Genomic DNA, 72,089 nt, shown 5'->3' on the forward strand with positions numbered 1-72,089 from the left:
TTAGTTAATAAAACTCTCCCCCCCCTCGGTCCCCCTCCCCACCCTGGTTAATTTAATTAAGAAGATTGTCGGGATCGTGGTCCTCAGGTTTAAAGTCATTCTTTCGAAAACCTCTTTTGTCAACAAAGCGTAATAAAATGTACCATAGTTTCTTCCTATCGGATTCGAGTTCAGTGCGAACGGAGTATCATATTAACTAAAGGAGGGTAAATTCAGTTCAGCTGTAGTACCCGGATAGTTTTTTAGAGATTGGATCTACATTCCTGACAATTTATATTTTGATATCTTTGTAGTAAAAGACGATCGAATTCGAAAACCTCTTTTGCCAACAAAACGTAATAAATTCCATGTTACGTTTAGGAAAAACTACGTATAGTGAGTACTTACACGATTATTACCTACATCAATAGACGTTATCGTGGTTCATTATTACTACGTTTAAGAAAAAGAACCATGAATACTTATTATTACGTATTCTCTCGAAGAATAGTGGCATTTTTGCCCCTTTTTTCGTATGGACAAACGGAAAACTCCACGTTTCTAAACTGTCACTTTTTCGTACGAGAAGATCTCTTCTTTACACTACGCTGTTGTTACCATGTTCCCTATCTATTCGTAAGTTGAGCCGGAAGTCAAGGCTTAAAAGAGGAAGTAATACTCTTTCGAAAGAGAGGTTCTATAGCTGTATGAGTAAAGAGTTTCTTTAAAGGAGGAAATCCTAGAGAAAAACCCAATCTCGTGAATAGAGCTCCGGGAGTGGAAGATAATAATTGAGTTCGTGAAAGAGAAATATGTGGCACCTTAATTGACTTCTGAAATATTATAGTGAGTTATTATGATGTTATAGAGAAAGTGTGACGAGCTGGAGTAGAGAAAGAACGACGTCAAGTATCCAGTCTAGGAGAAGGGAGGAAGATTCTCAGGGCTGGAGAAAGTGGTTAGATAGTTAAAGAGGAACTTCTCAGAGTAAACGAACAACGTCCGCTCGTTAGAGTAATAGAAATATCCGTAAGGGGAGTCTATTTCATCTCCAAAAGAAAAGATCGAGAAGAAAGTGGTCGAACCGTGGAAGTTATAGTTCGACTTCACGCAGTTGTTGAAACGTTTCTAGGTACACTAAAAGAACGTTCCGAACTTGAAAGAATGGGAGAAGACTATTGAGAGACAGGAAGAGTTAGTCATCCGAGTCGGGTAGAAGTTAAAGTTCCAAGTTGAGAAGTATTTTCAAGGAGCATCACAAGTTTAGTTTGAGATTTGAGTGATTCGCTCAGAACTCGAGGAGGTTCATTTAGTATCTTAGGAAGTCCACGAATAAAAGACTGAGATCGTGAAGACAGGACGACGAGTTAGGAGACTAAGGGAAGAGCTCAAGCAAAAATTGGTTTACTTCTCTTAGTTAGACTAGCGAGCAATTTCAGTTAACACTACGAGAAAGTAGTGATTCTGATGACTTCTTGTTTATGTTTAAAAGGTCGGAGTATGCGAGCCGTTTCTATCTTGACGAAAGGAGAACGTCGAGTAACACAAAGAGCTAGTTTCAGACATTAAGAAAACTTTATCTAAGTAAGAAGAGTTAGTTCAACCGTTAGAGTGGGACACTACAGTTCATTCGAAGGAAGTTTAAGTTATCGAAAGGTGAATTTTGGAGGTAGAGTGAGAAGTTACGGAGACGGGAAAACAGCGGACAAAGTTACGGAAAGGCATCAACAAGTAAATTGGGATTCTAAAGTACTAAGAAAAAGAGGTTTCGTTGTTAAAGGAATTGGAACCAGAGTTCAAGTGTGAATTCTTACGTAAAAACACTAGACTCAAGTCTGTTTAGCTCAGGATAGACGGAATCTTCACACCGTTCTTGACTATAGAGTCATAAGTATTTAACCAAAAGTAGGAGGCATAGGCGGTAATTTAAGTAATACAACGGACAGAGTCTGGTCTAGCAAAAGTTCTCTTGAAGTAGAAGTTGAGAAAGACTTCTAGGGTTGAAAAGCAATTATAATTCACATGAACGTTCGTCTAATTGGGGAAGAGAGTCGAAGAGTAATACGACGCTGTCGCTAGAATAGAGAAAAAGAAATAAATTTTAAAGGACGAACTTAACACTTTGATCGAAGAGACGTTCAACTCTACTGTGGTCCATGAAGACTGTAAGACGTTCTTCTCAACTCAACAAGAGAAAGTGTAGATGGTTTAAAGAAAGGTTCTGTTCATACAAGTAGCTTCGTGGGTATATAAAGTCGACGAGGAGAAGCTCGAAGAGGACACATCTAACCAAGAAAAGAAGGTCGCTTACTTAGACCAAAAGATTTCGATGGTTAAAGTAGACTGCACTAAGCTACTGTCAAAGCACAAGGAATAAAAATTGTAGGTTATCTAGAACGTTGAGGAAGTGCACTAATACACACTCTAGAAAGAGGGAGCTATTTCTACTCACGAACAGAAGATCAAGACGCACGGATGAGAGGTATAAAACGTCTTCGTCACAATACGAAAGGTGGACTTTTGGTTGGAACGTATAGTCTAAATGATCCCTATCACCTTTTCGTGTTGAATGACTTTCCAACTATCCTTACAATATACTTTTGTCTGCTTCGGAGAAAGCGTGTTCTTTTGTGATTAATTTACTTCGACTTATTAGTTTACATTACAGAACTTTTTTGCCTACTTCAGAATTATGGCCCCCCTTACCGATAACATAAGAATGGACCCTCTGTTCTAATAAGAAAAGTCGTTCGTTTGACCTCAAGACTCATTCTTCTCTGACCGGTCTAAGAAGTCTCAGAAAGTTGAAAAGAGAGTTTGTGAGTTCAAGTCGCAACCGTAGTCTATTACTTAAAAGGTTCTTCCTTTAAAAAAGACTTTGGAGTCGTTATAAGGCCACTTCCCAGAGATGGACCCTTTGGTCTTGTCGAAAGAGCCTATACACACACCTTTAAAGAAGCGACTCCCTCAAAGATCTTCGCAGGTCACTGCAATAGACGAGAGAGTTCCAAAGATTAAGTCGTAACCGTAGACTTTCTCTCAAAAGATTATGACGTGAGAAAAGTCTTTGAAGGAGGTATAGAAAGTGGAAAAGATGGTCCTGCGGTAAAAGTTAGAGTATAAACGACGTACAGAGAAAGTCAAGGTATAAAAGTGAGACGTTGAGAAATTGATTTTGGACCTGACAGACATTTAATAAAGACTTGGGGAGTTGGAGGGGGCGATCTAAAAATACAAAGACAAGATCTAGTAAAGAGAGAAGAAATACGGATCATTCCAGAAAGACTTCTCGAAGGAAAAGTGGATTTACCTTGGGGTGAAGTAAAAGCTCGAAGAGGAAACGAACGAAGTTATTTAAATAAAGCAATACCTCTAGAAAATAGTTCGAGTGTCTCCTCTCTAAAACAAGTAAATCCGGTATTTAAAGAAGAAACACGGCTAATTCCAGAAGGACTTCTTGTCGAAAAAGAGGATTTACCTTGGGGTGAAGTGAAAGCTCGAAGAGGAAACAAAGGAAGTTATTTAAATAAAGCAATACCTCTAGAAGAGAGTACACGTGTCTCCTCTCTAAAACAAGGAAATCCGGTAGCTAAAGAAGAAAAAAGACTAATTCCAGAAAGACTTCTCGACGAAAAAGAAGATTTATGTTGGGATGTAGTAGAAGCTCGGAAAGGAAACGAAGGGAATTGCTTAAATACAGGAAAACCTTTAGGAAATAGGACTCGAGTCTTCTTTCTTACACGAGTAAATTAGATAGTTAAAGAAGAAATGCGACTTATTCCAGAAAGACTTCTCGAAGGAAAAGAAGATGTACCTTGGAATTTAGTGAAAGTTTGAAGAGGAAACGGAGGAAGTTGCTCAAATGTAGTAATACTTCTAGGAAATAGTATTCGAGTCTCCTCTCCAACACAAGTAAATTAGACAGTTAAAGAAGAAACACGGCTGACTCCAGAAAGACTTCTCAAAGAAAAAGAAGTTGTACCTTGGGATGTAGTAAAAGTTCAAAGAGGAAACGGAGGTAGTTGCTCAAATCCAGTAATACTTCTAGGAAATAGTATTCGAGCCTCCTCTCTAACACAAATAAATTAGACAACTAAAGAAGAAACACGGTTGATTCCAGAAAGGTTTCTCCAAGGAAAAGAAGATGTACTTTGGCATGTAGTAAAAGTTCGAAAAGGAAACGGAGGAAGTTGCTCAAATGCAGTAATACTTCTGGGAAATAGTATTCGAGCCTCCTCTCCAAGACAAGTAAATTAGACAGCTAAAGAAGAAACACGGCTGATTCCAGTAACACTTCTCAAAGAAAAAGAAGTTGTACCTTGGGATGTAGTAAAAGTTCGAAGAGGAAGCGGAGGAAGTTGCTCAAATCTAGTAATACTTCTAGGAAATAGTGTTCGAGCCTCCTCTCTAACACAAGTAAATTAGACAACTAAAGAAGAAACACGGTTGATTCCAGAAAGGCTTCTCGAAGGAAAAGAAGATGCACCTTGGGATGTAGTAAAAGTTCGAAGAGGAAACGGAGGAAGTTGCTCAAATCCAGTAATACTTCTAGGAAATAGCATTAGAGCATCCTCTCTAACACAAGTAAATTAGACAACCAAAGAAGAAACACGGTTGATTCCAGAAAGACTTCTCGAAGAAAAAGAAGGTGTACCTTGGGATGTAGTAAAAGCTCAAAGGGGAAGTGGAGGTTGTTGTTTAAATACAGTAATACTTCTAGGAAATAGTGTTCGAGTCTCCTCTCTCTTGCAAACAAATTAGAGAGCTAAAGAAGAAACACGGCTGATTCCAGAAAGACTTCTCGAAGAAAAAGAAGATTTACCTTGGGATGTAGTAAAAGCTCGAAGAGGAAACGAAGGAAGTCTCTTAAACGCAGTAATACTTTTAGGAAGTAGTATTCGAGTCTCCTCTATTAAACGGATAAATCAGAGAGTTAAAGAAGAAAGGAGACTATATCCAGAAAGACTTCTCAAAGAAAAAGAAGATTTACCTTAGGGTGGAGTAAAAGTTCGAAGAGGAAACGAAGGAAGTTATTCAAGTAGAGCAATACGTCTAGAAAATACTACGCGACGCTCCACTCTAAAACAAGTAAATCAGACAGTTAAAGGAGGAATTCGAACGTTTGACAGTAAAGATTTAGGTTGAACAAGGCGAGGTTGAGTAAGTTGAAGAGGGAGTGAAAGACTTAGAGATGTTGGTTAAAAAAGTCAAGAAGAACCCTAAACCACACGTCTAGAAGGTATGTAGCTTTTCGGACGAGTCGAACTTACGCAACGAGCGCGAGTAGAACATCCGACAAGACCTCCAAGAGGTAGAGGAGAACGAAAACGAGGTCAAGAAAGAGGAAGCGGAAATGATAGAGAAGATTCTATAGAAAGACGTTAACATCTCAAACCAACTCGAGAAGTTACGATAAATCGAAGAGCTAAAGGGAACGGTATAGTAGTCATTCGAAGAATTCAAGTGAGAGACTTAACCTCTCAACTACAAGCTGTCACCTATTAGAGAGTTATGTACGGACTATTAATTGTTGTCGACGGAGAAAGAGTCTCAAATTCACAAGTTCCCGGAGGAATTCCGAAACCTAAAGTGAGCGTCGGAATAAACGGGACACTCTAAGACTCCAATAGACTAGAAAGTTTGCTCTATGAAGAAGAACGTTTGAGAAATAGAGTAATAAACTTAGCAGAAAGAGAAAGTTGAATTAACAAAAGAGAAGTGGAACTTTCAACTCCGGAAAAGAGTGAGAGGGAAGTAGTCAGCTCTCGTATAGTAAGTTGACAAAGTCGGGGAAAAGGAGCCTTATTCGGGGTAAGGAGAATTGTTGTACGTTAACACCGCTACTACGTAGAAAAACATGAAGCAGCACTAGTTTTTCACATGCTTGACCACGCCGGTAAAGTCCTCACACTCCAAGTTAAAGTTCGGGTCTTCTTGATCAACCGCTAAGTAGTCTATTATGATCTCCTTAGACCAAACCCTTAACAAGTCGTTGTCTCCGATACCAAGATACTCGGACTGCTTCGCGGGGACACCGTACCAGCATGGCGAGACGATTTCGCGCCATACGTGCTATTTTAAGGAGGTGGTTAAAGTATTCGAGCCCTGCAAAGAATATCATGTAGAGGCGAGAAGAACGTTTGCTTAGTCGTAGAAGAAGATACTCAAACTAGTAAGGAAACTGGAAGTACAGGTATAGACAGCTTCATTTCGTGTCTTGAAAAAAATAATCACCTTTCTAGTAAGTTATACTCTATCTCTTAGTTAAGTTCAGACTTACAACGCATACGAAAATATATTACGGTATATGCTTAGATAAATCGAGTTGAGTGTAGAAATACTAGTAGTCAGTGATCTTTTGAGAGTCGTACGTCTTTACTTCTATTTTACACAACATCGTTAAATTTTAGTTTGGAGTTCTAAACACAATAGTAAGTATTATAAAACTTGCTATTTCGTCGTCGAACTATTGTTAGATGATCGTAATCACGACTACAAGTCGTTTATTTTTTCGAAGCTGTTTCTTATAGTTTAGATTGTTTCAGCCTTGTGTGTAAAGAAATATTAAAGATAATATACGTGTCATCTTCTTTATAAAAAATTTTTTTAGGTGTAAATGTCAAGTATTGTTTTGTGAGCCTTGTTGTTTAATTCCACCTTTATCATGGACATTCTAACAGGACTTCGGTGAACCTTAAGAAGCCCGACTATACTGACAGGGTGGTGGTACTCATGTCGGCGGAACTAAGTCGTACACTGTTTCAGCGGTAGTTAGGTTATTTCATTTTGCTTAGACGGAGAAAGCCTAAACTCTACCGTGTCCAAACCATGGTTAATACTTGATTCAATATCTAGGTTCGGTCTTCCTCTCGATTTATCTTAGATGTGTGTTAGATTTGTCTATCCGTTTTGACCAACGATTGTCACTTTCTTTACAGAACATCCACGATGAGACTAATCATTACCTGGACGTTTCAACGTATTTTTTTCAATCTTAGTCGTTCACTTATTTTCAAAATGCCCTATCGTTTTTCTTGAGAACCTGAACCGTTCGCTCTATAATGGGGTAGCCGTTTAAACTAAGTTTTTCGTCAATCTAATGAACCCCTCATCGAATTCTTGAGGCCAATCTACAATGTGTAGTGAATAGAGTTTCTCAGTTCATTAGTCTTGTAACTAATTTCCTTCTTTTAGTATTCTTTTTAATACCTAGTTAAACGTACGGTTTTTTTCTTTCCCTTACTCCTTCTTTGAAGTAATTCTCTTCTTAATTTTCTTTTTTTTTTCTCTTCCCTTTTTGTTTCTTCTTTTGTTTCAGTTTCAGTCTTCCAAAAGAACTGTTTACTTGATGTACTAATCCGTGAATAAGATAAAAAGATGGTTGTAGTGATTACCTTCTTTACCTTTGTGTTGATTTGTTTCGACAACTTATGTAAATCCGGTAAAATTAAAGAAAATCAAAGCAGTGAATATAGAGGGAATTTAAAAAACAAACTGTTTTTCCTTTTCATACTTTTTTTTTTTTCCTTCTCTTTAGAGTGCATAGTTTGTAAATCAAAGGGCGAATTTGGACACTCATTGTTTCATTTATATTATAGAACGTTTCGTGTTACGTATTAGACTAAGTACTGTTATACCATTATTCTACCATTTATTGACTTTTTTAGTTTTCTTTAGTCGAATAATCATCTTTCATCATAATTCGACCCTATTTTTTTTAGTTTTGTTTTTCTAACGGTTACAGTGTTTTTAGTGTAGTCTCTCGATTTAGCTGGTGCTTTCAAGGATCTAGTCTGAGAGGTCTAGTCTTATAGACTTGTGTAAATGTTTTACTACGTTTTTTATGATTGAATTTTACGGACCTTGAGCGTTTTAGTTTACAAGATGAGATTTATAAGGCGTCCTTATCCTTCTAGGTTTCACGTTTTCTTATTTTCTGTTAGATACGTAGTTATAAATTGGAGTGGAGTCATACTTCCCCTTTTTCGTTGCTTATTTAGTCTTGTTTTCGTTTGTTTAATCTCGTCCTTTTCACGTAAGTTTTCTCCTCCGAATTAGTGTCATTGTCTTCGTGTTTGAGAAGATTCACTAGTTTTTAGAGTGGATGAGTGGGTCGTTTTGAGTAGTTTTTATCAGTTTTTCCTTTTAATCAAAACTAGGCTGAAGTGTTGACCAATTGGAGTTCTGTGTTTTTTATTAGAGACTTTAGTCTTCTAGCTCAGGTTAGTTCACTCGTTCTCTCTCTCTCTGGATGTTTGATGATGTTTTTAGTTCAAAACTCTACTTAGCCTAGTTTTGACTAGGTCTAGTGCTTTTTGAATCTATAGTAGTTGTTCCAAAAGGGTAGTATTCTCATTTTTTCTTCGTTAAAAATACCTCCCCCCTCGTATGGTATCCGGTTTTATGCTTCACCCAAGAGTTTTCGTCGACGCTATCATCTAGGGGTCGGCGAAAAGAGTAGGTGAGAGTTGGGTAAAAGCGTTGTGGGGGAGAGAGAGAGAGAGGGAGGAGAGGAGAGTGTGTGTTGTGAGAGAGAGAGAGGGGTGACAAAGAGAAAAGATACATCGAAAAAAACCATGACCATGTTGGTTCGCGCTCCGGTTTCGACGCGGGACTTTTTCGTCTTCGACTTAGTGTTCTGTTATTTTCTACCACTTTCCTCTCTAAAAAATTCTAGTGTGATCTCTTCCCTAAAACCCCATTAACCCCGCATCCTAAAATGACCCGAAGAGCCTTTTAAACCCTAATTTAAACACATTAATACTAAACACACCCACTCCGCTGCGTCTCTTACTCTAATTCGATTGGCTGGGTTAATTTTAATTTAAACGTAACTAAAGCGGGGCTTCAAAAAAAACCTACTTTAACAGTTTAACTACTCGTCATCAGGGACACGATAAGGTTATAATGTAGAGGCAGGGACACGGTTCGCATGAGTCTAATCCTGTCACTGCTTAAACTTTGACACCTTATCATGTCCCTTCTATGCAACAGTAAAATCGTAAAGTGGGAGGTATGATAAAATACACCCGGGGTGCACAGTCGGATTATCGATCCTCGCGTCAAAAACAACCGGCAATGTGGCCTGTGCCGGAGCCTACAAACCTCTCTAAATGTTCCTACGGGAGCCGCTTACACTAACCGAGCGTGAAGGGCTCGGAGTCTACAAAAAGAAAAAAAGAAAAAAAAAAATTAAAGAGAGCGCGAGACTAACCAGCCCAAGCCAAAACCGAAAAACCCACCCACCTAGACTACTCAACGTGTTCATAGGCGACGAAACTATAAATAAATGTTCGACCAGGATGTACTAATAATGAATGAATCACCCAACTAAACCAAAAATTTAAACTAGAATTTTAAATGTTTTTAGGAAAAACTAATAATATTTCTAAAACTTGAATCCTGAAAGATTTTCGAATTTGATAGCTTCTTCTTGCTACTATACTTTTATAAATCTCCTATTAGATTCGATTTTAAATGTCATTTAATGTGTATATCATAAATATCATAGACTATTTAATAATTAACTCTATAATAATCGTATATATACCTTTATACAAGATACCAGTATTGATGAGCTCTTATCACCCAAGAAGTTGTAATCAAAACCTTAAGTTTAGAATAGTATTTAAAATACTTAGATAAACATATAAAGATGCGAATATAAACATATTTAGTAATAAGTTTATTCGGGTGCATGTAATGCAAGAGATAGATAACACGATACTAATTCGGTAACCATTGATTGATTAACATGTAACGTGAACGTTTACACTACGATCACCGAATAAACCTCTATAACGTGCCTACCAAATTAACGTAAACCAGAGTCAGATCATGAGCTAGAGGCTGAAGTGGTTAATTCGAAGATCTCTCGATAACGCAACGTAATTTAGGGTGTACGTCAAAATGAAATAGTTACCCAGGGTTTAAAATGCTCGAAACCTTATCAACATTCCTTATCAACATTCCTAAAAAAAAAAAAAAAACTCTTTTTCGACATTCCTATAACTTTAATCTTACTTTTCGGCAAATTAATTAAGGATCGAACTAAGATAAAGTTTCATATACTGATTTGGATATCGCACTAAGATAAAATCGAACCTCCTCTAATTTTTTCGATGGAAAGTTGAGCCTTCCCTGTTTCGTGGACCTGGACTATCGAAAAGATACTCAAAAATAGTCTGTAAGGCCTTCCAATAATTCCTTCTACACAAGTTGTAAAAAGATCTTGATATACTGCTTGCCGAGAGATGCGCAGAATAGCTAAAGAGAATATAAACAAACTAGGGGTTTTTCTTACCTCGTCAAGCTCGCTTCCTAAAGTCTGGGTAGTCGAACGAGTTGCCTTAGGTGTTATATTAGAGCTTTCAGAATCGATTGGCTAACCTTCTTCACGACGGCCCGGAATATAGAAGAAGAGTTAGTCGAAAGAACTTTCCCTCTGAAGAATGTATACGAAAACAGTGCCGATCGCTTGACTAACGTATCCCGAAGTTTCTTTTCCACCTCCCAGAGCCCTAATCCCATCTGAAGCTCTTCCGGATACTATTCTAATTGACCAGAAAGTACTCTTTCTAAAACCTTGAAGACCCTAAGTTGTTTTTTACCACAGTTACCCAACTACTCACATGTACATTGAGATTCCATCGCTAGGAGCAATTGCCGCACCGTTGCTTTACCTAGTTTTGCTTTTCCCCCCATGCCGTTCCGCTAGGGGAGAGTGGAATAGAAAAAGACAACCAACGTCTTACGGATCGATCCTACTGGTTGTCTCGTTAAAGTGTATTAAATAAATCTCCACAACCCGGGTGTCTTCTATCAATCCAGTGCAACTAGGTTATACGCCTACTGTGGAAAAAAAGACTCCGATTTTTTATCATGAACTTCTTGTAGCTTAAATACACCTCGGATAAACTCACCCAGAGACCTCAGTTCTATTTATCTCTATTTTGACTTGAGAATATATACCCTTCATGTCACCCCTTCCTATCATCTGATCGAAATACAGATCCTACGTTCCAACCCCACAATGGCTGGTCTATAAATCCAAATGGTAACACGTTATTCTGTGACGTATTCCTCCAAACCTCTCTAAATTAGCTCTTCTGGGTTTCTTCCTAACTACCAACCGTTCGATTTAATGAAAGCTGCCCACCGTCCGAATGCGATCACTCAAGCCAGGAATGATTAAACGGTGAGGTGAAAAAAAGGTAAATGTTTCGAGGTTTTACTCATTAATTCGCAAATCTTCGTAATGCCTCTTTGAAGAAGATTTTTCCTACACGTCTATTATCCCCACCGTAGATAAACCAACGGACCTCATGACACACATCCTCATATTTCCTTCCTCCTGAGCCTCAATTCCTAAACCGTTGATACTTGCTACGAGATGAATGCTTTACCACCACCGCGGATAAATGCCTCTCCTTCAACGTTACCTTATTAAATGAATCTTGCAATATAATAAGATCTTCCTCTGGTAACTTGCTTCCTCTTGAAAGTTTGGTCGAAGGGTTATCACCTTCTCACACAACAGGTGTTTCCTCAAAAAAGTTTACGCCTGACATGATACTCGAACCCCTACCACTCGAGTATCTGAAAACCAGCCTGTCTACCACACCGTTTCAAAGAAACTTCTGCAAAAAAAGTCTGTATATGCTATTCCAACAATGTTTCGTCCAAACATAATTCCTCACAAAGAGCAGATTGTTTACCTCTACCGCTTTTTAAAACTCTCCTCAACCTTGTACCCGAGCCTTATTGGCTCACTCTGATTCCCTTAAGTTCCTATTCGAACGAAGGAAAGCCTGCTGTTTACTTGGACTACTTCAAGCCACCTCTACCTTACGTCCTTTATGTAAGAGACAATTTAGCCAGATAAACCACTGAGCTTCCCCTCCATAGGTTCTATGATATGACTAAGTGTAAACCTTTGAATTTTATGGATATTTTCATTTTTAAAAGAATACCGATAGGAAATTCTTTTTCTAGGGGTGCCGACTATTAGATGACTTTTTCCCTACCAACCCATTAGTAGAGACACAGGATACACCACTTCAATGCCTCTGCCACCTGGTGGAGGAATATCCTACACACATGTGATCCAAATACGAAAAAGCTTGGAACCTCCTGTAGGTCACAAATGTCTGATACCTCCTGTATAACTGTTAGACCTAATTTTACTGGTCTTTATAATCCAGCCCCCTCTAAGACGTTCTAGACTAATGGCATCATCGCACGACCACCAATTAGACCTTTCTTTCTTTATTGCGCTAAAAATTTTTGGTGAAACGACCGGGAGAGAAGCATCAGCTCGTATAGTTAATCAACCATTCTCTCACCTCCCTGAAAACAACTCGACTTATTAGACAGCTAATGAAAACAACAATAAAGAGAAAAGAAAAAGAAGAAAGAAACTCGATATAAAAAGAAGAGCTCGGTACAACAGATTGACAAACATCGGTTTCAAGTAATAGCTTTACTTATTTCGCCCATCGCACGATGGAAAAAGAGTTTTTTTTTTTTTAACTTTAGAGTGCTTCTTCGTACAATCGACCTACTTTTTTATTCAATAATACAAGCAAAAACTTTCATTATTATAACACGAGTAATAAGTATAAGTCAACTTTATACTAAATAAGATAAAATAGTTTTTTTTACTATATAAAAATAAGACTGGTTTATGTTATTTTTTACAAAGGCACCAATAATAGGAAAAAAGATCACATAATAGGTTTGATTTTTTTTTCTCATCTTTTGAGAAAAAAAGTATTTAAGGATAGATTTTATTTAAAAAAAATGAAATTATAGTGCAAATTTCAAAGTCGTTAGTAAAATTTAACAATATTTCAAGCTTATTTAGACTTAAAGAAAAGAAAATATATATATACATATATATATATGTGTGCGTGTGCGCATCTTAATAACACGATAATATATATTCGTTCTTGTTTTTTGTTTTATTTATTTTTTAGTTAGACGTTTTAATTACCGTTAAGACTTTAAATCATGCTGTACAACCAGTAAACTCCACCTTAAAATTTCCGCTACGCCAACCGCGGCTGCGGTTTACTCGGCCCGGGTGGTTTTCGGTCCCAGACCACACTTAGGGTGTGTGTCGAACCAAGACACATCTTCTCTAATTGTGTTATATATCATAATTGTGGAGTAGGTATAAGTATAGGGAGTGGGTCTTATTTAAATTTAAAAGTAAGGTAAACAAGTGTTCTGAACAATTTACGTTTCTTATAAATGATTATCGTATAACCTTACCTATTATATTTATTAATTTCACTACTAATGTTGACTTTAATAAGAAATTAAAAAATATATATTTAACCGTACAAAAAATGAAACTTCTTAATAACGTCGGAGCAAATAATGCAAATTAACAGGGGAAACTATTAGGTCTCAAACAAAATTTTCAAGATTAAAAATGATAAGTGGTTTACAGGGTCAGTAATAAAAGAGAAAAAAAAAACAAGAAAACAACTTTTTCAACTTGATCTTTGTTTTTAAAAACCTTTTCAGCTTCTTTCACCTTCAAAATTGTAATAACACTCCTCCTACTGTTAAACTTGTGCCTTAACACATACCAGAACAGGGACATCTTCTAATCGTACGCTTAGAAAACTGGGTCGTGAACAAACAAAGTAATTAGTCACATTTAAATTTAATAATGAATAATTTCAAAGGTTAGATTGGTGTAAAAGAAAAAGAGTCGTATGATTAATTACGCCAACAACACTAAAGATTTCTGTTATTAACGTTTTCTTTCCCCCCTTTATGGGGATATTTTCCTATTAAGATACAATATCCGTTTTTTTTTTTTTTTTGAATTAACACGTTATTAAAACTTTTATACACTTATTATGGAATATTACCATATACTTTGATGGTAACGAATCTCGTCCGTCAAATTAATTCAACCATAAACTAAACGAGCTAACCTATTAGAGATAAGTTTAAGATGAAAGATGCCTCTATTATATACACGCTACTGTATACTAGTGAGAGAGGGAGGGAGAGAGAGAAAGAACAAGAGACAAAAACGCGTACACAAACGATTGTATATATTGTCCACTCAACGAAACGATTCGATCAACTGGGAATAATATATAGATTATTAATTGGACGAATTATGTTGTATAATACTAGTCACATAGTTTAGTTTGGTTGGGGAAGTAAAATTTAAATAAATCAGGTGCATTTAAATATATATGATATATATAGTGTGGAGAGGAGTTAATATTTAAATAATTTAAATTATATGACATAGTGTGGGGAGTAGTTCGGTGGTCACACAGTTATGATCGATTAAGTATCCAAATTTGGGAACCAAAAACACGAGGTTTATAAAATTGAAAAAAACGGGAAAAAATTTAATGGTACGTACTGATTTACCATGTAACGACGTAATTTGTAGAAAAATTGTCTTACGAGTTTACATTATATGCTAGGTATTTGTTTTAGTGATTAAGTGGAGATCAAGAATAATTTACTACGTCGTTATCGGACCAGTTTTGACCCCGTAGTAGGGGGGGAAAAAAATTTTTTTTTTTTCTTCTCTTTTTGAATCGTGGTGTTAGTATAATAACTAATTGAAGGATTGTCACTGTGTTTGTAGAAGAATTGGATTTGTTAGGATTCTACCGGTTGATTAGGAAGAAAAAAAAAAAACTCATTCCTCATCGAACGATAACGGAGTAAATAATTAATCTACTTGATTCAATGTTTCACTCCCTTGGTCCGGAAAATCCCCCTTTTTTTTTCCTACCGGTTGATTAAGTTAGTATTTATGCAATATTAGACTATACTAGTTTATCCGGATGTTATGTAGGTTAAAGTGTTTTTATTGTTTTTTTAACTTTTTTTTTTTTTCTTCTCTGAACAGCTAAACATGAAGAACTCTTCTCTACAATAAAGTCTTGAGACTGGTTTATATAAGGACTCAAGTTCCGTTGCTCTTGGGGTTTAATCTATTACAATCTGCCCATTATGTAATTACATGTATCAAACATTTGCGATTTGGGATTTGTGCGAGCTGTTTCGAACTTTGTTCTTTTACACCACTACCACGAACTGATCATCACGGGTTCTAGTATTGATAACTAAGTTAGACCCTGGCGTACGGGGTACGTAGGTCACCGGGTTATATATCAAAGTGAGTAAACTACGTTAAGTACACGGGCTCAGGTACGAGTAGGGTGAAGTGGCGTAAAAACTCGTAATATTAACTGACCGTTTTCGACGTGGGTGGGGATGAAGAGAAGTAACGTAATAGACGTGTGGGTTGTTGGTCTCTTCACATTCACGACGTTACAATCAAACTAAACTTAGAGATTAGGTTTATACACCAGCCTAAAGGTGTTCTCTAGTATTCTAATGACGTTAGCTTCTTTAACGTAGTGCTCGTATTGTGTTAAACTCTCTAATGACGTTAGTACCAATTTTACGTATACTTATTAATGGAGCACAGAGCGTCATCTTTTTTGTGCGCTAATACAATTCTGATTAAAACATAGTGAAGAATAATCTAATTAGAAAGGTAGACGTACCATACTGTACGCAAACCAACTTTAACATGCGTTTTAATGTGGTGTTTGACTCTCTAATGACGTTGTACTAATATTTTACGTATGTTTATTAATGGAACACAGAGCGTCATTCTTTTTGTACGTTTATATAATTCTGATTAAAACATAGTAAAGAATAGTCTAACTAGAAGGGTAGACGTACTATACTGTACGTAAACCGACTTTAAAACACGTTTTAATGTGCAGTGATTTCGAGCGATGGATGAGCCTCGTATCAAAGGTGAGAACCTAGTATTTATAAAAAGTTTCTTTACTGTTGGTTCCTACCTCTATCTCTGTTCTCCTTAATCTTTCCCTCACCGGGGAAACTATTTGGCGTTATTATATATATCGAGCTCCTCTATATGTATTTCGCGCTTGTACAGTGGTATTCTAAAAAAAACAAAAAGACTCTCTCTCTCTCTCTCTCTCTCTCTCTCTCTCTCTCTCTCTCTGACCACAAATAAATAAAAAAATCTTTATTTTAATTAACAAAGCTTAAAACTCTGGAGTCCATAGTTGATAGTTTGCAAAATAATGAACGTGATCCTTGCCGGCCACACAGTTTCTTCTAAGGACTACTCGTGATTACCTCTCTTTGGGACAACCGTACCTAGTTATCCTCTTCTCGTACTATCGATCTCTACCACCCCGTGTAAGTTGAGTGGAAAGCCGATGTTCTCTGTCTCCAAAATACCTGAGTGTACGGATGGGCTAACTACGAGTGATCGAGTGTACGAGGTGTGGAGGTGTGTGACGTACATACTATGTGCGTACGTAGCGTACGTTATGGTAGACGGATGAACTTATAAATTAAACTAGAAAGGATATATATAATACAAGTATAACGTATTAAATATATTTCTAGGTTGAACAGGATTCAAACACGAAAGCGCATAATCTCATGTGATTATAGCTGTTACGTTCATTTCAAAATAGCGGCTTTCTACTAAGTTATAGTTAAATGTGTCCGAGGAGCGCGAAATGTTAAAATGTTAATGTCCACATAGCGAGCGAAATACACATGATTTTCTTACACTGTTATGTTCAACCAGCACTAGACTTACTAGCCATTCTTAATTATGTAGATTTATTATCCGAATTTTGAGTGTTTAAAAGCGAATGGTGAAAAGCTTATTATATTCCTGACTAATAGACACTGGATATTAAGTTCTTGATTTTTATAAACAAATGTGAACTGACCGGAGAAAACTAAGAGGAGGGAGGAAACTAAGAGGAACCGCATAGAAAACATCGATGCATGATAAAACATTAAGGTTTATGAGTAAATATTTTTTTTATGAACAATTAATTAATTATCACATTAATTAACAAAGTAAGTCAAGGTTCTATAATTTAACACACCTACCACTATTAAGAGTAGTACCCAGTTTTCTACTGTAAACCTTTAACCGCAGAAAATTAATGTTCTTTGTTCTTTATACTCGATCTGTGTGTCGCTTCCATGATAATAAACACGAGATAGAAATATCACCCCACTGTTTTTTTGTTGAGTACACTGTTCCTGTTCCTCGGTCGAATATAATAGAAACATAATAGAGTAGGTTGAATATAATAACATAGTTGGTTATAATTAAATCACTAGAATTACCGTGATGATGCTATTAACTACGATGTTCCTCTGTTTTCTCAGATATCCTACGATTAGTCACAGTTCATGTAAAAATGAAACAAAGGATCGCATTGCTAATGAACCTATATATAGTGCCGTTATCTCGATTAGAATTTAAATATGGTAAAGCACTTACTCAAGCTGGCGGTGAAACTTGAGATCGCCTAATTTATAGGTAGAGCATGGAGTGGGGGTTCGAATGTGATAGGCAAACACTCCAAAAAAAAAAAAAAAAAAAAAAAAACTCTCTATCCATCGTGCGATGACTGAAGCAAATTTTTATTTGAATCGACCTTTATACTTAGTTGATCCTAAGCTTGAACCCAGAGCCCATGGTTGGTAATTCGGGAAACGGTGAACGAGATCCCTGCCAGCCATAGGCAAACACTCCAAATGAGGCACGACGTACGCTCTAATTTAGTTATAAATTAACGATGTAAATCACTCTAGCTTTACAGTTTGATAGTGATACTGAGCCAACCCTAACGCTTTTTTAATTAACGTAATATGTGTTGTTTTTATCACGCTACTTTTTATAATATAAACACAGATATGTATTACGTTACTCAATTAATGTTATATAAGCCACACTAGGATAGGTTTTTATATCTTCATGTAGGATACTAAAGCGCCATTGAAGTTAAATAGATAATAACATACTCAGAATTATGATTTATTTACCCGGATATCAAACACTGATTTTCTACTCATAACCGTGGTTGCTTTTGGTTTTTTTCGGGTATAAAAAAATAACCTAAACCTATAGCCCGAATTTTTAAAGTAGAGTTGTTAAACCCGGCCTAACGCTCTCGGGTTTTAAAATATTGTTTAACACTGATTACAAACGGCTAAGTCGCTCGGCTTAACTGAACAGCTTACTCAATCTCGGGATGCTAGTTTCTCGGGGTGCGGTGTTCTCCTGAGCAGGTATCTAATAACAATAGCAAAGATTTTGAATTTTTAAAGTTCAAGAAGTTTAGACTTGAGTGGTAAGCCAGGGTTTGACTTGGGTAAATTCCCGGTTTAAGAGATTGAGCCCACGCCTGGGTTGAAACCGAGATTGGTTTGTTTGATCTTAGATCAGGTAAATACCCAGCTTGGGGTCTATACTTTCTTGCTGCGAAGATTGACTAATTTGGTTGCCAAGCCAAGCTATTAAGCTGGGCCAATGCGCTAACATGCCGACCCTACTCGGGCGAACCCTACTGCACCATGTGCGCCACGTGGCCTTACCCAACACGTGATAAAAAAAAAAAAAAAAACCGGGATCTTAAACACGAGGCATCTTTGTCAGCGACCCGTAGGAAAAAATTCCGGGGGTTTTAGAGCGCGGGTAAAGAGGGAGAGGCGGAGGACATCCGAGAGATGCAGGGGCGATCCCAAAGTGCGTAACCTAGCTAGCTTGCAGCGGAGAAGCATAAGAGGAGAAGGGAAGAATAAGGCCATAATTAACTTGTAGAATTTAGAAGCATTTAACGTACCAAGTTAGAGAGAGAATAACCTTTTAACCGTAGAACTCTGGATAAAAACGGTGTAATAATAAGATCTAAACAAAGGACCTAGTTAATAACAGTAAATAGCGCTTTAAAGCCAAAAATTAACCATAAATGACATGAAAATCAAAAAAAAAAAAAAAAAAAAAAACGGATTTCTTCTCTAAAACACTCCTTTAAACTGTGGAGTCCCGAAAGCCTAGTTTCTTACCACACCACTTCCTCTCTAAAAATAATCCAAAAGATTGTCGAGTAACTCTTTTCTCTTCCCGAATTAACTTGTCGCTGTACCTACGCTTCTCTCCTCTTCTCTAACGCTAACGTCCTTAGTGTGGAGCCTTTTTCCTCCCCCCTCTCCTTAGCTTTGACTCCCCAAAGCCTTCGAAAGTACCACTCCTCTACAAGATGGCTCGACTATTCTAACTAGATTCCGTCAACCTATATGTCGACCTCTTCTTTGAGAGATTCCACACCTACCTCCTATTGTCACGAAGAGTCTTCTTTGTGTTCCTTCTCACCCCTTAGCTAGATAGATTTGACCTATATGCTATACATAATCGTGTTCCCTGAATACCATGACACAAAGCCCCTTGGATACTACCGGTTCTACAACGTCCATGCATTATCAAAGAGGTCCGAGTTCTTGATACCTTCAAACAAAGTATAGAGGTGAGTTGTATGAATACGGTAAATGACACATTAACGAAGTATAATCAAGCACAACAATACAAAACTACAAAGCTAAGCAAAATAGAATTTGGAAAAATAAATACAGATACGATGGTTATTCCTTACCGAATAACAACACCAAATATGACCTTAATACATTGACACCCTATATAGAACCACCCGTAGGTTTTTTACTTTCAGAGTTATCGGTAGGTTAATCGGATAGATTTCGTTCAAGGAGTGAACTAATTAAAACTACATTAAAACTTTAAATAATAAGTTATCGGATAGATCTAGTTCGGTTGTAAGAAATTATAAACTGGGTGGAGTCACTATTTTTGATAAGTAGGAAGACAAAATACGAAAGACGATAGTTTAATAGCGTACGAGATCACAAAAAAGGTAGATAATAAATAACGAATGAAACACAACACAGAAACATTTAATTGTGGTCTCCAGAACAAAGACTAACTTGAAAGAATCAGAGAAATAATTTTTTTTTAGCAAACTTTCTCAGAGAAAATCCACAGAGATAACTATCATATAATTATTAAGAAAGGTTGTTATGACACATTAATTAATACGACGGCATAATATCACTTTAACAACCTGACCCCCGTTCTACCCCAACAGTGTCTACGAAAATGACGGCTTACAGCTCGTAGAAAAGCATTCCTCCAACGACAAACCGTATTCGAACTGGTAGGTTTACAATGATCTCATTCTTGAAGAAGACTAAATAATATTTACAACGTATTCAACACGAACTGTGAACACTTAGTATACTAGTGCTTTTAAATATGTGTTTAATAATCGAGCTACACAAACATCTCCTCTCACGTAATCAACAAACAAGGACGACAGACTAAAACGAAATTCGAAATAAGAAATCACTTCATAAATTGGAAAAAACAACGATAATTTACTAGAAAAATAAATAAATGAAGACTTCAAACACCCCCGTAGCTACCCTTGTAGACTTAACTCCTAAGGTGTTCTTTTGTGACGTTCGTTATCCGTTTAAAGGAACGGGTGGTCTCGTACAACACAACAACAACTCATAGAACGACCACCTTGTAACTTCTTAATGAATTAATCTTTAGCTGCCTTCTTTGAACGAATGTTCTAGCACTAGGTTGAACGAAACCTGGAACGTTCTCCCACTCGAAGTTCAATTATTAAACAATCAAACAAAAGGTGAATGTCCCGTTTTTACTTACATTTCAGGTACGACAAGATAAACGTCTAACTCGATAGATGTAAGCCTTTTTTAGCACGTAGCGCTACACTTCTGACTCTTGTACGAAAATCTATGAGTGGCTTGAGAGTTTTAACGACTAAAACCACAGCGAGCACACCTCCGTGTCTTAGGGTTCCTGTACTGACCGCTTTGACCGTGTGAACCTATGTACCGAGGTCTCCACGAGGGAAAGGTAGAAAAACTGTTCATAAGAAAGACATATTTTCTACAAATTTACATTACTATGCCGAAACTCAAGTCTAGTCTTATTAAGACAAGTTACATGAAGATGTAAAGAAATTGAGAGACGATTACGTACCCTTTACTATATTAAACTCATCGACATTAATAAATAAATAAATGAATAATTATTATTATAATAATAATAAAATAAAAAATTACAAAACCCACTAATTCGTCAACTTCGTCAAGATTGACACAGTCGTAAACATCCAGGAACTTCCATTCGGTATGCTGTCTTCGACACTACAAATGTCGAAACCGTATACGAATACCCTCTAGATGACGACACTGTACGGTATGGGTCTAAATTGGAAACGACTTCATAGGAGTCGTCAACAAGCTGTTCATTAAGAGTAATGGGGAAGAATATAAAGGGAACTAAAAGACGTGCTAATTTCAAATAATTACCAGCTAATTATAAAATTACGGTACGCATATAAAAAAAATAATCTAAAATCTACGTACTCAGTGTTCGATCAAACGTGCTAATAACAGTAGATTGAATGGGATTATTAAAAGAACCGTCTTAAATTCCGGACTTTAGGGTGCGACGACGGGTTTGAGCGACCGTTTGTAATACTCTTTCACAACCCTGAGCTTGGGTGTGTTTGCCGACCTCTACGTACTTCACCACTCCGAGAACCTCCGTTAGCTGTGGTCAGCCCCGCCACCATACTATGGACTTCTATTCCGGCCGCCTACGAAGACGAAATTAGGACGAGCACCAGGTATTCTATAGTAAAATGTCAAGGAAAGAAAATAAATGTTGTTTCCTAAGATTACTACTAAATAATAGGATAGGCACCAAGCTTCAAACGAAGAGAGTCAGATGTATAAAAATTCATCGACTTCCCTACCATTGAAGCATATACAACAAATAACATAAAAAAAAGCAAGGTTTTGACACACAAATGAAAGACTCTGTTCTGTTATATGATTAATACTCGAGGAGACCAACGTCAACCACGTAAACACTACAGCTGTAAGTACTACTCTTACGAGTTATTCGATCACCGTGGAATTATAATATATATAACAGTCTAAATAACCCACAATACATCCCTAATTTAAAGAATAAGAGTCTTCTCCGAAGCACTTAACACTTAGAAATTGGAAAGTTACTCTTCATTTGATAAAATGGATTTGAGTTTTACCACCTATAATCTTGTAGTTCTCGGTAGTGATAATCAGTACACCCGACACCCACGAAGATGGACACTACGAAACATCATATATACTATTCGTGAAAAAATTTGAAGAACTACGAAGGGTAAGGAGAAAATAAAGACACATGGAAAAAGCGGTAACAACAAGAGCGCTATAACCTGAGAACGAAGATGTAATCAACTATTAAATAGGAAAAAATAAGAGAAATTGTCGGACTAGAAACTCTAATCGCTCTCCTTTGGTAGCTACTACCTACACAAAGAAAAAAATGTCGACATTAAACTTTTAACACAGAGAGATAGATAAACTTCTCGGTAATAACGGCTCACCCTACTAACTCTCCAATGATCGATTTCACCTAACGAATTGATTCCGGTTTCTTATTTTCTACCTTACCTTATTAGGGAAACCGTGAATTTTATACGGATCTTATTAAGGTCAACGGAAGGTAGGAACGACTCTCATCTCAACTTTAACCCTAGTATACTTTCCTTAGATTGTTCTAAGGGTATAGACGGCAGTTAAAACAGTAAGTTTGAACTATTGATTTAACAGATCATTTATTCCTGTAGAATAGGGTCACACAGGTAAAACTTTTCTATAGAAACGTACAATTTTTGTATTAACAACGTCATAGCAGTCAAGTTAATACAACCACCTACAATTCAAGGTTGGATATTGTTATTCGTGAACTACTAGATTTCGAACTACATCTTCCATTTATCGGAAATTGAACTAGAAGGCTTTTTTCTTTTTTCTCATTATTTAAAATGTTAAATTTTGTCTTTTTGCTTTTGAACTTAGTGCATGGTAGGTTAAGGGAACAAGAGAACAGAGAAGAGAGAGAGTCTCTTTACTTGTATTAATCCTATTGATATTGATATGTACCATCACCTATAATAAAGACTACTTTTTAAGTCCATTAGTTATCATTTATATGGTTTCGAATACAATTCGACTCTTTACTGTTAATAATATCCGAATAATATCGTCATTAACATTAACACATTACTGTTAATTAAAAATTGGAAGAGATGAGGTCCATGTAACGTAGACCTGCGGTCGATAAGTTAGTTAGCGGTGCAGAATTGGTTGAAATCACGGCCATGTAGCTTGCATCGGAGTAAAATCAGGATTGTTTGTGGGGTCTTTTCTCTTCTTGTTGTAAAATTAGGTTGGGGTACCATTTCTCGTAAAACCACCTCCCCATCGAGTGATAGCAAGAGAGAGCTGCCTCCCACTACCCTAAGCCCCACCTCCTAGGCTCCCGAGACTACTCCCTCAAGGAGGCGCTCTGTCCCCCCACGCGGCACTAGCTGCCACCCGAGCGCTGCCTCGAGCTCCGCTTGCCGCGCCTATAGTTCCTGCGCGATACCTCGAGGTTCACGGAGAAGTGGTGGGGGCTAGAGTAGTTTTTCCGTAAAAGGGAGAAGAAGGTATACTAGAGAACGGATTCAAACTTAGAAAATCCCGAAACTTGACTTAACCAGAAACCTATCGTTTGCGTCGAAGAAAATTTGTTCACGAAAAACAAGTAAAATTAGAAAAAAAAATTTTTTTTTTTTGATTTAGTTAGCAAACCTACCACGAGCATCCTAATCCACAAATTAAGACGATATTTCAAGTTTAGAAAAACACAAAAGAGCCACGACATCTAAATAAAACCAAAAATCTATCGCTTACGTCCACAAAGATTCGTTAACAAAAACAAATAAAACATTAGAAAAAAAAAAAAAAATTTCAGTTAGTATAGTATGCGTCCTAAACCAAACCACGAAGATCCTGCTCCACAATTTGAAACGTTGTTTCAAACTTATAAAGCTAAAGACTCTTATCACTTATTTCGTTTAGGAGAAGTATTTTTATTTAATCCATTAACGATAATCGAAATACAAACGTGTAACGTTTAATTCGCGAAATCAGAGTATCTACCTGATTGCTCGTTAAACATAAATTGTTTATGAAAACAGTCTCTCTTACTCGACCAATTAAAACTAGCTAGTTACATGAGACAATTTGTTAGTACCGGGAGAAAATGGATGGATCAGTAGCTTACTGGTTCAAATCTCAAATCCATCCGTCGTCTTTTAACGGTACAACTATTACCTTTGAAGTTATGAATTTATGCGTGTTTTTTTCTTTTCTTTTTTTTGACTTTAGAGAACAAAGCGTTTTGTTTTCAAGCAGTCACACGTATAAACCGCGTGTCACCTCGAAAACGTCTTCACGATAAACTCATCTCTGTTAACTCTTCAGGAATAAAAATCAAAACCGGAAAAGTGAAAAGATAATAAGAAAAATTACTTCTATTGAGGTTGTTGTAAAATATCTTCATCTTGTTATTCGAAGTTTAATCATGAAAACGAAAACTTCAGGTTTTCAGGTGAAGTCGAAGGTCGAACATCGACTTACGGACTTGAGACGAAGAATTCAAGGTAGCATGACGAGCAAAAAAAAATTCATTGTAACCGAAAAAATATACTTATCGTTCACATAAGTTGTTAAAAGAGTTCGTGTTAAAACAAGAGGCAGAAGTAGGATACGTGAGAAAAGGAATAGTATTGTAACATTATAATGACTTTGTCCAAGTGAACCTGATGGAACTTCGTCCGCGATTATAAGATTAATGTCGTAGCATAGTCCATGAAATAGAAAATGAGAATAAAGAGCCCGTTGTTGTAGAGTTCCCGTCCATATTCACACCGGTAAGACGTACTCCGTCCGATGGTAAGTCCCGAAACTCAGATCCCCTAAAAGTTCCCTCCTTTCACTTTGTAAGAACGCCTCTTCACAACTTTAGCGTCAACTTCGTGCACTACTTAAAGATCTTTTTACAAGTTTTCGAAGACGACTACGGTTGGTTCTCTTTTGATTGAAGTTTTTGGCAGGTTATGACTAACGTCGTAGATAACCCTCAATACCTCGTATAAATCGCCTACCAAGACTTATATCCAATCTATAAAGACTATGATGTCTTATAGAGAGAGAGAGAGAGAGAGAGAGAGAGAGTACAGACATAGTTTATGACATAGTCACCACTAATACCGCTCCTCCAATGAGACCTACAAGAGTTTCTCAAGGTGTTCTCTTCCGAAGTCCAATAAAGTCTCCGTCCCGGACTATAATAGCGAAAACTTTGTTAAGGTTTATTTTATCTTTGTGTCCATGATTCACTGAACGGAAAACAAGTAGAGAACATAACAACGTAACTCAATACCGACAGTAAAACACCTAAGATGGATTTAGAGGTAGGTTCTTGAGACGTGTCAAATGGAAAAGAAAATTTTCTTTTTTTTAGTTTTGTGAATTATGAAGTCTACGATTAGTTTTGATTTCATGGACAGGACAGTGGGAAAAATTGATAACAAGTCGAGTACGGGAAGGAAAAGAGATTTTTTGAAAACAAATCTAATTACAAGCCCAATTACGACTGTGAATAATAAATTAGACATGGCTTAATCAAAAGACATGTAACATTCACTATGAAAAGTAACATTACATTAAAGATCTACCTAAGATTGTTCAAACAACGTAACTAGAACCAGATCTTGAAAGAAAAAAGAGTAACATGTCGTAGACTGAGACCGACAATATATAAAACATCGTGTTCTTTGACTTATAACTTAAAGTACCATAAAACGATTTATATTGAGCACGTTAACGATATGATTAACACGAAAACGTCCGTATACAACTTGATGATCTCCTTACATTATATTTCTAAGGTCGTACCAAAAGAAAATTGAGTTTCCTACCCTAATTACAGCAATCACCTCTAAGAAACTAACTAACACGAAGATAACGACTAAGTACACACTTATGACAACGTGATCCTTAGTTGACGTGAGGGGGTTCTAAATAAGTGCTAAACTAAGATAGATAAACATTCCATGATGATCGAGTTGGACTGGAAAATAAAATACGTTGTTTAAAGAAAAGAGCTTATATTGACTCTTTTATAAATGGTGTAGGAAAGACAGACTAAAAGACATCAACTGTTATGTTATGACTATACTAATCTCTTTATTACTAGAAAGAGAAGATATTGAACGACACCAACTACTAATTTGGTTTTACCCTGAATAACACGAACCGTAGGAGGGTATGAGACAGATTACGTTGAAACTAAAGGAATGATTTGTCCAATGACTATTCGGTTAAAACTAGATAGGTTTGTCGCCACTCTCGATGCTACGAGTGTTTTTCCTTACCCACCATTCATGTAGAACTCGAAATCTATCCTATACGGATTTTCGGAGTCACGAGATGGGTACGTATGTTAGACAAAGAAGTTTTATTTCGAGTGTACTTGATGAAATTTTTTGTGCACTTTTTTTTTTTTTACATGTCTGCGATACGCTTGATGTCGGGTAGAACTTTACCCGTGTACTTGAAGTCCTGAAGCTAAGGTTTTGGTGAGTTGGTAGGTCTTCTTCCAATTTTTCCTTTTAGTATAGTTGATTACGCGTGCAGGAAAAATACGTCCGTAGTTCACCACAAAGTCTCCTTCTAAAACAAAGCATACAGTCATTTACCGTACTTCGACCTCGGAGTGAATAACCTCCAACGACGTCTTGTTGAGGTTTGTGATATTCTCGGTATAGTTTTCAAGAGGCTCCCCGAACTATGGGCTATTCTTGTCGATACTACTTGAATTGTCGTATGTGACCTCTTCGTCGAATCACAACAAGTTAACCTTAATCGCTTTATATAGACTTAAGACTAGAAAGTAGACGAAGTCTTGAATGTTACACTTATATATATTATAAATCTTCCTTTACTAAGACTATATCATTTTACTCTAGCCTAAAAGACAGAATTACAACAATTTTTACCGTCGTTTTCCGGTTAAAAAATTCATAACCCCATTATTAAGACTGTAGCTTATGACGTACCCTTAACGTATAAACTATACATTAAAAGACATTTTACAATTAAAATAAGAAGAAAGCGATACCCTCAACATCTTAAGGCGTCCGCTTTTTTCTTTTTTTCACTAGAGAAACATGTCATAAAGGGTTCTAACTAGATTAATTACTAATTCCCTTGTATTTGAAAAAGGAAAAACGGAGAGTGAGACACCTAGTCGCAACTACGAGGTATGTAAATAGACCCATAAAAAGAAACAAATTCACAAACTTTTTTCATTTTGTAAAATGATATTGGTTGTGTTCAAAATAACGTTGGGGTGTTGCGGTTATTTGTTATTCGACGATACGCATCCAAAAACTAACGATTTAAAAGGACGTTTTTCAGAAACGTAATAGAAGCGTTAAACTTCTTCGGTGTGAGTTTATGTTTACAAAGTTGTGGCTGAGGCCCCTTCAGCTTGGTGGTTGAATCATCTCGTTGAGGGTCGACGGGGTAAAAATTAGTGGTGTTGGAAAGATAATCCATGAAGCTAGGTGTCGTGTCTATTGATCTACGTCTATAGGATACGAGTAACCATTTGTATACGGTGGTTTATAAAAGTCAAGGATTTGTGTCTCTTTGGTATGGATGATGACTTAATGTGTTGTTCTTCTAAAAAAAATTTTTTTTAGGTGTTCGGAATCTCTTTTTGTTTAATGTTCCATTATGTGAGAATCATAACAGTTCTTAGTTTTGGTCTTATCTATGGTGACAGAGCGTTGTCGGAGAAGAGGAGAAGCTGTATCAAGAAAGGGGACGATCGGACTGGTTCCAGGGAGAAAGAGAAGAGGAAGACGCTCTTCCTATTCAAGAAGAACAGACAGAACGAGCGGACGCTCAACCGAACATGGGGATAATCGAAGAGGAGCCGAACTCGGTTACGTCGAGCTCACGCGAGTGCTAGAAGTATTCTGAGGAGTCGACACAAAGGAAATCGTAATAAAAGAGAAGGACAACTGGTCCTGGTCAGAACAAGAAAGAGAAGTTGAGAACCTCCCCCGTGAAAATTCTGACTGCCAGGTGGAGCTATGGGTACGGACGAATTTCGAAGCATCAGGTACGGCGGTACGAAGAAGAAAAACCCTTATCGACGACAAGTACCTCGATTTTGGGTACAGTTTGTAGTGGCGTCTTCAGGTTTAAGAGATAAATACAAATATGTTGGGTCGTCTTAGACTTAAAAGTTATACGGAAAGTTTTGGAATCAAAGAATGTACATGAAAGTCTTTAAGGGAGATGGAGACGTCTACGTTCTTTTTGAATGGGGTACTTAACCTACTAAGACGTCGAATTCCATCTCCATAAAAACTTTCTTTGTCGGAAAGTTCCCCAGTATATATTTTTAAATCTAAAATGTCACAATACATACATCTATCTACTAAACGTCCCATATATTCGTTTTCGGGGTACGGTTTACTATGAGGGTAATTGTTCGAGGTCATACCAATTCATGATTGTAACCAAAGTTTATTAATTTTTTTTTCCGAATATTTAAAACGTAACAATTAATGAGTTTAACCAAAGTTTGTCTTAAATCAGGGAATGTTCGAGTGTTATGTCTCTTTCTACAATTTCTTCTTTATATGTAATGATTTGATTCCTGAATTTCTGCTGATGATTACTGCTACAACTTCATTCCTATACACTTTCGCGAAACAAGCTGTCCGAACAATCACAATGATTAGCCCCTTTTAACCTAGTTATATCCGTACTATGTACCCCAGTCTTCGGGTATCAAATCGATTTGTCACCCGTCTCCAACATTCGGACACGTGAAGAAGACACTGGGTCTACTCCCGGAGTCGAAAGTGCCCCACCTATTATCATAGTTTAGCGGTCCCGAGTAGGAGCCAGGGTTGAGCCGCAACCAGGGTGCGAACGTTCTCGTGTAATCATTCTATCACATTGCCGACAGGTATATTCACGAAGTTGCTACTCGGGTCGGGGACGGTACTATACTTGCCCTACTGTCTTGGGGCGAACCGTCCTTAACCCTAAACAAAGTACATGAGAACTATGTAAAGACGGGAAGAGTAGTCACGTGGACGTCTTAATCCTGCCTTATTCCCCTATCTGTAGAAGCTTATCCAAATCAAACCCTCATTAAAAAACGCTAAGAATTTGTTCGATCGTTCGACCATTCGGTGATAGATACTTAACGGAGGATAGACAACAAGGAATTAAATACAGTACCAAGACGTGAGGTTGCTTTGATACTTGACGAGAGCATTCTCATGGATTTGTAACGTCTACAAACTATATTCTCGCAGCTCACCCGTCCCACCGTCACTTCGTTGGAATGATGACGGCATCTTGGTGGGAGCTTACTTTAATATATAATTCTTACTGATGAAGAACAGGTTATTCATATTGTAGTTTTAAATGTTAGAAAGGCAGTTATCTTTATTCATACGTTGTTTCTCTTTTTTTACATTTACTCTCTCTCTCTCTCTCTCTCTCTCTCTCTTATGGAAGGCTGTATTTTAGGAAACTGCTAACTCCTTCGACTCAGAACGGCGGTACAAACTACGAACACAACAGTAGTCTTAGACTCAGACTGCTTAGTAGGCTTCTATAACCCTTCCTAACCCGACGGGAAAAGTAAAGTTTTACTGGAAAAATTAAATGTTGTCGTTGTCAAATGTGCCCCCACCAATCAAGCTGAGCGTCTACCTTGAGATTTCGTGTCGTTTACAGATTTAACTTTGTTATGCTGTTGGTCAAATTACCTTGATATCGTATCTAACGTGTGTTTCTTATTTTTGTTCATTGTATTTGTGTAAAACACATGTTTGTTAATGTCAAGAGAAGTTTATCAACCATAAACATGTTTGTGGAAGTTTAGTTTGAGGTATTTGTTAGCAAATAAACTAATATGATTGAGAATCAAAGGAGCTTGTGATCGACAATCAGTCGTTTGACGATTTATTTTTTATTATTTTTTTAGAAGAACTCCACAATTTGCCTAGTTTTTGGGATTGATTCTTGGGATCTTTTTCTCTTGTTTTACCTTTTCTTTACTTTTTCCGATTGCTTTAAGCGTCTCTTATAGTGTATTTTAATGTATGCGCTAGCTCTCTCGTGGAATGAAGCTAACCTCGCTTCTCTAATGCTTCTCACATACGCATAAAACAACAAAGTGGTTTATTATAACCCGGCTTCTCGGGTTTGATTAATCGTTTCCCTTCGCTTTTTTGTCCTTTTTTTTTTTTTCTTTCTTTTAGGGGGTTTATTCGGCACCCCTTTAACTACTCATTAGCTTGCCGGTGTCTACCGGGAGAACGCTTAGAACTACACTAGTCTTGGCGAACTACTAGGCTGAAGAGCCAACACCCCGCGGGTGATCTGTTAAACGAAATACGCTTGTGGTGTTTAAATTTAATGTAAAAGCCACCCACCGCGTATGCCTCCGCGAGCTAGCTGGCAGGTTACTGGGCACGGCAGCTAGAGGTGGCAAGCAATTTAGCGTGCAGAGGCGTACGCGGTGGAGGGCGTTTAATGGAGACGATCCCAAAGAGGAGCGGGTCGCTGCGGGGCGAGGTGAGAGAGACATGCGCGCGCGTTCTTGAGGTGCTTCCATGGAGAAACGGAGGCTTAAAAAGAAGCAAAAAAGGGAAACATTAATTAAAAAAATCGACAGTTTCAAACAAAAAGAGATTAAAAGAGAATGAGCGCATTTTTTTAGATAAAAAATGACCTAAAATAAATAGTCCGATCAAGGTTACGCGTTTTACTGGTTAAAAGGGGGGGAAAAAAACCGATAAACCTACATATAGAACCGTTTTCATCACATGAAAAGTAGAACAGGTTATCGAAGAAACACAACCCACTAAACAGATTCTCAAAGACTCGACGCATAAAACTATAAAAAAATCGAAATTAAAACAATAACCTGATTAATTATCGGGAGAATTCGACAAAACGAACTAATCGTAGTACAAATTAAATCGCTGTTTACATACTTGTGAGAGGCTTGAACTCGTGAAAATGCTTGCCATAGGACTTGAAAAAGTTAATCAAGTTCGACTTTGTAAATAAAAGTGTTTAAACAGCGTAAAGTGACTACAAGAAGAGCAGGAGTCGACCAATAGAGTCACATATAGGATACGGTACCTATAACTATACCTCCTTGTATTGTTTCTTAAGCCACATGATAACTTCGTCCCCCGTCTTCGACATACAATTATAATGGCCGAGTTACAACAAAGAAAATAACATGAAACCAAAGAAAGTACACTGAGCGAGAGAAACGTCTCCCATAAACTTAGTTATAAACACCCCGTTTTCACGTAGTAGTTTCTCGCTAAGAGTTTCTTCATATCCGTAGGCCACGACCTGAGTTTCAATTGATGATTTGCTAATTTACGCCAATCAAGCAGAGTTTAAAAAATTGTTAAAAATTATATATTCGGTCAAAATAAAGCGAAAATACCCGTAACTGATTAATTCATGTAATACAACTCGAGACCTTTTTTTATATAATACGAACTTATGTCAAATAAAAGAAGAGGTACGAAATCTGCCAATTTCTGTAAGTACGTATAAAATTCTACACCAACGATCACCCAAACATACCTACTTGCTAAGCAGCAGTATGTAAACTATCAAATAGGCGACGTCCTTCGAGCGACGTACTGTTTTCGTTCTGCTGAACCACAAGGATGAGGTCAAAATATACGGCATCTGGGTGACAACGTATGAGACTGGAAACTTATACAATTACCGGGGAGACACTTTCTTTATGAGAATCTAAAACCTAACTTACCAAATCAAGTGCTTGCGAACCTACTGTAACGGTGTGTTTATCCCTTACGTTAACCCTTCGATGTACTACCTCCAGAGTAAGTACCACTAGACTGCTGTAGTTTATACTAACAGTTCTCACCCTGGTTAGTCGACCATTATATAGTACGATTGTTCAAAAAGAAAAAGTTAAAAAAAAGAAAAATACGTACTTGTTATTTAAAAATCCGATAATTAGACGTTACTGTCTACTAGATGTTGAAGACACAATGAATAAGTAAAGGGTCCACGAATAACTAAAACCAGACTCGAAGTTAAGTTGAGAGGGACTCCTATTCCGTCACCTAGACATACAAGATCTCTCTCGAAACGATAGATACGTAAGTAGTACACCCTTACAACATGCAAAAACGGAAAGGATAATCATAATAGGGAAATTAAAACTTAAACCGAGGTGATCAATAACGGATAACTAGAAATCTTGGAAGAACTCTATTTTCAACTAACTGTTCGCATCGACACTTAAGGTACAGTCGATACATACATAATAAAAAGTCATAAACAGAGGCTGTAGGTATCGAGCTGATGATAAATCGAGATAAAGGGGGAAAGAAGAATAGCAGCAGGATAGAAATTCTAATAGGATGGTGTGCCAACGAACGTGAATATAAATAAACGTGAAAAGTTGAGGGGTTAGTGTAGCTCGATAGTTTCGGATCCAGAACCAATAATAAAGAAACCGTAAACCCATTTCGAGAGGATTTGGTGAGAGTATGAAGATGTCTAAAATAAGTACGAAAAAAAAAAAAACGGACCCAATTAAACACTAAAACGAACTTCATGAGACTACTAAAGTCTCGTAACCAAGATGAAATCCAAGTAGTTGGCTTGTTGTCACCAGAGGAGACATATTAACGTCTACCTTGTAGATTATGTTCAAACTATATGTTGTACTCCGTAATGACACTTATAAGTATTTAAACACCTTCAAAACTACATTTGTTTGAAATAGGTTAACTATTTAGTAAGATAGGAGAAAATTAGAAGAACTTGAAAAACTAAATTTCTTTTGGGTCTTTGGATGTCGTTCGAGTAGGTAAGGAAAAATAATCGTCGTAAAAGGTAAACAAGTAAGGTTAGTAATAGAAGATGATTTAAACAAGGCTGATGATTAACTGTGGAGGTTTTTATATCATCGGTAATATGCATTTTATAAGAGATTGAACTCACCTAGTCTTTACGGTAATATCGGAAGAATTACTAGGAAAGGAACATGTATATTCTACGACTAACATTAAATGACTTGGTCTACCTATTTTATGAGAGACGTATATCTTTCCGAAGCTACGTTACCAGTAGGTGTTACTTGTTCGAACGAGTTCCAAACACTTGAGAAGAGAGACTTCAGAGTAGAGAAGCAGATATTCTTAACGTGGCCGTCGTATATTTCGAAGGTGTAAACACTACGTTAATAAAAAAAGGGGAGTAAAATGTCACTCTGTCGCTCCAGCTTTCGCATGGTACCATCCTACTTGCGAGAAGCAGTCTTGTTTAGCTACCTACGATTTTGTTGGGCACGTCTGTCCAAGCCTGTAAGTCGGTTGTAAACGCGCACTGCCGCAAATATACAATCCTGATGGTCACAAAGGAGGCCATTTTACTCGTCGAAACAGTCACTGTACAATGTAGACAAACCTTAGTTAATACGTTGTCCGTAAAGAACATTAGCTCTACTTAGAATCAATACTGCTTTAAAAAGTGTTCTAAGAACAAGACGAAGACTTTTACGTAAACGGTAAAACTAAAGGAAAAAATACATAAACAAGACTGTAAATATGTTAGTGACCAGTACATTAGGTTTAAAGTGAATACCGGTTAGTCATCGTATATAATAGTAATTACATTACTACAGAACTGATAAATGGCGTCATCCCAATTTATACTTATTAGAAAGCACAATTCTGAAAGTCAATCTTTCTAACTTTAACAGTTAATTTTGTAGCCGTCTTTTGAGCTTTCATAAGATAAACCTGTAAAACTAATTTTCGTGTCGATGTTAAACAAATAAAGAAAAGTATTTCTTTGTAGACGTGTACGGTCGCCTATATAGAGCTTCATCCATAACATGTGTGGCCGTCCATATAGAACTCCATCCATAGCAGTCTATCTTCGTTCATTTGTTTACCAATTCCATAAGTTCAAATTGGAAGAGACACGAGAGAATTAAACTAAATAATGTGCATGTAATGCTCCTTAAGATGTGACAGTGTGAACGTGGTGCAGTAGTTATTGTTCGGTTAGTGTAAGGAAGAAAAGTTTGTTTTCATGTTATTTTTATAAAAAAATGTTAGTACTACCCTGTATATAAGAATTTTCCTAATTAAACTAACCAAACAATGCGGTGCAGTGATTATATGGGCAACGTAAGATCTTAAAAAGCATGTAATGTCGTCGTGTCTCTATGTTTTTTCGAAGCTACTACTGGTAAGCTAGTCTATAGTTGCAGCCCTAGTCCGCGGTATTGAAAATGACGTCACCTGGCAACGCGTCGAGAAGAAAACAGAGGATTCGTACCGACACCCCTGATTTCCCATCACCGTTATTCTACATTCTTTTCCACGAGTGACAATGTTATATGATGACCCTCTGTATGAACATGTGATTCGAGAGTGATAGTGATCAGAAAACCACTACATATGTAGAAGTTATACTTCTAAAAACCCTGTTACTGTCCTCTTTTTCCCGAGAGAGAGAGAGAGTACATATACGTTGTAAATTTCCTCTCTCTTCCAATGTTTCGGCTTTTCTATTTCTACCTCTATGAAACGGGTTTCATCCCTGGTTTCTAAGTAAACTGACGTGGGTGGGAAGTTAGTCAAATACAAGTACAAACTATCACCTAAGTCAACACAATAGATCTTAATTTGTAAATGACTTAGTAGTATCAATAGTACTTATACGTATTTGTAGCCGTTGGAAATTAAGTTGGTAAGGATGCATAATATTGTTACGGTGATGTTATAGTCTCAAAATTGAGAAGAACATACGACCCTTTAGTTTGACGATACGTCACACGTCTTCTACTTACACTCCTCCAAGAGTTCGAAGATGGAAAGACATTACTTTTGGTTAAGCGTACATTTGTGCTGTCGTCAACAAAACAAAACTCTGCCTATTCAATTCTCGGTTTAGTGGTCTTAATGATCACCATTAATTCTGTACGCCTCTTCTACTCGTTTTCAACCACAGGACAGGATAGGGATTACCCCCACCGAGTCTGCCTCACAGCTTTTAGATAAAGGTGTAAGACGTCTGCGCTGACGCTTTTTTGAACGTGGGTATAATCTGCTAGGTTTGTCTCATAACCCCAGGCGCATTAGAGTATTCTTCGACTGTTCTTGCAATAAACGACCTCGTTTTGTACCAACGCTTCTCGGGTGGTACCTACCTGTCCAAAACCAAGAGTATTGACAAATCCAACAATAATCTAACCATTTACCTGTTTAGGACCACGGGTTTAACGGTTAGTAGTCCGAACTCTATAACGAACTACACTTTCGATTTAACCGAGTCAAATACCGTTAAACCTTAGAACACTAGAACAAAAGAAACCCCACCCGTAAAACACAGATAGAAGATTGAAGATTGCGCTATTAAGTGGTTAGATTGACAAAAAATTGTTTATTAATTGAGAATGTTTCAAATGGAATCCACTTTTACATACTTCTGGGAGAGTTGTTGGCAAAACTTTGTCTCTAAAATTGATGTAGGTAGAGAAAACTAATTTGTGAAGTAACCAAAATATAAAGGAACTAAACGTAATAAAAGCAGTCAATTTATCTTTAGAACAATTTAAACTTTCGCCAATCTAAATTAAAAATGGCATAGCTCACGAAAATGTTAATTCGGTTTGCTTAAGGATTGAGTTTGAAAAGATTTTCTAATTAATTTTATTATTTTACAACTTTTCCGCAATTAACTTTTTTTTTATTATTATTAAGATCACCCTAGATAGACTCTTATCGGCTATCAACTCCCCCCAGGGCGTTGTAAAATGGAAATAATCAAATAATGACCTGAATTATTCGGTTTGATTTCAAACGTCTTTTTATCTTCACACACGCGGTCTCAAACTTGTGTTGCAAGTTTCAACCAGTTTTATAAACTTCGGTACCCCTTAACCCAAGGAGTGTTCGGTTCCTACATGGAATATTTCTATGTCTCTGGATCAACCCATATGTTTTCTTAGAGAATTAGGTTTACTTTTGTTCCTGTGCTAACCGAGTTCTTCTCGTTCACAAACCTTAGTGTTCATGTGTGTGTAATTGAGTAAAAACAATGGTATATACAGTTCGAGGTTACGTGGGTCCAACCTCACAGTCCGGGGGTCTTCGAATTAACGGTATGACATTGCGGGATTATCAAAGTGTAGTCTATTCTATGACTAAAGCTAGTCAAATATATTCGAGATGCGCGATTATTATTATTGATCTAAATTCGTAAAATCCGGCCACCAAATCTGGGTTGCTCAATAACAACGATTGCCCAGCCCAGCAACGTTAACCATAAATTCGGCTTATGGTCGGCTTTTATATGCTCGATTCACGATATGCCCTGTTTCACGATATGGTTGCCTAAAACACCTTCGGTGGAGAACTTGGCCATCCTCGGTGGAGATCTTAGAGTGTAGCAGACCATTAATACCAGGGCCAGACACTAGACCAAACCTGGGCTGCTCCTGCAGTCCTAGATTTATCCCCCTTAAACATTGCGGGGTTATCAGGGTGTAGCCTACCCTATTCTATGACTAAAGCTAGTCGAATATACTTTGGATGTGTGATCATTATTATTAACCCAAATTTGTAAAACCCGGCCACCAAACTCGGGTTGCTCAATAACAACGATCACCTAGCCCAGCAACGTGTATGCCTCGGACGAAAAACGCCTTCACGATAAACTTAGATTATTTTGAAATTCTTAAGAACGATTTTACAGTAAACACTTGAGATTACAAAAGGACAACTTTAGTAAAATTATTGGTGTGTGATTCCAACTTTAGTAAAATTAAAGGGCAACTTTAGTAAAATGATTTAGATTATCATTAAATCAATCTTAAATTAAAAAAATTAAAAATAATTATTTCATTATTGTTGGTCAATGATTATAGACTGGCTCGATAATTTAAATCGTATGATAAAATAAATCAATTTATTTAATCGAGTATTTTTTATTAATTTTTTAATTCTTACATATTTACTTTATAAATTTCAACTTTCTTGAATAAAGTTTTACGTGATATTAATTTTCCAAAAATCATATAAAAGTGGATATTTTGTGTATTCTTCTCTCTCTCAAGATACGATCGTGATTTAAAAAAAATGTTCTATCCGGGTATATAAAATTTTTAATTGATTTTTAAATATTTGATGGTTTCTTGATATTTCATTTATAATTATTCAACTCTTTTCGGTACTGGGGAAACCCAGATGTGTACCGAGGCAGGGACGATTCCAATTCTTCGTCTTCGAATGAAAGAAAGAGCGAGAGAGAGGGAAAGAAAATCGAGTCGTCGTCTAAAATACTAGGCGATATTTTAAAATAAATAAAACCAATTAGGCCTAACAAAGTTTTCAGACTAATTTTATGTCTAAAATCTTGTTATGTTGAGGTCAGCTATGAAAACGTTGCTGGGCTGGGCAATCGTTGTTATTGAGCTGTTTAAGAGGGACAAATCTGGGATTGCAGGAGCAGCCCAGGTTTGTTCTAGTGTCTATCTGTCTGATCTTGGTAATGGTCCGTTACCATCTAAGATCTCCACCGAGGGTGGTTTGGGTAACCACATCATGAAACAGGGCGTATCACGCTTAGAGTGTGAAGGTCGACCATAAGCAGAGATTATGGTTAACGTTGTTGGGCTAGGCGAACGTTGTTATTGAGCAACCCGGTTTGGTGGCCGGGTTTTATGAATTTGGGTCAATAATTATGATCGCACATTTAGAGTATATTTGACTAGCCTTAGTCATAGGGTAGGCTACACCCTGATAACCTCTGCAATGTTGAGGATGGCTAACAAAGAGTAAAGATCTTCAGATAAACTTAGAAGGACATACCACATTATAATAACCTATTTTACGACAAACTTAGTTCAATGTTCTTCTTCTTCGTCATATATTTTTAGGAGTTTGATGAAGGGAGACGTTCACTTTATCTTTACAATCTAATTGTGAGTACGAAAAGTAGAGCGTTAGAGTAAAGAGAAGAACCGATGTTTTTTTATTTTTGTTTTGTTTTTATTTTTAGTCGGCTGAAAAGTTCGATGGTTTGAGAGCCCATTTCTATCCATATTCACTTTTGTTTGTACCTTTGTTTTCGTTTGTCTATGGCTCTATCCTTACGTTTTTTAACAGGAAAGCTGAGGCTTTGCTCGTTTTTTGAGATCAGTACTCCTTATAAAACTGTGTTTGGACCTTACTCCGTTTACGTCAGAGTATCTTTGGTGTGGTGGGTTTTAAGATCTCTTGGTAGATAGATATAAGGGGTATGTTTTTATATGGGTGATCCCAACGTCTCGTGAGTTTTCGTTACGGGTTCATAGGATTCTTGGTCAGAGGGTTTGGGATCTTTCGGGGTCGGAAGGGGTACGTATTTCTCCCTAAAATTATGTTATAGGATGGACGGGATTTGTTTGAGTTGGTCCCATTGACGAACCTACATTAGTTGACTCTTTCTATGTACCGAATAGTTTTCTTTCCTTGTTTCATCTTTCATGTTATAATCCGTAATTTATACAGAGGCGCCATTGTTGTGAGCATTGGTACGATTCTTTTAAAACTTCGGACTCGAAATCGATCTTTAATCGAATGTCATCAAGGAATCGTCTTTTCGTCAAAGTCTAATCTCTAAAAATCACAATTAAAAAAAAAATTTTTTTTTAACAAAAATTGAACGAGGTTTAGTAATCAATCTATGTCCGTATGTCGTCAAAACTTTAAAAAAAACAAAATTTCTTTTCAGTACCATCTTCAGTTAAAAACACGTCCCGTTAATATCCTCTTCTTACTACAGTTCGTAACCGTCCCGGACCCGTACAATCATGTTATCAGGTAAAAACCAACCGGGACCCGATCATTAAACCCCTCTCTCTCTCTCTCACTCTCTCTCTCTCTCTCTCTCTCTCTCTCTGTAGGTTCGTGAAATAAGAGAACCTATGAAATTAGGTGAGGTATTTTACTCCGTAAAAAAACTTCCCCACTCATGAGGGAGGAGAGGGAGGTTGGGTGTGGGAAGGGTTGAGTAGTAGTGATGACGGGGAAGGTAGAAGAGGGACGTAACGAAAAGGAGAAAAGGAGGTTTTTAAGTTAGAACGAGTGAGGGTGGGTAACTCGACGTGACGGTGTCAGAGTTAAGTAAAGTAATTGAACAAGTAAAGTTGAAGAGTGAAGAAGTGTAGTCTTCGGGTAAACCCATCATCTCCCCCTTTTTATTTTTTTTCTCTTCTTTTTTTTTTTTTTTGGTGAGGAAATGAATTTCTCTTAGACTGTGACTAGGACAGGACAAGGAAACCAGAGGAATTGTTTAAAGTTTTGGTTGTTATATCGCATAACACCCTCCTTCCTTTGTTGGGTGGAGAAAAGAAAGGTAGTTTAGTGTGACGAAACACCGCTTAGGTCTTTTGTCTTCGACGAAGAGAGAGAGAGAGAGAGAGAGAGAGAGAGAGAGAGAGAGGGAAGAAGAAACTCCATTTTTGAGTTTAATTTATAAGGGTGAAACGGGGAACTGGGGTAAAACACTTCTCGAGACATCGTCTCCCCTTTCCCCCCACCTCCTTCGTAACCACTCGACGTACTCCCCGAATGACCTTGTTACTCTCTACCCTGAAGTGTCTTTTCGTTCCAAAAAAGACTATTAAAAGAATAATGTCAAAGAGGTTAAACAACAACATAAAAAGACTTCGACCCGACGAACCCAATAACTGTACCCAGAAACAAAGAGGGGACAAATCGAGAGTACCAGGTTCAGGGATCATTCTTTTAACAAGTTGTAATCTTCGTTATTTCGAGTCCTGAAAGTACGTCTACTACGACAACGATCTCCACCCGAAGACTTTATTCGTGAAAGACAAAGAAGAACACGACCGAGTAGAAGATACTCGAGAAGGATAGAACGATGGAAGGGAGAGATTTTAACTAGTTCAGGACTCACATCATTGAAGAAAAAAGAGGATAGTATAAACTTAATGACAAATTTAAAACGAGGTAAAACAAAAAAAGTAAAATTAACGAAGTGTGGTCGATTTATAATGTCTTCGTTTTTTCAAAAAAAAAATTTTTTTTTTTAAAAGGGGAACAAGTGACAAGTTTAATTATCCGGAAGACACAGTAACGACGTACGATCGGTGTCGGAAAAGGAAGAGAAAAAATACAGAAATTAAAGAGGAGGAAAAAAAAAAAACCGTCTCAAAAACTTTATACACAAGAAAAAGAGAAAAGTCCTCCCCTACTCCTTACCTCCTCGTCGAAGTGTCTCTCCCTCCCTCGGTGTCAGTTCTTTTCGTTTTGTCCAAAGTGTCACGGTACAGAGTTCGGAGAGAGTCGAAAAGGAAAGACAACGTAAGAAGAAAATAGGATTAAGGAGAGTAAACAGCCGAGATAAGCTTAAAAAGGACTTAAATGAAAAGAGCAGGGGTTTTTTTTTTTTTTTTTTTTTTTTTTTTTTAGTCAATCTAAGAGGTTCTCCTTAGTCCTGGCTCGAGCTGCTCCTTTCTATCTGGAGCTGCGCCGTCTTCGATGTCATTGAAACCTGATATCCATGAAGATTAGTGTTATGCTCGTAGGCTTAAATTTAAGCTTGTAAATTTGACTAGTTAAAAGGAGCAGACGCTTAACATTACGAGCAATGGGCGGCGAGAGAAGCTCCCTCATCCTAGAAACAACGTTGCACCTTACAGCCGCCATTTAGCGGCGGTTCGGTATACTTGGAGCTTCTAACCGAGGTACGAAGCGGAGGACGTCTATAAATACAAAACCCCATGAGGGGGGGGGGGAAGAAGTTTACTCAACTTATAGTAACTTTCAAAGTATAGACGTTGACCGGTTAAATAAGGAAAACCGGAGAATCCAAAGTCCTTTAACAGGGAGATTTACGACCTTTACAAGAACCCTGTCTTCTGTTGCCGGGTCGCTTCTTTACCCACCGAGATTAGTCTTTTTGTGAATTATTAGAAGGGCCTTGATCGTGATCATTAGCTATGGTTTGGGGGAGGGGATGCTGATGTGGTTAACACCTTTATTTGCTGCTAAAGCTTCCGAGCAATGTCTCCGTCTTCTCGAGGAGAAAGGAGGTAGCAGTGAGAAAGGTTAGGGAGTTATCAGCATCAAATTCTCACCTCCCTCTATATTACCGCGGAGTTGGTTCCGACCTTTCCGCAGTATCACACACACTAGCGCAATAAAAGCCATCGTCTAATTCACTAAAACCAGGATTAAAATCTCCCCAACCAAGGAGACTACTACTTTTATAACGACCTCTAAGAGGGAGATGTAGGATGATGAGTGGTTAGAGTATGTCGATATCATTACGCAGTAGTTACCTCCTCTCTTCATCTAGTCGAGGTGTTAGTTCCATATAATAATAATAAAAAATTCTAGTTAAATGAAACTGGTATCATTTAAAGTACAGAATACTAGGTGGGAGTTACGTAAACGATAATAAAAGTCTAAAAAAAAAAAAGAAGATTTACACAAATCATGTACGATCGATCGAAAACGGCGTCAGTAAAGACTCATCTTTTAAATACAAGAAAGACTCGTTCAGGTTTTGGATGGTAATAAATACCGTAATAATCTATGACAGAGCAACGTTCATTCGTCTACCAACCGTATAAAGATTACCACACCCACGCTTCTCTTTATTCCCTACTACATTCCTTAGAGTTCCAGAGAACGCAACCCTCTCCCGAGTACCCGATAGAACCTTTGTTCCATTTATAAAGTCCCAAAGGCAATTAAAAAAGAGGCATACAACTATACATACAACAAATTAAAATGATTGAAGTGGTCGCTCACAAGACTATCTATAATAGGAAAGAAGAAACTCACTTTTGCATCAAGAATTGTTAAAATAGTAACTCAAGAATAAACGCTTCTGTTAAGTCTTTAAACAAATTACTAATGTCCCGAGTTAAAGTTAGTCGTACAGCAACGTGGTTTGCTCGAAGACGAAGCAGACGTCGGTAAACTGCAGACCGGTCTTCCTTCCCCTACTTGAAGCTTCCTTAAGACTGCACTACCTTTAGGACTCTTTCTGAGCCAAGGGAAGTTAAGTACCCGATACACTTCTCTTCAGAGGACCTTGCCAGGAACTCGTGCTCATCCTTAGAAAGCGAGTCGAATTCAGCTAATAAAGAAGTTACTACCGTAACTAATCAACCAGTTTGAAAACTAAATAACATCAGCTTAGTATACCAAACCACTAAACTTGATGGCCTATCGAGAGAGCATAGCTAGACGGTTCCGAGACCAGCTCTACGCGTTAACCTTTCGGAACAACCTTTTTCTAGTCCATCAACTCGACAGGAAAATAACTTTTGATAAGACATTGTATATAAAAGTTTCACAACTTTGTAAAGTCCACCATATACATTATGAAGATGAAAGAGAAGGAACTGAAAAAAAGAAGATAGATCTTTTTACTCTGTCAAAACCGTCATTTGAAGAACACCGGTCATTCGACTGTCAACTGTCAAAAGGAGTACATTAAAAAAAAAAAGAAGGAAGACACCCAGATTTGGAAAGTAAAAAGTTTGTTCGTCGATTCCTATCTCGTTTCCACGCCGGCACAGAAGCACCCGACCTTACTTCCTTTTTATATAAAGGGAGGGTGTATATTTATAAGTTTGTTAAGTCTGTCTATGCGGCCCCTACTGTACTTATATTTTCTTTTCGCAGCTTGAGGACGAACCAACTTTGAAGTTTGAATTAGGTACAATTAAATAACAGCAAAGTCTAAGGTCAAATAGATTTAAACATTCAGCTACCCCAAGAAAAAAACCGAACGCATCCACACTAGCGTAAAATACCATACCTTCCCCGGAGTTAGTTGAGAGAATGCAAGCACCTCTCAGTTCCAAAAGACTAGTATCTGGTCAAACATCGTAAAAATGTAGTCTCCAACTTAGCTAGTTGGTATCGGCTTATGTCTTGTACTCGATGAGATCGAGTGTTCACCTATAACTTCTTGAAAAAGGTATGGGTGTTCCCATATGTCTCGAATTAAAGAAAACTTTACGAGGCGTATCTGCAGGCCAAAGAAGTTTTGTTAACTACTTTGAAACGTCAAAAAGTGAAGTAGTATGTCTCCATATCAGTTAAGTGAAAGACGTTATTAAAGTATTATTGGACGTCGTTTAAAGGGTATAACAGAAACTAGAGATCTTGTAACGTTTCGTTTTCCGATTTACTTAGTCGTTGAATAAAACATACGCCACTCGCTACACGCGTCCAAGAATAGCTCGTACGTTAAATAACATTCACACCATATTGTATACCCTCGCTTTTCGGCCAAGCTTGTTGAAGAGAAGAAAGTCTACCGTCGACTGAAGGATGGTTAGCCGACACAACTACTTAGACCTTCCTCTCGAAGTTCAGAAAACGAACAATTGGATGAAAGTGGCCTTCTTTTTCCACCTCCTACCTAGTGATGATAAACTAGATTAAACCCAAAAGAGACACAACGACGAAATGGACGTGTCCGTTCAGTTACCAAAAAAAAAAAAAAAAGAGAAAAGTTTTACCTGAGTACAAAAATAAAGTTGGTATTTTGACAAGAAAACAGCCATGGGAGAAACATGTAAATTGCAGGCAATAAAAGCAGTAGATCGTCTCAAACTTCTTCTTCTTCTTATCGGGTAGGGAAAGCCGGTCGTTAATATATTCCAACGAAAGTAAAAGAAAAAAAAGAAAGAAAGGAGATCAAATATTACGACTAAATGCATTTCCTCTCGAGATTGAGAAAGCTACCGTAGAAACGTCCAGTAAAATATGAGCTGTTTTAATCAAACGTCTTATGAGGTCACTTTCTCGCTTAAGTGTAAAACAGTGATTGATGTAATAAGGTCCGAACAAAATTGATCACATTTCGTAGTCTCTAAATTGTTTGTGCTTCGCTGTGCATAGTCGCTGAACTGATATTCAAAACCGTTGAGAAGTTAACCTTGTTCTAGAGGACCCTCTACGAACGTTTGTTTAGCAGTCTATGGGGTCGACCTATAAGAAATATGCTAAGAAACAAGTCTAACAACCCTTAAAACATAAAACACCACCTTTTTTTCTAGGTGGTCATTTCACATATCAACGAAAGTTAAAGATATTCAAAACTTTAAAACTAACTTCCGGGTGTAACTATAAGTAGGTAACTCCATCTTATTCATATCCGATTATTATACAACAAGATCCCGCACATATCGATAAGTTGAGCTTTTCTTTACGAGATGATAAATGAGACGTCTATGGTTACTACAAGGTCCTGTGAACAACAAACCTAGACCAAAAATGATGAACTTCAACTCCTTGTGTAGATAAAGGAATAGACCTCAATGTTATCCACGGTATATAACCACTTGATATAATGACACTTACAAAAATGACCACGACACATTACAAAAAAGATTTGTTTTCCACTTATACAGGAACCATCTACAAGTAACACTTCTTTGACGACGAAGTCAATGAAACTGGTTGGTTTAATGAGGGGAGTTTTACCCGTATTTTCTAAGTATATACAATATGGCCAACTCCTATCATGGCATTAAGGTGAACAAACGTTAGTTTCCTACCTACTACTCTTAGAGTTATTAGGTTTATCCTGAACCTCCTCTTAAACTGGCTGAACTTCCACGTGGAGTTACGTAGAAACCTGGAAATTCTCTTTGTTTCTTTTTCTTTTCTTTTCTTTTTTCCCCTCTCTTACTAAACTGGGGGACTACTCTTCCCTAAGAATTCTCTCCGTATTATCCTCAGGGAAGTATCAGGTATTAAGGTAAGTACCGTTCTTCGACACTCGGTTTTCACCGTACCACTTGATTCTTAGACCAGAGTGTAGTTGGTGTCCTTGGCTCTGGCGATTACTACTCCTACATCTCTTAGAGCTCTAGTTGTAACGTGCGAACAAGCAGAAGCGTTTAAACTTCCTCGAAAAGATAAGATTCTTCGTGATAGTTTGGATTTGTCTAAGGTTAAACTTCAAAATTAATGAAGACGACATCAATCTTCAATGACCACTTGAAACACTTTTTTTTACGAGTACGAAGAGGCTCGTTATAGATGGGTTTGTTATAACAACATCTTCGGGGAAACCTTTGTTCGTACGAAATATGTTAGACCAGAAGAAGAAAGAAAAAAAAAAAAGCTCCGGACCGACGGAATGAAACATGGGATCAAGTTGAAAAATAACTTACTTCGTCATCGTTATCGTTCGATGAGAAAAGAGTTTTTTTTTTTTTTTCTTTTTCTTTTCTTCTTCGAGAAAACTGACGTTAATTACTTAACGATACTCCTACCATTTCTCACAGACAAGAAAATGAACTGTAAGTGTATCTAATTATATAAGACAAGTATATAAGAGTCGACATGGAGTTTAAGAACCCAAGTTTTATTTGAGAATAGAAGAAATTATTTACTAATAATCCCAACCTTACCAGAGTTTTGAGTTAGGAGTACTTTGGTCTAATATGTGTTGCCGGGTCAAAAGGAACAAAATCCTTTTTTTTTTTTCCCGAGCTACGGTAAATGGTTCGGTCAATCTAAAAGTACAACCTATGATCACATCACTGGGCGCGCTACGCCGCCCATCTATATAATATTAGTAAATTTTAAATAAGATATTCAATAAAACATCTCTCATCTTGTGTAAATGAAATTTTTACAATCATTATAAGTATTACGTTTAAGTATATTTTACAATAAATACTGTTAGTATAATTTTGTTTTTCTTGTTAACGTGTTTTCTCCCGGTCTATTTTATAGCTTTCAATTCTATACATCATAGGCTTTGTTTGGTATCTTAACTTCTGTTGTCGTTTAATATAATCTACCATTTTATTTAATCCTGATATTTTTGAAATACTCTTCGATATAAAAAGATATACCCTATGTATCGTTTTCGGTTATTCCGACAAAACTGTGATTCGACTCGTTTTTAATTACGAAGGTACGAACGTTTTTATCTCATATCGTTCGCGTTACTCTAAGGACGTTTTTTGAACTTAAACATCTTCGAAATTGTCAACTGGTTTCGTTTCTAATCCATTAAACTTGGTAAGACAGAGTATGAAACATTATTTTCTAGCAACGGCGTTTCAACCGGGTCCACACGACGTTTACTGCTACATAAAATACTTCACCTGACAGGATGCACCGCTCCCAACGCAGTTTATCCTTCTGTTTTAATGTGCTTTCTCTGGAGTGGTAGGATTTGACTCGTGATTTAATAGTTTGTTTTAATTTGGATTTTATAACTGCGTTTAATCCAAATTAAAATCACTTTTAACCCCTAAACTCTCAGTAAGCTACCTTAACTCGCTAAACTTCCTCTTCCTACGGGTAACGACCCCGTTTTTCCGGTTCGAAGCGTCGTCTCGAACGGCACCGTTTTAACAGGTATCTTTATTGACCCTCGTTCTTCACCGTCCTTCTCGTACATTCTTTAGAGTTCACATTGTGTGTACGTGATTAAAAATTCTTTAATCTTATGCTTTTTCCGTTTAGAATTTTTCATAGTTTTGTAGTCTTTTATCATTCGTTCGAAACATGATAGATAATAATAAGTTTGATACTCGTTCACCGCCTCTTTTTTTAAGATTGAGTATTTTTTCCTTTCTTTTCTTCTAACGTTTTATGATAACTATTTTTCGAAACTTTCGTTTCTATCCATTACTTGTCTTTGTATACAATTTATTATCTTTCATCTATCTACGTCTGTTGTAATCATTCGTTTTTAATATTTTTTATGAACATAGTTTATATATTCTTATTGTTATTGTTATTATTATTATTATCGGAAAAGTATCTTCCTCTTGCAATAAGTGACCATTCGCTGTCATTCGTGTTAGGGATGATTTCGTTTTGCATTAAACTAACTAACAAATTCGTTGCTTTAACGCAAGTCCATCGGTTCCTCGTATTTTAAAAAATTTTTTAATGCACGAGTCTTTTATCAAGCTGACATTTATAGACTAATTTGGTCTGTTACTATTCTATTATAGAGTAAACATGTTTAATTTGTCCTCCCTTCCAGAATGGGAAGACGATTTAACCTATTCACTTAAATCTACAAGGAGTAATTCACTTTACCCGTTTCCTCCGTAGGTTGTGTATTAGGGTCCTCAGACTGAGTAAGACGTAATGTGTCAACGGTATAAGTAGTTTAGTGATGAGCGGGAACGCGCGTGTAAAGGTCCGTGTTTATAAAACGGTTGATTGTCTAACCCTTCTATACTGACCATCGTGTATGGATAAGTTTTAACAACGCTACAACAATGAACACGCTTCTTTTCCTAGGTATAAGAGGACATAGACGTCATTGTCGTCACATTTTAAAGTACCTTTCGTTGTTTATCTAGACTCTCTTTCTATAAGTAATAGAAAAACTGACATCTCTCACTAAAAGAGTTATGTGTGGAACTTGTTAAGTTCTAAACTACACTAGACCTATTCTTCAACAAGCAAAAGTAGTTCTTCCACGGTACAGCGTGACAGATTTTGTCCTTGACAAATACCTTCGTGTTTTTTAGCAGATTGACTATAATTAATCAATGTGTTTTGATGTATCAAATCATGTATAGACAATCTTTCGTAATATAACATTATAATCGTATCGAGTTATGTTTAATTCGAATTTTCTACATTAACATCCCATATTCTTGGTGAAGTGAAATCTCCCCTGACTTTACGAGTATACCAGTGGTTTTATATTCTAATTTATGATAGCATAGGAGAGTAGTTTGATTAATAATAGTATAGGTTCAAAGTCAAAACCACTTCGTAATCGGCCTCATGGGTTTATTTTCATTTTTTTGTCTTTGATATTGTGATACTTAATAGGTTCAAACTATAAATTTCCCTTTCAGTAGTATCTTCTCCAAGATTGCCTCCTTAACTTCGTAATTTTTTTTTTCTTTGTGGTTGTAGAGAAAATTATCTCGTCCTATTTTGAAATGGAATTCGTTGAACCGTTTGAAATTACATCTAAAAACCGTAAGATTAAAACAGACTGAAACAAAACTAAAATAGTATTGGACTAAGACGGCAGCAGATCCAACATCCTTCTAAGTTCTTAACACTAGGGACTGATTGTCTAAAATTTTTAAATTTAATTGTATTGATGGTCATTCTAGATGTTAGGTTTTATTTAATGTTTATATCGTAACGAGTGTGCTTCGCAGGACGATAGCGGAACCGTAAAGCAGCTTGTCCCACGCTCGCGATCCCTCTCCTATAGTAAATTCAGGGTTGTATGTGTTTTATTTACTTTTTACACGTAGTATATACGAAGAAAGAGATTTTCGTGTGTAAGCCGTAAAGCAGGTTGTCCCGCGTTCACGATCCCTCTCCAATAATAAATTTAGTGTTGTATGTGTCTTATTCACCCTTTACACGTAGTATATACGAAGAAAGAGATTTTCGTGTCTAGATTTATGGACTGAACTTCATTGTTTATGAATAAACATCTTGAGGCGAATAATCCGGCGCCCCCGAACGCTCGAGGAGGCTCGCTCTAGTCCTTCTCCAGCCTCTCTGTATTCTCTGCCCTAGCCCCTCTCTCTCTAGACGTCCTCGACGTCTAGATCTTCCCCCGCCGCGCGCTCCCCGCGCTCGCCCGCGGCCCGCGCCCAGCGTGCGTGTACCGTCGCACCCGTCCGGGCGGGCGTGGCGCCTAGACGTCCTGGAGGCGCGGGACGCCCCGCTGTCCCGTTCCTCCGTCCCTATCGCGAGCACGGGCGACGACGGCGGGCGGGCGACGCGAGCGGGTGCAACCTTTTTTTTTTTATCACCCGAGTGCTATATATGAGAATATGACATTTTTAATTGTTTTAGCGGGTGTTTAAATTGGAAAGTTTAGGGTATAAGCCTATTTTAGTAGTTTATTAAGCGTTTGTTTTTATAGCCTCCTTAATCCTCGGGCATCTAGAGTCGTGTCGATTGCCGCACCTCGTTAAGCATGGAGCAGGAGTAAGAAGACGTGAGGGCACTGAAGCTCGCGGAGCTGTAGCTTGGTTAGCTAGGCTCCCGAACAGGACTACTCGAAGACTAGGCGAATAGGCTACAGCTAGAGCCGCCGTAGAGGAAGGGAGAGGAACAGCAGCAGCAGCAGCAACGCCACCGCGAGGAGGCGGAGGGAGAAGGAGGAGCGGAGAGGCGAGGCGTGGGTTGCGTTTAGGAGATACTGGGGGACGTTCCCTCGGCGCGAGGCACAGCAGGCGAGCCTCGAGCGTTGGGAGGGCAACGAGAGAAAGAGCTCTCTCTTCCACCCGCTCCGTCGCGAGCTCGACGCCAGCCGCGGAGGGCTGTGGCGGGCGCGACAGCAGGTGGCCCGGGAGCAGTGGTTGGCGCTCTTGTCCGCCGCGGCGTGCTGGAGATGGGACTGGGCGTGGCTCCACGCGCCGCCGCCATCCTTCGGGATCGGGGTTTTCTTCTACCCCGCTCGGGCGGAGCCGAGGGTCGCGTGGGGCGAGGCCGGGGCCGCCGCCGTAGCAGAAGCCGGGGTTCGGGGCGCTGACCAGGCAGTTCTAGTCGGCATTCCTCTTCGCGGAGCGTTAGAGGTGGCGGGAGCGGTCGCGGCGGCGGCTGCGGGAGCAGCACCTCCTAAAGTTCCTGGTCAAGCGGCCGTCAGGGTTCTGGTTCCTGAAGCAGCGTCGATACGCGGCTACCCCCGAGCTGGGGTTCGTCTTCCTGCCTCCTCCCTAGCTTCTCCTCCGCCCCATCTCTAGCTTCGCCGTCATCCGCCCCTCGCTAGCTTCGCCGCCCTCATCCCCTCCCTGGCTTCGCCGCCCCTCACCCCTTCCCTAGCTTCTCCGCCCATCACCCTCTCCCTAGCTTCCCGCTTCCCTTTTAATTTACCTTTACCCTTCGTCTCATCCTTTTCTATAAACAAACCCCTACTTAATTAATCATTTCACAGAATCCTACTGTCTATCCCGGGTGTTTCCAATTAATTCGATTATGACAGTACACCTGTTTTATTGTGCCTGAAAGTAATCCCAATATCTATAATGTATAGTTTCCAATATGTCGTATTATAAGTATTTATTTTGCACGTGTCTCTTTTTCTTTTTGTTTTTATATCGAGAATGATTCGATAACATAAGAGTAGTTCTATAGATCAAATGTGCACTACATTCCTAGATTTAGGGTCAATCATGAAGTTTAAAGTTTTGCGTTGATATAGACCTATTATGTAAGTATTAATTCCTATGTATTAGAAAGCAGAGTCTTATATGTTTTGGGTCTGGACTTAAAGAATTTTAAGTCTATGTTTTTAGACCTTATATGTCCCTTGGTGAAAGTGGGGGTCTACGTATGTAATCTGGTGTTCAAGGTCCCTTCTGGGACTAAGAAGTATGGTAGTTTTTGGGCTCAAACATAAAAAGGGTTAGAAGTTATAAATTTCCTATCAGTTATACGAAAGTACAGTTTGGTTAGGTAGCGAATTTTCGGTTTCGACGAAGAGAGGAGGAGTGAACGCGAAGACAAACCTGAAATCCTCGGAAGGGAAACATATTCCAGGACACTATGAACTCGGTTTCACTAGATATGAATATGAACAGTTATTTGTAGAAAGGAAAGAGGTAGTATAGATATTGAAGGTACCGGGATTCCTTTTTAGGTGGAGAGTGTTTCGTTATGTTGTTACTTAGGTCGTCGAGGACTAGTTTAAAGTAACTCGACCTCGAGCGTTCGTGGAAGTAAAGCGGGGTGTTTAGCCAATGAAGGTGTATGAAAGGAGGATATCGTCGTATTCGCCAATGATCTCTCACCTTTCAGACTCGGCAACCTGACACCGGGTTTCGGGAGTAGGACAAGTCTCGAAAAACTCGTAGTAAGTAATCGGAGAAGAACGTTTTCTTTACATAGTGCAACAAGGTCAGTACTTGTGGTGTTAGATGTGAAAATAACAGGAACTAAAGGAGGTTTTCGAAACGGTAATCTGTCCAGAGTCGCGGTAGTGGCGGGGGCAGTTGGTTCAAGAGCTTGAGGGCTATTGGACTAGATCCATTTAACCTAAGAGAGTAGAGAAATTTATCTACCTCCCGCGGCGAGCTTAGTAAAACTACATGAAAACTAACTTAGTTTCGGAGCATCGTCGAACTTAGTTCGACCTACGGTCGAACCGCTCGAAGGAAGTTTTCACGAAAATAGAGAAGTACTGCCAAGAGGAACGTTATCCGAAAATTCTCACTTCTTATTTGTCTCCTCGGTTGAGATTAAGGTCTCTTAGAGTAGAGTAGGTTGTCCAGCACACGAACGAGATTGTTGGGATCTCTTTACGTACGTAAATAGTGAACTTGTTGTCAGCTCGAGAGTTATCTCTGCCCTCTTAGAAGGAATGAGCGAGAGTGATCTTTACGACGATTAAGCGACTAGGACAGCGGAAGATTTTTTCGCGAGTGTTCAAACCGTATGTAAAAGAGTCAACCTACCTCTTAAGGTACTAGCCTGAATTGGTTAAGTTGGACAGGGACGTTGAATAGACTATCATCACTTTCATTAAGGAAACGGAGTCGAAGCTCGAAACTTTTCAAGGACAGGAATCGTTTGTTTTGTATGCAACCCCGACCCGACAAACTTTTATTCGCGACTAGGAGGCTTCGGTTTAAAAGTATAAGTCTCAAGAGTGTTCCTTTTATCGAAAAGGGACAAAGTTGACGAAGGTTGTGTCGAAAACGGCGAAGATCCCTGGCGAAACGAAGTAATCGAAAAGAATCGTACAGGTCCTGGTATAAACGTCGTCTTAGATTCAGGGGTTTGAAGTTTACCGTTCTTTCGTACGTAAGTATCTTGACGACTTTGAGGTTTAGTGATTCTGGTTGTCGGAGTAGTTGTACGGAGAAGTCAAAGACCTCGAGTAGAGATACGGGCAAGAAGAGTATATATGTCCGGTATTATTATTCATTCGAACGTAATCCGAAGTGTGGATGAGATCCGTAATCAAGTTCTTCGACGAGTCGAAAAGAACATCAGAGCTTATTTTCGTTTCGCCAGTTTTGATGCAGTTTCTGTTTCCTCAAACCAAAGTAACTATTATCGCCGGACAATGAGAAAAAGGAACCTAGTTGGGACAACAGAAATTTATCCATTGGTTAGAGGTATTATTCGAGGCGTCGTTCTTTTCGTGGTCAAAAACAAACTCTGTATGCGGGGTGATAACGTCTGGTACGACGATACCCTCCTTTGTGAAGGTATACATGATTAAAAGAGTAATGCAACCTTCGTTCTTGCCCGTCAAGCGTGGCACTTTCTTACATTCTCTCCATGTTTTCTCCGAGGAAAAGATTATTAAGTACAAAAAAGAGAAGTTTCCGATCGAGGTGATGTGACATACGAAAAGACTCGGTCACCTGTAGCGTCGAGAGTCGTTTCGGCCACTATTCGAATCAATCATGACTAAAAGATCCTTCGGGTAGGTATACATACACAAAGAGTATTCGAAAGGTGCGTAGTAGCTTAGAGAAAAGCAGTTAACGTAAGAGGTTGAGATCTCGATCAGCTCTCCCCAACGCTCGAACCTGGTTGTGGCCAAGCTGGCAGCATCTCTTCTCACGAGGCTTTCAACCCTACCAAAAACTAGACTACGAGTACTGACAGTGTGGTAACGACCTTTTAGCTGGTTTTCTATCGGTCTATTCGAGCACTAAGAATATTCGATTGCCGGCTATTGGTCTTACTGAATAGTGGCACGCTACGAAAGGCTGTCTACTCCTATTATGATCACGTCTCTACCGTGCGCTTCTCATGTGCCATACCTCAAAAGACTCTGCTTCGTAATACTTTAGTGTGGCCTCGTGGGTAGTCAAATCTTGCAAAGTGCTTCGGTGGTTAAGACGGTCCTTTCGTTTTTTACATTTATCTTCTCTCTCTTGTACTTGTTTTAATTAGATAAATAAACCGTAATGTTTTCATCTTATTTCCGTTTCTTATTAGTGTATATAATTGATGCTTTAGCCTATTTGACGTAGTCTTTTCTTTAATCTATTATCAGGTAACGGATAACTAGTTTTTAACCAGAAAGGACGTGGGAAAATCACATCAAAAACGTCAAATGACTCCGTAAAGGAGTTTGTCCATTGCGCGCATAGCGTGGTTATTTGCGGTTTACTTAGTTTTGGGTGAAAAAGCGAACGGAGCACGTGAAGTTGATGAACAAGGGTTGAGATTTAGGTTTTGAGGGTGAATGTTGGTGGTTTTACCACTACTCTAATCATGGTTTTCTCTTCTTCTTTGCATCTTCTTGTTCATGCGTACTGGTATTGGTAGTAGTAGTAGTAGTAGTAGTAGTAGTAGTAATTAGGTAATAATTAATTTTATTTATATGCCTTTTTTTTTTTTTTTTGTCTCCGTGGAAAATGAGAGTCCCCGCAGCCTATCCAAACACCAACAAACTTGAGCGAGTTTCTCCAGCGGAGCGTGCCAGCCTCCCTCTCTCTGTCTCTCTCTCTTCCACGCGGGCCGCGAAGGTTTCCACTCGGTCAAATCTTCCGGCCCGGGTTTATGGCCGGGCTGGGCCGGGTTTAAATCTTACCCGGGTTATACTGGATTTGCTCTTTTTTTTTTCCGGCCTCTACCTAACCCAACCCAGCTTAAACAAGTACTGGCCCGATATTGGAAACTACGTTTCATGATCAACTCCTCAGTCAAATTACGACAACAAAAATAAAATATTGCTTTATAAAAAAATTGGATGTACTTGACTTTCCCTTTATTTATTAGATATATATACGCGGAAACTATCTCCGTCTACTTTGTACAACTTAGAATAAGTTAAGTTTTTTAGATAGACAATGTTTAGTTGTCTTTTATCTTGTATATATATGCAAGACTAGAGTACTGGAATTATTTTTGGTTATACTTTAATCCTAATAATGCCTTTGAACTTCTCATAGATGCCCATGCATGTAACAATAGCACACAGATACGTCCGTATACTAGATGCAACATAGAGTATTGTCTTATTCAACCAGCTAGAAGCCACCTTCTATTCATTATTATTGTTGTGTTCCCCCCCTCACAATATTTATTTTTGTTTGCTTATTGGCGTTGTATATATACTGGTAGATTAATTGTACAATGGTAGGTTAATTTTGCATCTTTTGTTGTTTTAAACTAGTAGATAGATAGATATTCAATTTCGTTGCACTATTACTAGTTCGTTGTTTGTTATTGCCTATTTACGTATTGTTCTAGAAATTTCTAACTAGATTAATTTGTGCGGGGGAGCACGGATATTTTACGGAGGTGGGAAGTAAGTGCAGTAGTAGTGATGGTGTATGTAAAGGCGAGTAAGTAAGGAAGAGGAAAAGGAGTTAGGTGATGGAAGAAAAGAGCCTTTACCGCCGCTTTTACCACCAGGAGGAGCAGAAGCACGAGCGCCGCTAGCGCCCGACCCCGGACAATAGCCACGTCCGCCTGAGGTCGACAAACTTGAGCGAGAACTCGTACTGCAGCACGTAGTCGATGCAATCGCTGCTTTCGAGCCTCCAAAGTGGCGACACGACGGGGTCGTAGTCGCGGCACGAGCGGAGCGTCGGCGAGACGGAGACGATGTAGGATTTGCCGCTCCAGCCGTTCGAGGACCCGTTCGGGTAGCTGCTCAGGGCGCGGGAGCCGGAGGGGCCGGAGACGTTTGAGTGGTGTGGAGGGTATTCGCTCACGTTGTCATACACAACAGAAAGAGAATTAAAGGAGGAGAGATAGTTGCTGCTATTGATATATATATATAATTAAGGAAAAGAAAATGAAAACAAATAAATAAATAAATAATCTAGTACTCTAAAATAAATAAACTACTTATAACGTCGATACGGAGATGGTGGATAAATGGGCCCTCCAGGGGGTTGTACCGGTCCATGCAGGGAATAGCTATTGTCTACTCATTCTAATAATCTTTAGTATAGCCGTATATATATATATATATATATATATATATATATATTTTCTCTTATATACTAATTAATTTCAAAAAAAAAAAAAGGACCAACAATAAGTGGCCGTCGCGGTCGCGGTCGCGGTCGCGGCTGTGACCGTTGTGGTCGCGGTTGTGGCCGTTGTGGTCATGCCTGTGGTCGTTGTGGTCGCGGCTGTGGCCGTTGTGGTCGTGGCTGCGGTCGTTGTGGTCGTGGTCGTGGCCGTTGTGGTCGTGGTTGCGGCCGTTGTGGTCGCGGTTGCGGCCGTTGTGGTCGCGGTTGCGGCCGTTGTGGTCGCGGTTGCGTCCGTTGTGGTCGCGGTTACGGCCGTTGTGGCCGTGGCCGTGGCCATGGTCCTGGCCACGGCGGCGGTAGTACACATACGGTGATCTATATCTTACCAATCGATATCTAGCTATATCTTTATAAAATCGGTAACAAATCCCCTTAAGAAAATATACGTTACTTGACGTAGAAGACGTCTATCGATGTAACACAAGATCTAGAATCAAAGACAATCAACCAAATATAACATCAATCGAACATATCTAACGTATCGTAGTTGTTTTTCAAGCAAAAACAAAAACCTCCATTTAAAGCAACGCCTATCAAGAAAACTACGTAACCAGGAAGATATATAAGAACCGTATCAAACTACTACGTTATAATTTAGAACTACGTTGATATATAGGTTATTGATGCACCTCTCCTTTATTCAAAAAAACTCTCTATCCATCGTGCGATGGGCGAAGCAAATAAAGTAAATCTTTATTTAAATCGACTTTTACACTTAGTTGATCCTAAGTTTGAACCCAGAGCCTATGATTGGTGGTTCGGGAAACGGTGAACGAGATCCCTGCCCACCACCTCTCCTTATTCAATTTGCTTGTTAGAGAGAGAGAGAGAGAACTGAGCCTCTCTAGCTTAGTCTAGGTTTCGAGGTTGAAAACCGGGTATCAAACCCGACACCGGACAAAGAGGGGTAGAGGTCCGGGTTTAACCGGGTAGGGCTAAGCAGAGATCGTAAAGAACCAGGAAAGAGTCCGGGCCGGGGAATTATCGAGGTCTCTCCAAACCTCGGTAAACAGGTTCCTGTGTACAGTTTCCTGTATTTTTTCTCAATTTATTGGTTTAACTAATCTTAATCAGATTAACTTCCAATATTAAATCAATTCTATGTTATACGTCTAGAATAACTTTTGTCTCTTAAAATTTAATATCAATTTTACGGTAAATGTTTAGGATAATAACCTTTGTCTCTTGATATATTGATGCACGAAAGCGTTTAGATGACGTATATACAGATGGTAAGTTTTAAGTGGGTGCTTTTGCTTCTACCAGTTAGGAAGGGTGTTCTATTAAATATCTCTAATTGAATGTCTCAATAGGTTTTTAGTAGGCACTATTGCTTCTACTAGTTGGGAAGGGTGTTCTATCAAATATCTCTTACTGAATGTCCATTGTGTGTTTTTAAGTTTGTACTATAGAGGAATGCTTTATCTTTATAAAAACGGGATTGAAGAAACATGAGACAGTTAGAAAATACTCTAAAAATATTTCCACCGTTCTCAGAGTCTCTTTTCGACACCATTTGGAATAGGTTAACTACCTCTTTAAAATACTATCTACTATATTTCCCGGGGCGTATAAGTGAAAGTAGTTGTTTGAAGGTTTAAATGTTGACGTGATGGGAAAAGGAAAAAAAAAAAAGTAAAATACTACTACATACTTTTCGAATCAGGAAAGTAACTTCATGGGTAGTTAATTATATAAGAAATAATAGTGCATTCGTTTTTTTTACTTGGAACGTTATTTGTTATTTATTTATTATGAGGTCAAGTTTTGACGTTTGAAGTTGTCTCTCGTAGTTCTTATCGTCTCTTAAATCCAATTTTCCTGGACTAGTGGTATTTACACTCGTAAACTCATGGTTTGTCTCTTTACGGTGATTTTTTCATCTTCCTAAGGACCCCAAGTAAGTATATGGTGAGTCGCTTTTTTTTTTTTTTTTTAACATGTTCTTTGTGATTATTTCTCGTCGGATTTTTTGGTTAGGGAGGGGGGAGAAGAGAGGCCCCCTCTTTTTCTTTTTTCATTTTTTATCTTTCTCCCAGTGAAGTGTTAGAAAGGGGGGTAACCTTCGTAAGTTCGTTATCATTACTTTTGGATGTCGGTTTTCTGTTGTTGCCTTAGTAAAGATACGTACTTGGGTGGGATACCGGGTTATTTTAAATGTGTAATGTTTCCTTTTATTTATCGAGAAAGTTGGGTAGTTACTTCCTAAGAATTAGAAAAGCTAGGAAGCTATCTTCTCCTACACTACGGCTTCTTCCGATTATTTGTGAAAATCTCTCCTAGCCTCTCTAGATCGCTTGTGAAGAGGAGGCAGGGGAGCAGCTTGTTGTAGAGGACCATGGACGTGAGCGCCGATGTTTTGCGAGAAAGCGGGGACTTTTTCCCTCTCCTCTGTTATAAAGTCGACATTGCAAGCTGCACTTCTTAGTTTTCCTAATAAAAGCTGGTAGAATAATATGTATTTCTCAACGTTTCAATGTTAATGCGTAAGGACGTAGAAAGAGAATATTCTTTTAAAACCATTGATTTTGTTCTTTCTTCCTGTTCTTATTTTCATCTATATTCCGAATGTTCCAAGAGTTAATACTTCTCTTGTTACGGAGACTGATACCCAGCCGGTGTTACGTACCAATCCTTTCCTCTCGGGGTGTCACATTTATACAGTTCACCTGGGGGTTTCTCGATATCGTACTGGGTGTAGATAAATAAAAGAAATACGTTTAACGTACCAGGTTTACTTTACTCGTACCGAATTTGTCCAGTTAAGTAAATTGGTGATCTTGTAAAAAAAATAATAATAAAAAAAAAAAAAGTGAGATCGTTAATTGTTCTTCGTCCGAGTTGTATAATAATGGTCTATTTTTAATTTCTTTGGAAAAAATTAACGTATATAGTCGTTTTGTTTTTATTGGTTATATCGGTTATAATATGAACTCCCTTTCTTCTCGCGGAGACTAGTCCAACAAAAAAAACAGTTTTCTTTGTTCGGTTCGAAAACTACTATATTATTAAGCATCGTGCTTAAAAACGCCAATTAATGGTTCTAATTCTGGTTTAATTTCCGGTCGTTGTTTGGACATGTACTTCTATAGGAAGGGGACAGGCTCTGAGAAGAACGTTCGTACCGTTTTCGAGTTTTTTGGCAGGCTTGGCAAGAAGTCTCCTAGCTGCCCTAGCTGTCTCTGAGGTAGCAAGAGGAAAGAGCTTCCTTGCTTAGGCAGCAACGTAAAGTGGTGCTACGTCAATAGCTTCTACACTCACCAGGAGCCTAAGCCGGGCGCACACTACTGTGTTCACATCAGGAGGCTTTCGAGGTAGAGAGAGCCGCTCTCTCTGGGGTGTTTTACGGCGCCTCAAAGCTGTATTTATCTCGAGTGACCTCAAGATGAATGACCCCTCATGTCGCGTTCAACGCTCGAAAATAAGAACTGTGGTTTAAGATACCCCCTTCCTCCGCCGCCCCTGTAGCCGACGCAACCTCCCTAAACTTAGGACTCACCACTAGGTTTGTCATGGTAGGATGAGAGAACAAAGTCAAAGAATAGTTGGAAGAGTAGCAACTCTCGTAGCTGCTCCGGCTCAGGCTGTCCGCAACCGAGGGGTAACAAGCTTCTCTCCAAAAACCAGAGCAAGCGTCGTCTCCCTCGTCATCTGGTTAAGCCGAAGGAGAGCCTCTTCTTCCCCAAGAAATGCCACCAGCTCTTCCCTAACCGAAGACTTTGTCTCCACCTTAAGTACCTACACCCTCTCAACCCCATTCAGAAACATCTCTTACCATCCTTCTCGGAACCCCTTCACTTTTTGCTTCCCCTTCACCCTAAAAACCGCCGCCGCCGCCGCCGCTGTCACCTCAATTATCACCCTCTACACTCCCACCACAATAACAATAACGATAACGATAATAATAGTCAGCTTTCTGAGACAAACGACGATTGACTAGATCTGGAAAAGGAGCCGTATTAGAGAACCTTAAAACTAGAGTCTTTGTACCTTTTAACTGTGTGACGTACAGTTCGCTTTTTCTTCTAATTTTATGAGTTGTTAAAACTTTTTCTCCTCTCATTTTTTCTAACTACCTTTCCTTTCCTTTTTTATATATATATACTGTTCATGATCGTTGAGTTTACCACCATTTCTCAACTCCCCCATTTCTTGAATGGTTTCAACTTACGTCCCTCCTATACAAGAAATGACTATAGAAAGAGAGAGTCGTTCAATTACCCGACGAAGACTAACGAAAACGAGTGTGTAATGTCGATGAAGCAATGTGACGAATTGGTCTTAGAATATCGTCATTCTTCGTCGCATTCGTTATGATCTAGTGATCTTTTGTGGTGCTCAAGGAAATTGATTTCATTTTGGTTGACGGTGTGGGTGGCTTTTGGTTTGGTCTCTAGTTTGTTTTTCTTGTTATACATGGAATTTTAAAGGGGACAATAATCAGAGTTGATTAGCTATCATTCTGTTTTAGTGTTTGTTGGGGCTTTTGTGTTTTTAGTGCCATTTTTAAACTAGAAACTGTGTTTGTCCTGGTCCTAGTTATTTTGATTGGTCCTGAACGACAAATTCTACGAAGAGACAATCAGGGCAAAGTGTTTTTGTTACTTGTGGTGTTTAGGGGAGGTCTACTATAGTTTTGGGTTTAGTGTCTTAGTTTTGGGGGTTTGTTGGGTAACTTGTTTTGTCCTGATCTTTTTGTTGTGTTTGAGGCCCTCCGGGTTTAGTGTTTTTGGTCCTCTTCCAGTGATGTTTTGGTATTTTTAGCGAGGAAAGACTCATGAGGAGAGGGAGAGAGCCTCTTGGACGCTCCTCGATTACGTCGCGGCTTCGCGTCTCTTTCTTCTAAATTTCTCTCTCAGCTAATGATGCGGTACTACTTCATCTCTCTCTCTATCTCTCTCTCTCTCTCTCTCTCTTCTCCTTCTTCTCACCGCTCTCTCCCCGGGCAAAAACCTGCAAAGGAGGTTTTGGCGATAGAAAAGGGAGTAGAGGGCTATGACGATTCAAGCTGCATCGCCAAAAGCCTCAAGCCAGTGGCGGAGCACGCCAGTGGGAGGGTGTTTATAGACGACTAAGCGGCACTTAATTTAAAAAATCACCCAAGAACAAGGCCTTTACGCCTCCAATAGTAATGCCCCGCCACTAGCATAGCGACCCTTACTCCCAGCGATGTTGCTGTGCAATACCAATTGCACCGCCAGCGATGCCACAACCCACAAGGCAAGCCCAGGCAGCATGTATCGTATCGCCGAGGTGAGCTCACTCGAACAGAGTCACGTATATTTACTCCCTATTTACGTGGAATTACTGTTTTATCAGTAAAATTAAAATTGTAATAAAATTATTTTTATAACAAAATTTAATCAGCAAATCCGTGTAGCACAAACAAAATAAAATAAAAACTTATTTTAAAATAGATATATTTTTCCACGTACTTACTTATCATTTAATGAGAATCTTAAAAAACTAGGTTCTATAATCAAACTGTTGTTTTATACTTTTTAAATTTTATTAAAAAAAATGAAGATTTTATAGAAATTTGTTTATGTTTAATAATAAACAGTAGATCGGCTTATGGTCATTTTTTTTTTTAGTTAGAGTTTGTATAGTTTACTGTATTTGAATCATAAAATATTTTTATTTTTTTTTTGGTTTGCTCTGGTAGAATATATCATCGACAAGTTTTAAAGATAATCCTATACTAATTAGTATAATAAATGTTTTAAGTCTAATGTTTTAAAATGCACGCCATAGAGATGGTGAGCGGGTTCGTAACAGAATATATGCTCGACGTTTCGGGCTTAGCTGAACCGAGCCGAGCCCAAGCCGAGCCGAATCTGCTCAGTGTGTGCGATGAAGTGCCTGAAAAGACGTTACGGCATGCCGGGGTGGTTTGACGTCAAAAAATGCCGTGACTTAAGGGGTATAATGGGGGGTGTAGAAGCTTATAGATGTGGGGACACGGTGAGGCTTCGCTGGCCAGTTTTAGGTGACGCGGTGGTGGCCGCTACCGGAAAAGCATCAAAAGCGAAGAAAGCCACAATTTACAAAGACTATCTATGCAAGTAATAGGAGAATCGAAAATAGGCGGGGGAAAAAAGGGGGAAGAAAAAGAAAGGGAAGGCTGAGAGCTACGTTTAAACAGCAAATCACTGTAAAGGCCATAATGGGATGCAAAATACGCCTGGGTGGGCGCGTGCATATCCCATTTTGTCCGTAGAACACGGTGCGCATACGTTCTTCGGCACCGGGTGTGACATGTGCACACTCGCCCAGGTTGACCCGGGGTAGAGTGTCTAGAAAGCGACTGGCATGCTATTTGATTTTACCCTTAAATGTTTTATTATTATTATTATTATTATTATTATTATTATTATTATTATTATTTTGGTTGAAACTTAATTATTTATTTTTAGACAATTTAGTTTTGGTACCGGGTTATACTCAGGATGTTTTAATTGTGTTTAGAAAATTTTTTTAACTACAAAAACAGAGTTTATAAAGTAGACATCCTTGCAGTTTTCGCTCCGGGGGAGACGCGAAACCTATTTTGTTATTTTTAATACAAAAAGTATGTTCGTTTTTACTCATTGTGCTAGTTTCGATAATTTTCTTTTCTTTTCCATAATGTTGGATTTAATTGCACGTACTATATTTCTACAGAATAGACTGTTACTGCAGTATACTATATTAATTGTTTATTAAATTAAAATATCTTGGTTCAATATTTAACGGTATAGGTTCACACACACACACACACACACAAACCTGTTTAAATGGTAGGACAGGGATTTTAAACTTGCTCCCTTTGACCCCTTTTGCGAAGCCCTAGTAGTGCGTATAAAGGGAGTATATATGAGATAATAATAATAATAAAATTCAGGACGTAAGTCCCCTCCCCTTTACGATCGATAGGATCTCTGTCTCGAAATTTTCACCACGATTAATCTTTTATTAATATCCTAATATTATTACGTTGGATCGTAACCGGAATGACTCGTTCGCCCAATCTACACGTCAGGGAAAAAGATTTATTTTTTTTTTCGCGTCAGCACGCCTATGCTCCCCTACCATAACTTAACTTACGTGGAGATACGATGTGAATAACGCATACAATGTAGTTGGATACATACTTGGTACCACTGTATTTTAATCCCCCCTTTTCGTTTCGTATTTCTTTTACTTATTCTTCTCGATACTACGTGAGGGGAAAAACACCACACCCATGACACCACTTCATCTAAAACCAACGACCCTACTACGGTGTACTAAACTCAACTCTATCCGTTGTTTCACATCCAGTACGTATCCCATAATGAGGTGTCAACCCAATACTACATCCGTACCGCGATTTTTTCGCACTGACTCCGAGTACGAACCTGGCCTCGTACGATACTTGTTAGTTTATCGTGGATAAAGGAAAGTTTTCCTTTTTTCTTAGTTTATCGTGGATAAAGGAAGTTTTCCTTTTTTCTTAGTTTATCGTGGATAAAGGAAGTTTTCCCTTTTCTTTATATATCGTGTACATTTCACACTAACTCCTTTTCTTTTTTTCTTTTCTTTGTGGTAGTGTTGTAAAAAAAAAAAGACCTCATGAAGAAGTCCTTTTTTTTTTGTACTTCATTATGTAAATAATTTCCTAAATTACTAATGTATTTATAATTTTTTTTCAGTATCGGTTAACAACGGATACACTGTTCTCTTTATTTTATTTAAAAGTTAATCTCTTTTTCTTCATATATTGGTTTTAAAGTTTGTTTATTTGTCCATTTTTAGGAAAAATTTCCTAAAATGTACTTTATGGGGTGTTTTTAATCGGTCGTACAAATGTATACATGACTATAAGTGTAGAAAAGTAAAAGCGTTGAATAAATAGGGAGATGTACTTCTCTTTACGTATTTTACGTCGTATAGGTCAGTTGATAGATCGTGTAGAGTTTAAAATTATGGGTGATTCATTATATATATATATAATAAAAACTGATTAAGATATCTATTATCATAAGGTCGGATTAAGATATATATATATATATATATATATAATAAAAACTCTTAACTTTTTTAGTTCGACTCATGTTATAGATTATGTACTTTCAGGATTGAGGTGGGGACAAGATCTATATTATATACTAAGGTAAGATAACTTATTGTTCGGTCCTTGTATTATGTCAACTTCCATTTAATTGTCTTGTTTGAACATGTGGTCGGCAATAATACAGGTTAGTTGTGTAAAAGGATAAATTAAATCGACCTCGTTCACCCAAACCGTGAACGGAGAGGACTACAATACGTAGAGGTTTACGTAAATTAAGGATTAATTGGAGAAGTATTTTATCTTCTTAGCTTTGGTGTTATTTTTCTTTTCTTTTAGAGCTTTGGTGAAAACCACTAATGTTTGGGTCTTATTCTATCCCTATCTCTGGTGTGTCACACTGTTGTATATTACTTTTTCTAGGGGGAAAGTTAAACACAGAAAAGGGAAGGATCGAGGTCGTCAATGATCCGTCCGATTAACACTACTACCTGGGTAGGTTCCAGGTACGTTTCTAACTAACGTACGGTACCGGTACAGTGATGTATTCTACCCCGAAGTACTTATCAATTACCCAGGATTTAGTACACCCGTACTTTTTCTTCTGGTGATCATCTCGTTTAGGTAACCGAAAGAACACGATCCCCTCTTAAAAAACCGGGGTAAAGTATTTTCAGGTCGTGATTATAGAACAGTTACTGCATACAGAGCCATAAACGTCTTAATAAACATGTTTAATGGAACATAGATTAAGAAGAAACCTGGTGTCACTGAGTCTAAATACCGAGAGAGGCCAAAGAACGAGAAGGACTCGCGCATTAGAAAACGAAAAAAAGAAAGGAGACCTAATTTCCTTTCGTTTAAATCCGTGTAATCATCTTACAATACTTGTTAATACACTTTATTCTCTCTACATTATTGATTATGAGTACGTTTAGTTTAACGGATGAGTTTGACAGAGACATGTAGTCAAAGTGTCTGTGTCTTCTTTTTCTCTCTCTCTCTTCTACTTCGATACATAAGCTTACTATAAATTGTTGGTGTTAGTCCGGGAACCTGTACTCAAATTGTTTCATAGAGTTCGTAGAAGGCACTTAAATAGGTAGTTATGTCTTTATTTTCCGGTTCCTCACCACTTATTGTATTCTATTTATACGGCATATATCTTAGATAGTCGTGTGTTCATATAATATGGATGCTGAACAAATATATGTACGTTTTTCTCTTAATAAAATCCATTGACATTACTCCCATCTCGGGTCGTAATATATCTGTAACTGTACCGCTAGCAGAAATTACACCAATTCACGTGATGTTGGGGTACGTGTGTTAGTTTTGAGAAAATGTCACAAAATGTTTCTGACAAAACGGTTTTAAAGACACACGTTTTATCCTAAAAGGGGGGTGAGTGTGAAATCTCAAATCTGGGCCGGTCCGAGAACAGCTTTCTTTCTGTTTCTCCGTAGATTGAAAGAGCGTGAGAGGATTTTACGTCAGGTACGAGTGTACGATGTTATCAGTCACGTAATCATGAGGTGTCATTAAAAATGGGAGAAGAACACTCGTTACTACGGATCTCTTGACTTAAATCATCTCGGGGTAGAGGAGTTCTCCTTTGTAGGTTTTCCTAGGATAACGATAGTTTAAAAAAAGTGAATTGTGGGATGTCTCTGAATGTGACAGAAACTCTTATCAAAACCCATCAACTACTTACCTTGGTACGGGGAGAAACAGAAATCATTAGTGTAGTTAAAGGAAATGTTTTTCATCCAGTAGTGGTGGTACCACGGGGGAACAGGAATACTTCGATTTTGATAGAAGGGGGTCGTTGAAGTACATTCTTCGGGAAGAAGTTACGGATGTAGATTTCGTTAGTACAGATTATTCGAGGGGAGAATTGAAATAGGATTAAGTTAGTTCCGGGGGGAAAACTACGAACCTGTAGTGTGGAAAGTGGAATTACCTTTATTACCCTACCCGATTACCTCATCCAAAAAGGTGTCGTGGTGAGAACAGGGGTAAACGATTACGGTCCACAGCTGGCGACTAACCGAGTTGGGGGGAAGGTTTACCCGGGGTAACGTACTGGAGTCCCAATGTTACCCCGGTTCTGTTGACGGGGGTACCTACACAGGAACGTTCACCACCCCCTCACAAACCTCACGGTTAAACCTATCCGCAGTTGTAGTACGTACATTGAAACTAACCCGGTTTACGAATCCATATAGTAGTATTTACCGGGTGAGTGACCTGTGACGGATCCGAAAGCTCTCTCTCTCTCTCTCCCTCTCCCGAGTATTTCATACACTAATAGGGGGGATTACAGTACATAATGGATCATCCGTTTCCAACATATTCCTACCCTTAACCACCTCAAGAGAGAATTCTCTTAAATGGTAGGATCTGATTAATAACCACGAACTTGTATTTTCTTTCTCTTCTATTGTGAACAAGGGACGTAATCCCTACGGTTTATTCCTGGTGTATTTCATTTAAATTCTGCGTCATTCTGTAAATTATAAGAAAAAAAACCCCCTCTTTATCCTCTTTACGTTGTAAGGTTAGAACGTTGTCGAATTTGTTTTCATCGATGACCTACCATCAAAAAAAGGGGGGGAGATCAGTCATCAACGGAGATCCTATTAGTGCAATTTTCAAAGGGAAAAAAAAATTACGAGACTCCTATTAGTCCAATCGTCACAAGATAAAGTTTATCTTATCGTCTATTGAGAAAGTTCTCAAGTCGTCGTGGATCACCAGATGACCGAAAGGTAAAAGTTCACAATCCATTTAACATGGGCTCTGTTTAATTTTGTTGATTAACATGGAATGATGAACTGATTAGTTATCCAACTCAATTCCAAGTTGACAAGGTTGATAGTATACATAAATGACTATTCCTTGTATCGTAGTTTAAACTCGAGCAAAATTTTTTTGATAAGACGTCGTCTCTTTTGGAGACAAAAGGATATAAAATAACGGACCTAAAACGACAAATCGTAATAATTATTAATCTCGAACCTAGTTTACTACTATAATTTAATATAATCCTACAAATGCGGTGTTATAAGTGGTTGAAGAATTCAAATCTACCCTTTCCCCAAAACTAACCGGTGTTGTCTCCGATTGGAGTTCGACACTCTAATACTGTCAATAATCGAATATAATTAGTTTCAAGGTCTTGCTACGAATTCTAATCAATTAATAAATTAGAAGTCTCAATCGAATTGGTCCAGGTTAATCCAACGTTTAAATCCGTATTTTTGAATTAGTTAGATGTCTTTTTCTACCGTATAACTTCATCTCTTGCGTGTGTTTAAGTGTTTTGGTTGTTTTCGTATCGAGAGTGTTAACTACCGCTGTGTCGTAATTCCTGTTAAACCTTTCTCCTGGTTTCTTCCCTATTTCTGTTATGAGTCCCAATCTAGAATATGAAGATCTACAACTTAAGATTGAAGGTGAGTATGGATATTAAGATCTTTTTCCCTAAACCCGAACCTTATTCAAGAGAAAATGGTAAGAGCGGGACTCTAATATATTTCTACCACTAGTAACGTTGCTACGTGATCGATATGCGTCCGTAGAAAGACACTCATCCCAGTGGTAGGTAAATAATATAGTTCGTTACGTAAATGAAAATTCACGTATCGTTTAGATCTTCGTGAGCTACTAGTGCTTTCTTTCCCTTTAGGTGGTGAACTATTCTACCATTTTGTCTTTCTGTTTATAATTTGGTTCTATTACTCGGCCGCAGAATTTAACTCGTGAATGCTTACAAAATCCACTCTGAACTTAAACAGATTCACTAACTCTGTTTCGATGGTTACCTAAATTAAACAGTAGATCCTCGTTTCAGATGGTTCCTCCGTAAATAAATTAATTAGTAGACCTTACAATGTATTTTATGATCATCCACTATGTTGTAATTCTTATAATTCTAGATAGGTTAGAAGTCTTTTTAAATTTATGAAGGGGTGGGCGGAAAGTTACCACTCCACCCTTTCTACTTTGGTTTCTCCATCTTGACGATTTAAGTTACGTTGTGTAGAACTATCTGACTAGCACGTATTAACCTGTATATGACTTTGTAACAGAGATTGGTTTTAAAGAAACTGCTGCCCTGAACATTGATTAAGGAAGCTACTAAACATCGTTAACACCACTATGTATGTGTTCTAAAACAGGTGGAACGTAAACAGTTGGAGTTCTAAATATTAAAATTATGTTAAACGAACCCACTGTTCTTCCCGTATTGAGTTTTAAAAGGTGTTAATACAGTTTATACTTTTACTTTCGATTCTATTATTAATAGTCCAGTTTGACTCAATAAGATCTTAAAGTCTTCGACGATAAGTTCACTTGAGGTCCCCGAGTGAGATGGAGGTAAAATAAGGATTAATCCGAGTAATTTATTGTAGTGTATATAGGGACGTTAACAACATTAGTAAGGTTATTGGCTTCTTGTGCCAGCCCGCATATACGGGGATAGCAGATCATATGAGTACCAAATATTTACCAATGTTTTGTTTCTCGATATTGAACTTAAGACAATCATAAAACTAAATTTTGTTCACTAAATTTTGAAGAAATATACGAGTATACAAAATTTTGAAGTTAAACCAGAAACCTGAAACACCCGTCGGGTGACAGTTACCCGGAACGGACCCTCGGGTTCGAAACCAGAGAAAAGTACACCACAAATCAGGGTGTAACCTTTCTCTGGGAGTGAACGAGACCAAATATAAGATGAAATAAGAGTAACAATAATGAACCCTTCACTACTCTCACCTCGAGAGCAGATTTATGTGCGTGCGCGCGTGCCGTGCTCGTGCTCAGCGCGGCCCGGCCCGCCGCCGCGCGCACTTGGGCCAAGTAAAATAAAAACAATGTGAAAAGAAAATAATAAAATAAAAACCGGAATGGACCTAATCCAGGTCTAAACCAGGTCAGCTTCCCAGCGTGGAGCCCTGAGTTGGTCGGGGTTGCCAGATGGAGCCCTTCCACCAGAAGGGCAACCTTGGGAAGAAAACGAGAGGATAAATGATCCCACTCACCGACCCAATCCTGTCATCACTATATGTCTTTGGGATCGGACTCGAATAGTGGAAAAGAGAGGAGAGGAAGAAGAAGTGACAAAACGACCTAGAGATTTTTCGACACTGCCAAGCAAGAACGCGGTGGGACTTCGGTACGGCTGCCTCACCTGCTTCCAGCAACATAGCGATCCTCACTAACGGCCGCGGAGCATGCACCTCCCCGTTAGAACGAAGATCCTGTCACGTTAGCGTGCGGAGCTGAGTGTCCGAGGTAGATTAGGAAATAAGAGATATCAAAAATAAATAAAGCAAGAATTAGTTGCAAAGATTTTGTCACCTATTCAACAAAAGTTTGTTTTAACAAATATGTTTATAAACTGATTTCTAAAGCTTTCTCTTGATTAAAAAAGGTTGTTTAAGGTGTCTGCGAGCCACACTCAGAACTGGTATACCTTTGGATATACTGGTTGGCAATGATCAGAGACACGATTGTTATGGACCTCTGATAGGAAGCTTACATGTTAAAACTCCCGAAAAGTAGAATAGTTTTTTGAGATAGGCTTTTGTGTAACTTCCTGCAATATTACGTCTAAAGTTTTTATTCATCTTCTCTACGAATGTCTTAATGCGTGTTGGTCCAGTATAAGTCATTTATACGCCTATTTGAAAAGGGACTTCGAGCATCCAAGCATTGAGAAAAGGTAGTATTTTTGGACGCCTCTTTTGGCTGCTTTTAATTTTTTAATAAACAAACCAACTTGGTTCGGAGAGGGTCGTAATCATATTGCGTAACCACGATTCTAATGGTGTTGTAAAAAGAGCGTTCCTTTTTTTTTTTGTTTTTCTTATCATGTTTATAATTGTGTCAACAGATGTTGTGACCGTTATATGAATTACTCAAAGTTGTATTTATTTTGACGAGGACATCGTAGGCTTCTCGCCTTCTCCTCAATGTTTTGGGTTGGACTCTTGTAATCTAGCTTAATAGTTGTCCCGCTTTTAACTCTCAAAAAACCGGTTCGGCTACTTCCCCTTACGCAAAGAAAAGGAACGAGTTCTGTTTTAATAAAATATATGTAGTGTCTTGTTTAGTACGAGATGTTAATATACTTATCCACTTAACCAACTATACCTTCGTCGTTGAGAGCAACATTACTCTCATTTAAGCTGTTTTACGTAAGTTTAAAAGCGTAAAGATGACAAAAGTCCAATTTTTTCAATGAAAATCTTGTTTTGATTGTAACCTCGTATTTTTAACTGCTGTTTTTTGTTTGTTTAAGCGAACGCGCAATTCTTTCCGATTAAAAATGTAGCCTAATTTTTGAGCCTCGAGGGTTAGATGTCGTCTTTTTATTAAAGGAACTTCAAAAGATGGAGTTGCTTTGGAGGCGGCGCGAGTTAAAGGCTTTAATTCTCGCTTTTTTAGCGATCCTAAAGTTAATTAATAAAGAAGCGCGCTCCTCCTCCGTGGGCTCCGGCTTTTTAATCCCAAGTGCTCTCAAACAACCCGGGTAAAGATAACGGGTTCTCTAGCCCCAGGCACACCGGGTTAAAGACTTAGATCTTGGTACCCGGCTGGGTTGAACCCGCTTATACCCGGCAGGGATCCGGGTTTCCCGTTACTCTCTCTGCTTAACCCGGATTCGTTTGGATCTGGCTCGTCTCGGGTTGACGCGGAGCGAATAATTGATTACCGTGCTGAAAATTTCGTACTCGCACGACACAGGTGGGGGTGTTGTTTAAAAAATTACGTATTATTGAGGCGCTCCAAAGTTACATTGTTTAAATTGAGTACCTTGAGTCTAATGAAAAATTCGCTTGATGATGAAGGGACCTCCTGGTTAAAACACCTCGATCGAGCGAGAATTATTAGTACTACTCTTCGACGTCGTATATATTAAGAGTGTGCTTTCGAAATTATTATTAATATATTATAAAAAGTCAAAGATAGTCACAAAAATACTGTACTTTCCCTTATATAATATATACATTGCGTATATTCTTCCCCTCCCTGATCCCTCTCTTTATATTTACGTTTAACACTCCTTCAACGCCAAAGTCGGAAAGTCCATCCTGTTTCCGTACACCCACGTAGTACGTACACCCCATCATGAGTTAATTATTAGTATACATGGAGAAGTCTTAGATTGGATTAAGAAGACTAGTCCCTCCCCTTGGGCGGTTGACGTGGGTACACTCTTTAGTAACTAGAGTGACTGTTACAAGATCTCTCCAATTATTAGGTTAAAGATGATGATTTAAGAAAAAAGAAAAAAAATTTTTTTTTGTAAGGATGAAACCTTAGTACGCTTTTTATAAGTTTTTTAAATCCCGATTTAATGTCTTTTTTAGAGACGTTTATAAGCGAAAAAATGAAAAAAAAGTGGTGAAAGTTTTTAAATGTAAAACAGCAAAATTTTAAAATATTTATAAAAATCTTTTTATGCCCACAATTACTTTTTCCGCTGTCGTAACGGGAATGAATAAGATATTATTATATATATATATATATATATATATATATATATATAATAAAATTTTTTATAAAAACCATATTTAATATTTTTTTTTATCCATCTTATCACTACTTATGACTGCCTCCCCCGGATTGATTTACGTTGTTTAACTTTATAACTACCCAATTTTATGTTCAAAGATTTTCAATCCTTATTTTTCACTTTTTTTTATTTATAAAATGTTCTTCCAAAAGATATTAAATCGGTTTTTAAATACAGGAGAAGATCGAATAATCCATTAATCAAGACCCAGGTTTAATTATTACGAGATTGAGTCCTCTGGATCGTTACCGTACCCGGAACTCCTAATATCTTCTTCTCACAGTTGAAGATGTGTTTCATTGTATAGAGAGTATATATTTATTTAGTTTAGATTTTTTAAAGAGATTAAAAGAAAATAGAACATTAAAGGTTTAAGATCGCTCTAGGGTTAGTAAGTGTTAAGGCACACAAGTGTTAAAGTTAAGTTTGTAAATCCTGGGGGGTGTTAATTATCGTTCTACATTAGTATCGATGATTAATTATGAATGATCGAGAATTGAATGAGACGAAGGTATAAAGTGTTCAACTTGTATATTCATACTTCGAAAATACTTCAATCCAATTGTGTGATACTATTATTAATTATTCGTTTGTGTTGCCCGCAACTAGGCAACTACCGTGCCATCCCAGCTTAAGCTCTCGAGAAATCTGGTAATATTTTTAAAACCAACTACGCTTTCTTTATATTAATCAATCAAAAAACTGAACAATTTTCTCAACTTTACGTCGCATCCTCAACCATGAGGATGTACTTACTAATTCCCGGCCCTTTACGATTACTACCTCGTAGTAGAGTAAAAATATCACCAACCGATACAGGATAAGTTAAACAAATAGCTAGGTGAATAACTTCTTCTTGTTTGTTTAATCCACCAATCATTAATCATGGGCTAGCTCCAATCCTTGTTCGAGAAGCGTTTAGTGCCCAGTTGTACCCGTGCTCGTCCTGGCTTGGTTGGGCTAGTGCGGCTTACAGCTTGGCACTCACGGGTTTTAGGTTCGATCGCAGCGGGATCTTGTACCGATCCGTCTTCGTTTGTTGCTCTAGCTAAACAATTATAATATATTTTCAGGGTTTGGTCTACGCTCGCTCCGATCAGGTTAAAATTCTGGGTTTATACATATATCTCAAGTATTATGCTTCGTTATTTTAAGCACTTTTTAATTCATCGCTCTAGTGTTCTTATATCCCACATTAATTAATTCAAAATCTTATACGTACATTATTATTATAATATATATTTTTTACCTGTACGTACGTACCAACATTAATTTGATATTAAAAGTGTCAACTATGCATGCAACATAACCGGTGTGAAAGACTTTTTTTTAATTCTTTTGCGTGATCGTAGACGAGTATTTAATTCCAACACGAATTCGATCGATTAATTCGGTTTCTATATTATGCATGAAATTATTGTCGTTATTATTAATTGATAGTTAAAATTTGTGTTTGTGTTGAGGGGATCCCTTTCGGTTTCGTTTACTGTTAAACCCTTAGGGTAAGGGATATTTGGTTGACGGGGTTTAGGACAAGTAGAGTGGGTTGTAGTAGTAAT

Source organism: Ananas comosus, linkage group 21 (genome assembly GCF_001540865.1).
Source record: "Ananas comosus cultivar F153 linkage group 21, ASM154086v1, whole genome shotgun sequence".
Classification (NCBI taxonomy): Eukaryota; Viridiplantae; Streptophyta; class Magnoliopsida; order Poales; family Bromeliaceae; genus Ananas; species Ananas comosus.